This window comes from Budorcas taxicolor, chromosome 22 (assembly GCF_023091745.1).
Source record: "Budorcas taxicolor isolate Tak-1 chromosome 22, Takin1.1, whole genome shotgun sequence".
NCBI classification, from domain to species: domain Eukaryota; kingdom Metazoa; phylum Chordata; class Mammalia; order Artiodactyla; family Bovidae; genus Budorcas; species Budorcas taxicolor.
The window spans coordinates 7,515,124-7,587,212 of record NC_068931.1 but is presented as its reverse complement, the minus strand read 5'-3'; the positions used below and the strand labels follow the sequence as shown (position 1 = coordinate 7,587,212).

General features: G+C 42.9%; 1 protein-coding gene across 1 annotated transcript; it reads left to right on the top strand.

The window, feature by feature from the left end:
* The first annotated feature begins 33,700 nt into the window (after positions 1 to 33,700).
* On the top strand, positions 33,701 to 64,256 carry SOCS6 (suppressor of cytokine signaling 6). The gene is made up of 3 exons (XM_052660455.1): positions 33,701 to 33,767; positions 39,223 to 39,413; positions 61,975 to 64,256. The coding sequence occupies exon 3, from the start codon at positions 62,104 to 62,106 to the stop codon at positions 63,676 to 63,678; it is 1,575 nt and encodes a 524-aa protein (XP_052516415.1). The 5' UTR covers positions 33,701 to 33,767; positions 39,223 to 39,413; positions 61,975 to 62,103; the 3' UTR covers positions 63,679 to 64,256.
* The last annotated feature ends 7,833 nt before the right edge of the window (positions 64,257 to 72,089 follow it).

Here is a 72,089-nt window from a genome sequence, read left to right as displayed (position 1 = left end):
AGGGCATGGCAACCCACTCCAGCGTTCTTGCCTGGGAAATCCCATGGACAGAGGAGCCTGCCCGGCTACAGTCCATGGGGTCACAAAGGGTCAAACGTGACACTATACACCTGCAGCAGGAGAGGTCTGGCTTTCTCAGCCTAAAGCAGAGCCTCTGGTGTGCGAGCCTGGATTGAGCAACCATCTGAATCCTGAATCCTGGGGGCAGATGGACTCTGGTATACATCCTGCAGGCTCCCTGGGTAAAAGGAACAATGGAACAGGACATTTACCAAAATCTGATAAAAGAGTAAAACATGGTAAGTTTGGCTCGCAAAGCATTCCATTTGGCCATCTTGAGTAACTCCAACTTGTTCGGGAGCAGAAAAAAGGGACTCTGAGATAAGAATCTCTTTGAAGGGCACGTTCAATAAATGAGTGAAAGTGTTTGGCAAGAACGGTTTCCATTTGAACATTTATAGCCATTTCCAACCATTGCACTGCTGTTAGAATAAACAAGAAATGACTCTCTATTCATCATAGCTTTATGCAATTGCTTAAACACCAACAGCATCGTTACTCCATGGTGAGATTGTATAACAAGGAAACACTGACAGCACATCCTACATTCTTCTCAAAGGTGTGCCTCTGTGAATAAAGACTAACTGGGGTGTGGCGGAGCCCACAGTCTTCGTGGAATTAAAGGCTTATAAAAACAAAAGCATAAGAGGATACCTAATTCACAGACAATGGAAAACTAACAAATTAGTGCACTGCTTACTCTGATGTTCAACCTGGAGCCAGAAACAGATAAAAGAATAGTCTCACTGAAAGTTTCGAAGTCATTCTCTTTAATATGGCATTTTTCCTTAATACACAGATTTGCAGGGCATTACGATGCAAGGCAAAATATTGGCCAAGCTTGAAGGAATTACAAATAATTCCCTGGATTTGTGTGAAGACCAATAATTAACAGTGAATGCCAACAAATGACATTGTTTGCTAACTTGGGCACACCGGAAAACTTAATGGGACCTGCCACAGAGTAGTAAGAGGAACTGCTCTGTTTACCTTCTCCATATCCAGAAACAAAAGATCCACACATGATTTAACTGTGCTAACAAATAAAGTCTTTAGTGCTCTCTTTCTTAAAATTATGTTTCTTACAATCTAATGACAATGGTGTGCAAGACAAAAGTCTATAATGTAATATTCACTCCCTTCACCCTAGTACAGAATTAAGAGGGAAAAAAAGACTATCACAGGAATTTCTGAAAATGTTTCAGGGGAAAAAAAAGTGGCATTTTTTGAGTAGCAATGGAATGTTTTTTTAGTGGGTGGAAAGAGTAACAACAGACACTCAGAAACATAGTACTTTACTCTTTATTTAACAGTTTTCAAACATATTACAGTTTATTTAAAAAAAGCCAGTGTACAAAAAAATGACATGTATTGAAAAGTGAAATAATTTTCAGAATCGTAAAAATCAGACAAAATATAAGAACTTTTATTGATGTGGAGAATGTATCAAAACCTCAGATGTAAAGAAATATTTTTTTAAATAGTCATTGTGTTAAGGTGGTCAGGTAATTAATGCCTTTCTTTGTTTTTACAAATATTCTGATATAGATAGATACATAAAAATAAGTAGAGATATATAGATATTAAAAAGAATCCATTTATATCAGTGGTTTTCCGTATGTATATTTTGAGTATAAGAGAACATTGAAACAGAATCATTTACTCAACTTATAGCTGTGTCGCATCATGTTCTACAGCATTGCTCAGTATCACGGGTTGTTGGTATAACTATCAATACCTATTAAACGTCCACAGTACTCTGTAAAACAACCAGCCAGACACTTTTATGCCAAAAATGCATCAAATGAAAAAACAAAAACCCATGAATTCCAAGCTTACCATTTCCTTTTTGCTAACACCCACATTCCCATAACGTCATACAGGAAGACTTCTGCAGAATTTATTTCATCTACGCATGCCGCCTTTGCTGTAATTCCTATTATAGCCAACATACTGATGAGACGGGAACCTAGAAGTCAGATCACGGCCAGTGGTTCCAAGTCTAGATGGACATCGCAATTACACTGGGAGCTGTTTCTCAAAATTATGATAAAGCTATGAAAAGTAAAGAGCTGCAAGAACTAGGAACTGGAAGTCCCCACTCTCTTCCTTCTCCCCACAATCCATTTCCTAGAGATAACCCTGTTAATGGCACAATGTATATTTTTCCAGATATTGTGAATGCCTATACAAACATATAGGAGGTATGTGGAAATAGGATGTGGGCAGAGTAATTTGCAGATAACTTGTATCCTATTGTACGTATTAAACACTTGTTTCCTCCCTTCGTGCATGGTGAAGACTAGAGGTTTATTCATGGAATGCACTGAAGTAGAGGGTTCTTGATGACAGATTACTAGCAAAGCCAAAAGTACAGCAGGCTGGGTCTTGGCAGGAAACAGATGCACACTTTCCCCCGTACTGAGAAGTGGCGGGGGGGGGGGGGGGGGGGGGGAATGCAGATTAAGTGAAAGTCCTCATTATGGAAGTGTCTTCTGTCCCCTCCTTGAGAACACAAGCAGCCACGTCTTCCTTTCTGAGGAAACCGGCCAGTCTTAAAAAAGAGAACATGATCACGTACACAAACAAACAAACAAAAAACAACCTTAAAGATACATCCGTGTCCCAGGCACCTCCAAGACAAAAAGTCCAGCTCAAACACATAGAGCTTCCGAATAACTCTTGTAAAGCCTCATTTTAAAGTAGGAATAGACCAGTAGCTCTCACTACTTATTTGAAGAAACTCAGAAATGCAGGAGATGTGAGTTTAATCCCCGGGTCGGGAAGATCCCCTGGAGAAAGAATTGGCAACCCACTCCAGGATTCTTGCCTGGGAAAACCAACAGAAGGAGGAGCCTGGTGGGCTACAGTCCATGGGTTGCAAAGAGTCGGATACGACTGAGTAATTGAGCACACACTCACAGAAATGAAAGATCAAGAACAAAACAAAGAAACCTGGAAGGGGGAAGCAGTGGGGGAAAAAAAATAGATTCTCAGAGTTACACAAGAATATATTTCCTCTATGAAACAAAGTCTGGTCTTGCATAAAAGGGAGCATTCCTAAAACCAAAACAGCTCTGGGAAATTAATATTATGATAGTGTTGTAGGAAGGGGGCCCCAAGAGTAGGCTCTTGCCTAACACTTGGAAAAGAATTATCTGAGGAGACATCTGCTGACAAAGCAAGAGATTTTATTGGGAAAGGGCATCTGGGTGGAGGGCAGTAGGGTAAGGGAACCCAGGAGAACTGCTCTGCTGCGTGGATCGAAGTCTCAGGTTTTATGGTGATGGGATTAGTTTCCGGGTGGTCTTTGGCCAATTACTCTAATTCAGAGTCTTTCCTGGTGGCGCACGCATCACTCAGCCAAGATGGATGCTAGCGAGAGGGATTCTGGGAAGTGGATGGACACACAGTGTCTCCTTTCGACCTTTCCTGAACTCTTCCGGCTGGTGGTGGCTTATTAGTTCTGTATTCCTTACCAGGATCTCTTATCAGAAAACAACTCATGCGAATGGTTACTAAAGAGCCTGGCCAGGATGGGTGGGTTCAGTCAGTGTGCTTCCCCTAACAATAGCAGAAATAAAACATACAATCGAAGGATTGGAAGATAAAGGAGAGCACACCTCTCAGAGAATTACAAGCATAGAAAGAATACATGAGAAAAGTATGAAAAGAATAAAGTTACAATATAAAGACCGAACATCCAACTGGTAAGAATTCCAGAAAGAGAGAACAGAAAAAATAGACTTATCAAAGGTGTAACAGAAATTCACACAGACTGAAAAATAAGACTAATAAACCCCCTATCAACAGCACAGCACAATGAATGGGGAAATGACCAAAGTCAAAGAATATCTTGGTGGGACTTCCCCGGAGATTCAGTGGTTGCAACTTCCCCTTCCAGGGCAAGGGGTGTGGGTTTAAGTCATGGTTGAGGGGCTACGATCCCACATGCCTTGTGCCCCAAAACCCAAAATATAAAACGGAGGCAATATCATAACAAATTCAATAACGACTTTAAAAATGATCCACATTAAAAAAAATAGTAATAATAACTAGGGCCTCAGTGGCTCAGTGGTAAAGAACCTGCCTGCCAATGCAGGAGACAAGGGTTAGAAGGTCCCATTCATTTTGCAAGGTCCCATTTGTGGAGGAGCAACTAAGCCATGCCCCGCAACTATTGTGCCTGTACACTAACACCCATGAGTCACGACGGCTGAGCCCACGTGCCTCAGTGACTGAAGCCTGCCAGCCCTAGAGCCTGCGCTCTGCAGCAGGAGAAGCCACCACAAAGACAAGCTCGAGCCCTGCAGCTGAAGAGTGGCCCCTGTCCGCAGCAACTAGGGAAAGCCCGAGCAGCAACGAAGGGCCAGCACGGCCACAAGTAAAAAATCAAATAGAAATAAAAAATATCTAAGTCTTTAAAAAGATCTAAAATAAAAAAACAGAAACTATTTTATGACATTTCAAAGCAATGGGGATAAGAGGAGGATCTTACTTGCTCCAAGAAGGAAAAAAAAAAAAAAAGCAGCAAAAACAGGTCCTATGTAAAGGCAGGGAATTCAATAGCTGGAAGACCATAGGGCCATGCGGTCACCCTTTAGAGGAAAAATTCCAACCTAGAATTATAAACCTACCCTAAACTCAAAGAAGGATGACAGCATGATGGTTAGTTTTATGTCTCCAGTCGACGGGGCTAAATGATACCTCAATAACCGGTGAAACATTATACCTGGGTGAGTCTTTGAGGGTGTTTCTGGGAACAGGTGCAAGGGTGTTACCTGGAAGAGATTAGCATTTGAATCAGTAGATTAAGTAAAGAAGGTTGTCCTGCCCTTGCAGGTGGCGTCCTCCATTGGAGGACAGAAAGGCAGGGAAAGGGTGAAAATTTGCTGTTTGCTTGAGCTGGGGTGTCCACCTCCTCCTGCCTTCAGACATCAGCACTAAAGCTTCTTAGGACTGAAGACTGTGACTTCAATTTACATCATCAGCCTTTCTGATTCTTCGGCTTGTACATGACCCTGAGACTTCCTGAACCCTGTAATCACATCAGCAAGTTCTTATAATACATCTCTCTCTCTAGCTCGCTATTGGTTTTATTGGTTTTGCTTCTGTGGAGAAACTTGACTATCAAAAAAAAAAAATAGTTATTAGCTGTATGCAGGCTCACAGTCACCTTCTGCATGTAATCTGCCAGATGAAGCAAATGTCCTGATGACCAGTGACAAGGTACACAATTGACTTCCAGAAAAAAATTCCTACCTTCTGTTTTGCCTGTGGCTCATAGCCTGCTACATTCTAGAAGTTAACGATCTGCCAACAATGACTTCTTTTTAGAATCACTCAGGTAGCTTGTAAGGTATGTGTATTCAGGTGCTCAGTCGTGTCCAGCTCTTTTGCAACCCCTCGGACTGTAACCCACCAGTCTCCTCTGTCCACGGGATTTCTCAAGCAAGAATACTGGAGTGGGTTGCCATTTCCTTCTCTAGAGGATCTTCCCGACCCAGGGAGCAAACCCACCTCTCTTGGATCTCCTGCACTGGCAGGCAGGTTCTTTACCAACTCCTCCATAATGACAGTTTTTTAAAGGTATATGAGCCCCAGAATCCAATAGACCTTGATTTCTACACTGGCTGTGCCTTTTACTGTGTGCCTTTGGGCACACCCGTTAACCTCTTTTTAAACATGGACATTAATATCATTATTATGTAAAAGTTTTGTAAGGATTAAATGGGACAACAGAGAGAGAGTACTAGAGTGCCTGAGTAAATACTTAAACAAGCTCCCGTTTTAAAAATTGTTGTTACTGCTAAATTATTTAACCTCTCTATACCTCTTTATTGTCATCTATGAATAAGAATAATAATAGATTCTAATTCATAGTAAAACCCTATGAGTTAGAATAAAATACTAAGGAAATAAAATACAGCATTATGCTTAGCACAGAGAAAAAGCATACTCAAAAAAGCTTGCTATTATTTAGCAGTTTAAAAAATAATTTAGAATTAATATTATAATTCATTAAATTGAATGTTGAAAAAGAATAAATAGTGACTTAATCTTACCTAGAAAAGGAGTTTGCTATTATGATTCCCATAAGTTTTTGAAAATCAATAAAACAATACCTGTCTTGTCTACCCTTCTGTGTTTTGTAATATTCAAATGAGCTCCTGTGAGTGAAAAGCACTGCTCTTAAATATATATATATTTGTGTTGTGCTTAGTCACTCAGTCATGTCTGACTCTGCAATTCCGTGGACTGTAGCCCTCCAGGCTCCCCGTCCATGGGATTCACCAGGCAAGAACACTGGAGTGGATTGCCCTGCCCTCCTCCAGGAGATCTTCCTGACCCAGGGATTGAACCCGTATCTCTTGAGTCTCCTTCACTGTTAGGCAGATTCTTTACCACTAGCGTCATCTTGGAATCTCAAACAGCATAAATACAGTACACATATAAGACACATGAGTATGAACATATATACATATATGTGTGTGTATATATACATAATGTATTCATAAAACAGCTGTGGAAATCCCTCCCTGAGCCTGACTCAATACTGGCCCTCTCCTGCAAAGATTCACGTCTGAGTTCTCCAGACATATGACCATGTGACCATCTCTTTACATGGTAAAGAGATTTTGCAGATGTGGTTAAATCAAGGATTCTGAGATAGATCGAGATTATACTGGATTTCCAGAGTGAACCCAATGTAGTCACTAGGATCAGATAGAAGAAACAGAAAAATCAGAGTGAGTCCTCTGACGTGTGATGATGGAACAGGAAGTGGGGGTGATGTGAAAACAGGGCCATGAGTCAAGGAAGGCCAGGGGCTTCTAGCAGCTGAGAAAGTAAAACAATGCATTCTCTCCAGAGGCACCAAGGAGGAACCAGCCCTGTTGACCTCTTGATTTTAGCCCCATCAGATTCATTTTGGACTTGTGACATGTAGAACTATAAGAGAATAAATGTGTTTTGTGTTAAGCCACTAAGGTTGTGTAATTTGTTACAGCAGTAACTGGAAACTAATATATTTCCCTTGAAGTCAAAGAAAATGAGAAATAAAAATTAAGATGGGTGATCTGATGATTATTTTTAGATACAGTATGTTCATTGTTTTTCTGAAGTAGGGACATACACAGACTCAAAAGATTGTTTTTAACTCTTCTAAGAAAGAAGAAAATCGCACACCAATTAAACAAGTGTTTAAGACTTAGCTATGCAAAATTTTGTGTATTTGTTACCTGCTAGATATGAAATTTTATGGCAAGTATTCTATGGTTTCACACAATGAAAAGTTGGAAAGATAGAACATGATTATCTCAACAGCAAGTTCAGTTCAGTTCAGTCACTCAGTCGTGTCCAACTCCTTGTGACCCCATGGACCGCAGCATGCCAGGCTTCCCTGTCCATTACCAACTCCCAGAGCTTACTCAAACTCATGTCCATTGCATCAGTGATGTCATCCAGCCATCTCGTCCTCTGTCATCCCCTTCTCCTTCTGCCCTCAATCTTTCCCAGCATCACAGTCTTTTCAGATGTGTCAGTTCTTAATATCAGGTGGCCAAAGTACTGGAGTTTCAGCTTCAGTTTCAGTCCTTCCAATGAATATTCAGGACTGATTTCCTTGAGGACTGACTGGTTGGATCTCCTTGCAGTCCAAGGGACTCTCAAGAGTCTTCTCCAATACCACAGTTCAAAAGCATTAATTCTTTGGCACTCAGCTTTCTTTATAGTCCAACTCTCACATCCATACATGACTACTGGAAAAACCATAGCTTTGACTAGATGGACCTTTGTTGGCAAAGTAATGTCTCTGCTTTTTAATATGCTGTCTAGGTCGGTCATAGCTTTTCTTCCAAGGAGTAAGCCTCTTTTAATTTCATGGCTGCAATCACCATTGGCAGTGATTTTAGAGCCCAGGAAAATAAAGTCTGTCACTGTTTCCATTGTTTGCCCATCTATTTGCCATGAAGTGATGGGATCAGATGCCATGATCTTAGTTTTCTGAAAGTTTAGCTTTAAGCCAACTTATTCACTCTTCTCTTTCACTTTCATCAAGAGGCTTTCTAGTTCTCTTCTGCTTTCTGCTATAAGGGTAGTGTCATCTGCATATCTGAGGTTATTGATGTTTCTCCCAGCAGTCTTGATTCCAGCTTGTGCTTCATCCTACCCATTTCACATGATGTACTCTGCAAGTAAGTTAAATAAGCAGAGTGACAATATACAGCTTGGACGTACTCCTTTCCTGATTTGGAACCAATCTGTTGTTCCATGTCCAGTTCTAAATGTTACTTCTTGACCTGCATACAGTATCTCAGGAGGTAGGTCAGGTGGTCTGGTATTCCTATATCTTTAAGAATTTTTCACAGTTTGTTGTGATCCACATAGTCAAAGGTTTTGGTGTACTAAGTAAAGCAAAAGTAAATGATTTTCTGGGACTCTCTTGCTTTTTTGATGACCAGCAGATGTTGGCAGTTTGATCTCTGGTTCCCCTGCCTTTTCTAAATCCAGCTTGAACATCTGGAAGTTCATGGTTCACATCCTGTTGAAGCCTGGCTTGGAGAATTTTGAGTATTATTTTGCTAGCATGTGAGATGAGTGCAATTGTGTGGTAGTTTGAGCATTCTTTGGCATTGCCTTTCTTTGGGATTGGAATCCAGTTCTGTGGCCACTGCTGAGTTTTCCAGATTTGCTGGCATATTGAGTACAGCACTTTTACAGCATCATCTTTTAGGATTTGAAATAGCTCAACTGGAATTCCATCACCTCCACTAGCTTTGTTCATAGTGATGCTTCCCAAGGCCCCGTTGACTTTGCATTCCAGAATGTCTGACTCTAGGTGAGCGATCACACTATCGTGATTATTGGGGTCATGAAGATCTTTTTTGTACAGTTCTTCTGTGTATTCTTGCTACCTCTTCTTAATATCTTCTGCTTCTGTTAGGTCCATACTATTTCTGTCCTTTATTGTGCCCATCTTTGCATTAGATGTTCCCTTGGTATCTATAATATTCTTGAAGAGATCTCTAGTCTTCTCCATTCTATTGTTTTCCTCTATTTCTTTGCATTGATCACTGAGGAAGGCTTTCTTCTCTCTCCTTGCTATTCTTTGGAACTCTGCTTTCAAATGGGTATATCTTCCCTTTTTTCTTTTGCCTTTAGCTTCTCTTCTTTTCTCAGCTATTTATAAGGCCTCCTCAAACAACCATTTTGTCTTTTTGCATTTCATTTTCTTGGGGATGGTCTTATCACTGCCTCCTTACAATGTCACAAACCTCCATCCATAGTCCTTCAGGCACTGTGTCTATCAGATCTAATCCCTTGAATCTATTTGTCACTTTCACTGTATAATTGTAAGGGATTTGATTTAGATCATACCTGAATGGTCCAGTGGTTTTCCTTACTTTCTTCAACTTCAGTCTGAATTTGGTAGTAAGGAGTTCACGATCTGAGCCACAGTCAGCTCCTGGTCATTTTTGCTGACTGTATAGAGCTTCTCCATCTTTGGCTGCAAAGAATATAGTCAATCTGATTTCAGTACTGACCATCTGGTGATGTCCATGTGTAGAGTCTTCTCTTGTGTTGTTGAAAGACAGTGTTTACTATAACGAGTGCATTCTCTTGGCAAAACTCTGTTAGCCTTTGCCCTGCTTCATTCTGTACTCCAGGGCAAAATTTGCCTGTTACTTGGTATCTCTTGACTTGCTACTTTTGCATTCTAGTCCCCTATAATTAAGAGGACATCTTTTTTTGGTGTTAGTTCTAGAAGGTCTTGTAGAAAGTGAAAGTCAACACTGTTTCCTGGTGCTACTGATAAAGTCATTCAAGATTATATATAGATAAGGCTGTTTATATTTTATAGACAAAGAAATCTGAAAAGACTTACGTAATTTCAAGTAAAGCAATTATTTTCAAAATTACAAAAAATATATTTTAAAGAGTATTCATGGTTAACATAGGAAACCCTTGTTAACAGTATACTATTATGTGGTTGTTTTGATTTTGTACGTAGTTGTATATACATATGTATTCAGGATTGCCAGATTTAGCAAATAAAAATACAGAGTACTTGGTTATTGGTTCATATAAACAATAAATATTCTTATAAGTATGTCCCCGAAATATTGTATGTGTACTTATATACCAAATTATTTGCTGTTTTCCTGAAATTTAGAAAAAAATAGAAAAAACTTTTGTTTTCTATTTAAATTCTTCTATATTTTATTTGGCAATCCTAGTTGGATGGTTATTGTTAAAACCAGTTTAACATATAAGCAATTGCTACTTTTTACTATAGTTCATGAAAATCACATCAGAGAAGTGTCAAATAAAGATCATTTTAATCTTCCTAAACGTAAGCGTTTACTTAGCCAGAAATCACCATGTGTATTATCAGATCCCACTATATATCGGTTAATTAAAATGCAAATGGAGGCTATTTTTCCTGATGAACATACTTCAGACATGAATAAAACTCATGAATAACTGATTAATGGTGAAAAATGATACATGGGTTTTAAAGGCGTGGTTAGATAAGTTAATCAGTCAGATTGGGAGCAGGAAAAGGAATAAATGGCTTTATAATTATAAGATGCTGTATGGACTATACAAGGGCAAAACATCTCCTTAGGGGAATTTGGTCCACGGGGCTATTTCTAGGAAGTACTGGGGCACACATAATCACATTATATGCTTCTTTCTCTTCCTAACTATCAATTTTGTCCAGCTGAAATCTAGTTAAATGAATTTCAGTCTCCCTTGAGGAAAAACCAAGGCCACAAAAAGGCAGAGGGTGAGGGAGGACAGTTTCCTCGACTGCTTTAGAAATGTGGTGGGAGCGTGGAGAGTAAGTATATATACCAATCAAATAAGCCATAATCAACGAAGAGAAGAGGCGGAAAAACATGGAATGAACTTTCTTTCCTCCTGCCCATCTCCAGCACTGAGCCCCTTGAAGACAGAGGGTGGATGGTACCTATGGTCTAGAGAGGGCAAGACCCTGCAAGCTGTAGGGGATTCCCTGGTGGTTCACGGTTAGGACTCTGCTGCTTTCAATATCTCGGGTTTGATCCCTGGTCAGGCAACTAAGATCCCACAAGCTTCGGGGCAAGGCAAAAAAGAAAGAAAGAAACTGTAAACTGTGGCCAGCTCTCAGTTAAAATTGAGACGTCAGAGTTCTAGAAGTTACCGACTTCGGGGAAGAAGAGATAAGTTATCTGTTATGCAAAAGTAATAGACATATTTTGGCTATAAACAATGGTGCAAGGGGACTTACCTGGTTGCCCAATGGTTAAGACATCACCGTCCAAGGCAGGGGGTGTGGATTCAATCCCTGGTCAGACAGCTAAGATCCCACATGCCACGTGACCAAAAAAAAATCAAAACATAACACAAACAGTATTGTAACAAACTCAATAAAGTAATTTTTTAAATAGTGAACATCAAAAGAAAAGACCTTTAAAAAAATATGATGCAAAAAAGTCATTTCCAAGATGTATGCAAGCACCAGTGTGTGAAATGTACTAGTCCTCTTGGCTTCTTGATGTTGTCTCCAAATCCTCTTTCTTTTCTCTAGCACCTTGGTGTCAGACGCAGCAGCACAGAGAGCCCTTACCTGGAGTGGCCAATGTGCACCCAGGCTCACTTCCCCCACTTTCTGTCTCATTCACAACCCACAGGATTCAGAACCTAGAACCAGTTCCCATTTTCCCAGTATTCTCTGTAAGAATTAATTTTGCTTTACCCTGTGACTCTATGAGAGAGAGGTCAACCCTATTATATGAAAATTTTGTTCTGAATGAAAAACTGGAAGGTAACAATTTGTCTTATAATTTTGACACGGTGGTGGTGCAGTCACTAAGTCGTGTCTGATTCTTGCAACCCCGTGGACTGTAGCCTACCAGGCTTCTCTGTCCATGGGATTTCCCAGGCAAGAATACTAGACTGGGTTGCCATTTCCTCCTCCAGGGGATCTTCCTGATCCAGACTCAGGTATCAAACTCATGTCACCTGCATTGCAGGCAGATTCTTTACCATCTGAGCGACCAGGGAAGCCCCAGTTTTTATACATGTGTGTGTTAGTCTCTCAGTCATGTGTGACCCCATGAACTGTGGCTCACCAGGCTCCTCTGTCCATGGGATTTTCCAGGCAAGAAAACTGGAGTGGGTTGCCATTCCCTTCTCCAGGGTCTCTTGTGGACCCCAGGGATCAAATGCAGGTCTCCCACATTGTGGGCAGATTCTTAACCATCTGAGCCACCAGGGAATCCCAGAAGTCATCATAAGGGTTAAAAATTGAGAGAGTAGCATCTTCCCAACCTGGATCTTCCTGACCTAGGGATTGAACCTGCATCTCCCACACTGCAGGCAGATTCTTTACTGTCTGAATCACCAGGGAAGCCCCACTTTTGATATACTGATCCCCAGTTTTCAGGTTTGGGAGATAATCTGATATTTAAACAGTCTTAGATTTATGTAAATAAAATTGACTTCCTTCCTGTCGGTAGGGAAAATGTAAAAAGAACAATTCAAAGTAAAGCAAAGTCTAAGAAAAGCAAAGCTCTGTCAGTGGTGAAGAGCTGTAATAAATCACAAGTGACTACAGTGGGATCATAGTTTATCACACTTGGTTCTAAATCTTAAAGAGTAAAATCAGATTTATTTTTTCACATCAATGCTATTGTTCCTCAGAATACCCTTCTCTCCTTATCATCATAAAAAATGTTAGTCGCGCAGTCATGTCCGACTCTCTGTAACCCCATGAACTGTAGCCCACCAATCTCCTCTGTCCAGGAATACTCCAGGTAAGAATACTGGAGTTGGTAGCCATTCCCTTCTCTGAGGGATCTTCCCAACCCAAGGATCAAAGTCACATCCCCTGTGTTGCAGGAGAATTCTTTACTGCCTGAGCCACCAGGGAAGGCTTATCATCATAGGTTTCACACAAATGAACCATTTCTTTATTTCATGGCCTTCCAATACAATTCCCTGAAACCCATGATTCAATGAAGGGGGCTGTATTTTTGAATATCAGGCACTGTAATATTGGCTTGACAGTAATTACTTTCATTTTTTTCTAGTAAACAAATTTGAATGTATGTATATATGTCAATGCCACTCTCTCAATTCGTCCCGCCCTCTCCTTCCCCTGCAGCGTCCACAAGTACGTTCTGCACTTCGGTAAGTATGCCTGCACAAAATGTGGTTTCAAAATAAGTATGATAGCAGAAAGTAACCTTTTGATACCATATGAATACCCTGTTTCTCACCAACCTTTCTCTTCCTAGTTTTAGTGTCCATTGATTATCCTAGATTGAGCCAATGATTTCAATCACAGTGAAGTGCTGACTTGCTACTTCCATCAATCCTTTTACATTTATGGGCTTTCCTGGGTGGCTCAGACTGTAAAGAATCTGCCTGCAGTGCAGGAGACCTGAGTTTGATCCCTGAGTCCCTGGGTCGGGAAGATCCCCAGGAGAAAGGAATGGCTACCCATTCCAGTATTTCTTGCTTGGAAAATTCCACGGACAGAAGAGCCTGGTGGGTTACAGTCCATGGGGTCGCAAAGAGTCAGACATGACTGAGTGACTAACACTTCTTCATGTATAATAAGCTAACGTTGATCTGCAGGAAGAGCTTCTCCTCTTCTGTAAGGAGAATCATCAGTGTTTTCCCTTGGGATGAGACATGAGTCTAATCCTCGTTTTCCCGGCCATTCTTCAAAGGCTGTAAAGCCACGATTTTATATTCTCTAGTCTTCTTGTCTCCCAATTCAATGCCCTCATTTCTTCAGCTGTTTCCCAGATCATATGCTTTTGGAATTCCTTTACCATTTTGGTTGCTTTCTTTTGAAGAAGCTCCAATTTGCACACAGAAATTGTAATTTCCAAGTGGGGTCTGATTGAGTGGATTGAAGCAATTGTCTTCTTCACTCTGGATATTATAGTCCCAGTAATATAGCCCAAGGTCAGGGTAGCTTTGCCGATGTCCTATCATATGGCTGATTTATATACCCACTAAAATTGCTGAGCTAAATTTTCTCCAACCACACGTGTTCAAAAAAAAATTTTTAAAGACCAAGGATTATGAACGTATTGGATTAAATCCCACTTTTGTCAATTCAACCCAATTGTCCAGGTCATTTTATTCGATGTTTATACAGGCTGTAAATCTAAAGGGCTCTTTAGCTAAATCACTAATAAACTGGATCAGCAAAGGGCCAAAGACCAAGTTTGCCGTTGATGATGATCGTTAATCGAGAGCTCTTTCCAGCAATGTGTCTTTGACTCCAGCTAGCATTTCTCTGTTGATCCTCAAAGACATTATGTGAGAGAACTTGGCAAATGCTCTGCTCACGTCCAGAAACCCTGGGTCTACAGCATGCCCTTTAATTTCCCCTTTAGTCACACTGCCTAAAAAAAGAAATAAGGTTAGTGCAGCATGACTTGAGTTTAGTGAAACCATGCCACAGCCTTATGATCCTGGCTTTCTTTCCGAAAAGTTCACAAACTGCTGGATATCAACAACTCATTCATCAATGTAACTAAAGATCCTTTTAAGAACTAAACACACTTAGAATTATCTTGAAATTCAGATAAAATATTAAGTTGTAACGCTTGATTATTTAGAATTTTATAAATTTCTACTGTGCTCTGCCAACAGAAGAAATTTGCAAAAGCATCAAAATATAATTAATGGCAAGAAGTATATGATTAATGTCAAAAGAAAGCTTTTCATGTATGTTTCTGATGCACTATATTGTTTGCATTTAATTTATTTTTGAGAGTTCTCATTATTTTCAAGGATTTGCAATTTTCTAAGAAAAATAAAAATGTTAAAGGTGGTCCTAGACTCCAAACCTGCTTTTAAAATTTTCACATCATACTTTCTAACACAGTCTGTGCAGCCTTGTTGAGGAACATTTCTACATTGCTAGCTTTATGTGATGTCTAATAGGTCTATAAATCCATCTAAAAGAAAGAGAAGTAATCAGTTAACAGGGTCCAACCAAAGGGATCAATCAGTAATTTCATGACAAACAATTCTGCAAATAGATTGGCCTCTACTAAAGGTTGAGCATTGCAGTTATATTCTGGAGTAGAAACCCGTGCAGGAGAGTTAAGGTAACTTATTTCATAACATTAAAATACAGGTGAGAAAAAGTCCAGTGACTCTTTTTGTATAGACTTAGAACACTAAAGATGTGTTTCTGGCAATAAAATTTCCTAGACTTAAACCTCCATCTTTGTCTTTGAATTCATGTAGGAAAATCAATCCGAATGGCATCATACAAAATTTCTCTTGTAACTTAGTGCTGCTGAAGCCAACAGAGTGAGGGATCTGGTCAAAATTCCAGACATGTAAATATGCTCACACTGATGCACTTAAGTGGTTTTCTGTTCATTTTAATATATTAAGAAAGTTAAAGAGCTAGCATTCATGAGTAAGGTACTGGGGATTGAAAGCGAATATATAACTTTAATATGAACTAGAATGCTAGGCATCTAATCCAAGAAAAATAATATGCTTAATATTATCACACTATGTGAAAGGATCATTTCAATGTTACAAATTAGAAAATATTGAAATCACCTTAGATCAATGCAAAAGGAATTTTTTAAAAGAAGATAATTATTTAAAAGAAGATAATTTAATTACCCTGTTTTCCTGAAAAGGAAAGTAGCATTTTAATTTATCTGTTGGAATTCCGCCAGGAATTCTGGATCTAAGATTACGTGGTCATTTTCTTTTGTTGAAATATTAATCTTTTCTTTTTTCTCCAAAATGTCCAATAATTGTTCCATTAAGCAAGGAATAAAATGCATAGGGCAAATGTCCCTTCCTTTCTCTCCACATTGAAAACAGAAATTGTCTGCTTCTTTTCCAGTGATTTTTTAAAATCTAGGTAATGACTGTTTTTGGTATCATTGTTGATCATGCTAGTCTATATTTTAAAGAATTATGGGATATATATCACACAAATAAAATCAACTTGCTAGTGGTAAATTATACAAAATATATTTTACTATGGAAAGTTTATTATTAATTTCAGATGCCATTATTATGAATTTATTTCTCTCTCCTTCTTTCAGCCCATCAAAACAAACTCTGTGTTAACTACAAATTTAGCTCTCGCTCAGAACTGACCATGCTTCTCACCTCTTTGTAGTGAGTACCCCAAGAGTATAAAATTAGTGGAACAGAACACTGGCCAAGTAATCACTTTTAAAATAAACATCTTTTAACTAAAATGAACACTGTGCCAATATATCTATTGGATTTAGAAAATGATTTTTAAAATTAGAAGAAAGTCTTGGCTTAGTTTCTGCAATGGTCTACCATTACTCAAGTGCAGTATCCTCTTCAGATTGATGAGTTCCACTGTGGATGGCATTTAATTAAATAAGATAATGCATGTCCTTATTAATATGAATGTTCTTACTTATCTCTTGCTGCTGCTGCTCCTGCTGCTACTGCTAAATCGCTTCAGTCGTGTCCGACTCTGTACGACCCCAGAGGTGGCAACTTATCTCTTAAGATGGAGTAAAAAAAAAATGGTTACATTAAATAATATTTTCAGACTGGTGCATATAAAAAGATGTTTAAAGTATAACTTTTCCCAAATAATGATTGTGCTATACTTAGCTAACCTCACAAATTAACAAGTTAAGATTCAGATTTTGCTCACTCACTTTCCTTTATGAAATAAACAAAAGATCTTATGATTCTTAGGTATGCTGATCATGTTTATTACACTTCTCTTCAAAAAAATAAACATTTCCCTTTTCTAATATAAAAATATTTGGGTGCAATCCACAACATCACATAATCCATAAAAGCAAAGATGTTCATAAATAAAGTCCCAACCTAATTTGTTCTGAATATTATTACCTAACAACATATCACCTTTTTTAAAAATCAGATGTGGATATCAGACAATGAATAAACTACACATCTGAGTCTTAACTTTGAAGGATAAATTCCAAAGTAAGAAAAAATAGGAACGTAGCCACATCTAGAATTTATTTTTAAGTACACTAATTAGCATCCTTTGTTTCTTATGCCACAAAGGGCATGGGTGACATAATAATGAGTTTCAAATATGTGGAATATGAAAGATGTTTCTGTGATTGCAAAGGATGTCACAATCAGAAATGTGTTCACATGGATGGATTTTTACTGGCCTAATTATAGAAGGTCTTTACCTTCCCCTAATAAAAGAATAAATAACACCCATTTTCTGCCCAAGTTAGACATCCATGTGACGCCAGTGGTAAAGAATTCGTCTGCCAATGCAGGAGACACAAGAGATGCGCATCCAATCCCTGGGTGGGGAAGATCTCCTGGAGGAGGAAACCAGTATTCTTGCCTGGAAAATTCCATGAACAGAGGAGCCTGGCGGACTGCAGCCATGGTGTCACAAGAATCAGACAAGGCTGAGCAACTAAACCACCACTATGGTGTAATACACTAGTACTTCTGACCAATTTAGGCACCCATAAACAAAAGAGAAACAAGATGACAGAGAAAGAATGGGGTTAACACAGCTAAGTGAAATGTACAGAACATTTCAAATTTATAAGTTAATGATTTTTAAAATAATTTTTAAAAACCTAATAACCATCATACAACAGTTTGAGAAAAATGAAAAATAGCTAATTTGAATTTTAATGTCCAAATCTTAGCTTCTGTGAGGATGCTAATGGCCTCAAATCAGGCATCCAGACTGATGCTAATTACTTAATTATGTTCTCAGAGAGAATACAGTCTCACAGCACTATTTCTAAGATATTTTAGAAGGTAATGAGTCTCTGAAATTAGTTGAAATGGCATTAATGAAGAAGAGAGAAAAAAATATAACAAAAGGATTTGAACATCTAATGTACACATGGGAAGATAAGAGAATAGTAGTGTCACTGTGAGGGATTTAGCAGAGACACAGAACCACTATATATATATGTATTCATTATCATTCAAATATGGTTATGTTATGAAGATTGACCTCCCACAATCCTGGCAACTGGTTACGCAGTGCTTGACCTTCTGCCTACAGGGCCAGGGGCAGAAAGGGAAGAAGGTGAAGGGTTGGAGGATAGGAAAGGGAACTAACTGGGTGCATGAACTTGAATTGGAGCCCGCGGAGACACGTGGGGACCTGGCACTTTTCAGCTTAGAGCTAAACACACACCCCTGGTCCAGGTATCACAAAACTGAAAAGCAGGATGTGGGGGTGATGGAGCAGCTGCAGACACCCACGAAGTGGGCTGGAAGGTACACGACACCAGGAGTGAATTGCCCCATAGGCCTCTCCACCGATCTCCCAGGCATAAGAGTAATATAACTGCAACTTCACTTCCCCTTTTCAAATGTCTTTGTGGCCAGCCCTAACCAGAAATACACAGGGACGAGAATTCCGGGAACTGCTGGTTAGCCTTAGCCAAGTTAGCATATTGCCAGGCCACCACAGGCTGCTTAGAGATTATCCAGAAAATGAAATGACAGTATTTCTAAGATGTATGCTCCAGTAAAACTCCTCCAAACTAGATAGCTGAACTGTAGCCATTTGGACACTGTGTCAATAAGAGGTGCTGTATCACTCAGAGCACTGGCAAAACACAAAGGGCTTCACCTAAGGAAGCTTAAGAAAGGAAGAGTAGCTCCAATACTGTGGCCACCTGATGCAAAGAGCTGACTCATTGGAAGAGACCGTGATGCTGAGAAAGATCGAAGGCAAGAGGAGAAGGGGGTGACAGAGGATGAGATGGTTGGATGGCATCATTTACTCAACAGACATGAGTTTGAGCAAACTCCGGGAGATGGTGAAGGACAGGGAAGCCTGGTGTGCTGCAGTCCATGGGGCCACAAAGAGTTGGACACAACTGAGCAACTTGAACAACACCACCAAGGAAGAGTACATAGCGTGGTGAGCACAGTTAAGGACTAACACAGGACAATGACACCCAGGAACTGGCAACAATGAGAAGTCCATTACCACCCAAAATGGTGAGACGAGGGAACATCCCCCATGAACCAGGGAGTGGTGGCCGAGAGACCTAGAACCAAGGAAGGCAGCCTCTGAAAGGACCGACCAGGGGAACAAGCTCCCAAATTCTCTCTGTTGCAGGTTTCTACTCACATCCTCTTTCCTAAAGTTGCTGGACCTACTTGGACGCCAGTGGGCAAGGAAGCCCAGAGAAGGGGAGCTCAAAAGGACAGCCTCCTGAACACGGCACAGACAGGAGCAGCGTCAGTGTGGACTTGAGCTGAAAACAACTTATACCAAAACGCCCCCCTGACATAAGCAAATGTGTGCGTGCTAAGTTGTTTCACTCATGTCTTACTCTGTGTGATAGCCTGCCAGGCTCTTCTGTCCATGGGATTCTCCAGGCAAGAATACTGGAGGGGGTTGCTATTTTCTACTCCAGGGGATCTTCCCAACGCAAGAATCGAACCCATGTCTTTCACATCTACCTGCATTGGCAGGCAGGTTCTTTACTACTAGCACCGCCTGGGCAGCCCCTGATAAGCAACATCTATACCTATATAGATAGTTGCTTATCCCTGGTGGCTCAGATGGTAAAGCATCTGCCCTCAGTACAGGAGACCCAGGTTCCATCCCTGGGTTGGGAAGATCCCCTGGAGAAGGAAACGGCAACTCACTCCAGTATTCTCGGGTGGAAAGTTCCATGAACAGAGGAGCCTGGTAGGCTACAGTCCATGGGGTTGCAAAGAGTCAGACACGACTGAGCGACTTCACTTTCTTTTCATTCTTATCCCACTGAAGTTACAAATCAGTAACAAAATTGTGTAAATTTTACTAAGGTTGACAAATGTCAGACATACTATTTAGAAGATACTTGTTCCTAAGGGTCTCTCTACCATATTGGTGTGTTTTAATTTGCTGTTTGATGCCACGCTTCCTCGGGCCCCAGGACACTTGCAGAACTAGTGCAGACCCTCACAGATGCCCCTACCCTAGACTTGGTGCGCATGCAGGTCATCCACGATTGGGTCCTGGCTCCCTCTCTGAGCCTCTTGTCCCTGGCATCAAACCATCATGCCTTGCCTTCATTGCCTGGAAGCAGAGGCAACATCTCTCCTGCCCCTGGGCCGGCTGCCCCCGGGCCGGCTCCCCCCCCCCCCCCCCCCCCCCCCCCCCCGCCCAAGGCCAAAGGTGTTGCAACTTCCCCTGAGGGAAGCTCTAGGGACCTGGAAGGAGGAGGGCAAGAGCCTAGTCCTGCACATCATTCGCGAAGAACCAAGGTGCGGCCAGCCCTGGGTGAGCCACGCCCCCCCGCAGGGATGTGCTGCGCATGCGCTTCTGGCCCGAGTTCCCGCCTGCATCACCGCGCAGGCGGACCTCAGGCAGAGACTAGCCCTGGTGAACAGCAGGGCCTGGGGCCAGGCTCATGGAACAAGTGACTTAGAGCCTGACTGGGAGACAGTGGAAGCTGGATTACGTGTGAGCTGAGGCTCCAAGCTCCTAGAGCACGCTTCACTTAAAAAACTCAAATGCTACAAGAAAGCCACTTTGAATTCCACGACAGAGCGTTAACCTTTGTGGGACCTTCTGACTTGGATGCCAAGCAGCAGCGCTGGTCCCAAGCCCATGAAACGAGCCCAGAATGGCCTTTACAGTAATTTTTTTTTTTTTTTTAAGAAATTCTCTCAAGGACTTTAACCATGGTTCAAATGAAGCCAGTTTCCTGAAGCGATCCCTAGTGGCTGGAACATCTCGCAAATATTCTTGAAATGAGGCATCTTTTTTTGAGTGTTTCAGACCTTGAGATAAAGTTTTTTTGTTCTTTTTTTCTTCTTAATTTAATGATAGGGTTTCCTATTTGTTAATTATTCATTGATCGATGCTTTCTTAGAATGTGGCTATATTTTCAGTAACAAGAAATGTTTAATACTGACATAGGATGAGGAAAATTTTATCTTGAGAGACATTCAAGTTAGCTTTGATAAACAGCTAAAGGTATTTTTACAGAGTTACAGTTTCAATTTTCAGTTCAAAAAAAGCAACAACACTATTCTGCTTCTTTCTGGATGTTAAAAATTTGAATTTTTATTCTGACACTGATAAAGGCATTACGACTCACGGACCAACATCTGACTCTTTTTTACAGACAAACACTAAAAATAGAAAATCCTATGCAAACATTTCTGAAACCTACCTGAGTTTCTCAAAACTAAGCTACTGGTATCAATTAATTTAATTAGAACTGAATGTCCATTTCAATGTATCTATTTCCACCGATTTGATGATCGGAAAGGAACTGTCAAATTTTTTCTTTCTGTTCTTTGATATGAGATTTTAAAAGTTTGAGAAATTAACAAGAAAGCTCTGGTCTTGCCTTATAAAGTATGAATTAGAGTAAAATAATTTTAGTTTTTTTCCTTCATTTCCTGTAGTAATTACTTAGGAAACACTTCATTCTTGTAACAGTCTTGAATTACAAGATGGAATTAAATATATATATATATATATCATATATATATTAGGTAATTGATTTAAAAGCCTCTGATGCAGGAAACTAAAAGGTATAAATAAGATTAGAGAGGAAATTGCCTTTTGGAGTCTTCTATTCACTAGTTTAAAATAAACCAAAAATTAAAATTCAACCATAATATTTTGAAACAATGAGTCGTTCTAAACGGACAGCATTCATGTTAAAATATTTAACCAGAGTATTTTTGAAATTTAGGTGTTATTTAAGGCTGCATGGGTATTTCTTCATTTTTACTATATGGATTCTCAACTCCTGTTTCAAAATAAGAAGGGACACTCAAGGATATAATCAACAAAAAGCTTAGGAAATAGAAAAAGGATTTATGTCATCCCACAGAAAATGTCTGAGTTTTGTGTTGCTTTAAACACGTTTTAGTTGGTAAAAGTTTTTGCCGTGTTAAAGCATGACTTTGAACTCTGGGACTTCCATTGCCTGTCAGGATGACAGAGCAGGGGTGAAATTAAACGGTGTTTTCGGCCTGCCCTCAGGAAGGCCCTGGAACAATCTGGGGGCCCGTGTAGGAAGAAACTTGAATTCAGATCTATCATTGTGTCCTTTCTGAAGCTTCCCTGTGTGTGTCTGGCCTACTCTCAACCTGTCCAAAAGTTAAGCCGACTTCTCTGCACTGGCCGGAAATAAAGACTTAAATACTCTCCAGCCATTTGTCAGGAATAAAGTGTTTATACTTCTGCCTCTCAAGCTTAGCAGTGACTGAGCTGAGGCATGTTTCTGTGGTGGTGACCTGTCAGGGCTCCAGCGAGTCCTCTGAAAAGGAACGGGTAAGTGCTGGGATGGCTATTGTTTGCTCCCCATCCCAGGAGAATTGTTTTCAAACAAAACTGAACCTGAAAATAGTCAGTGACAGAAGGAAGTCTGAATCACACTGATGTTTCCTTAATAGCTCCCCAGGTCTTCTGCTGCTTTCTCTTTTCAAGTTAAATCCTGGAGGTGCCAGATTTTTCCTGAGTTTACGCACACTCAGCAGTTATTTTAAAGGGCGAATCTGTGAGAAGACTATTTCTGAAGATCTGGGTCCAAATTATTCATTGACTATTTTTAACTGGTGTTAGTTTGCTAACATACTAAAGTACGCACTGTGTGCTAATGAAAATGTAATAGTCAAATAGGTATTTATTGCTAGACATTTCCTTAGTTCCTTGCATAATGAAGAATTCTTTGCAAAGTGCTATTCTTAAGTGAGTGTAAGCCCTTTTCTACTTCTGGGTTTCATCTGAAGTCATACTTTTTCATGAGAGCCACCACACGGTAAGAAAAGGAGAGAGGAAAGAGGTGCCTAGGTGGCTGACTCAGCATTTACTGAGTTGTGATCATTATTAAAATACAACCAAACGTTAACTCTACTTCTGAGTTATTCCCAATGCTGCTGGAGCAAAAGTTTTAGCAATAAGATGACGCTGAAAACTGGTTTGCCCCTTCCCCCCTTTTTTCATATAATTATTGCATCATTTCTTCCCTGCAAATCATGGTTACCACGGGCACAGCAAGGGGGTAATCTTGATATCAAGAGTAAAGAGAAACTAAGGAGAGAGATTAACAAAGAATGAGGTGAGGGTGTGGGGGTCTTTTCGGTGGTGGTGGGGTGTTGGTTGGTTTTTTAATGAGAACATTGGGTTAAGAAATGAAGCAGTTTCTATATTTTGAACTCTCACATGTAGATATTGAAGGTTATTTTCTTAATATGTTTATATTTCATTGGGTTATTTAAATTAAACATTTAATCTATCACAAATTAAATTTTATAATCCAGGCTCATATGAATGGAGAAGGGAGGTTAATCAGGGTAAAAGAAATATATTCCCTCCACTCACCCCCCCTACACACAAAAGTTAATGAAAAGAGCATAGAAAAATGTTTATTATAGGAACTTCCCTGGTGGCCCAGTGGTTAAAACTTCACGCTTTTATTACAAAAGGTGTGAATTCAATCCCTGGTCAGAGAACTAAGATCTGATCCCCCCAAAAACATCCTTATTATAAAACATTCAATCAAGCATTGTCAGCTTCTGAGTACGTCAAATACCTGCAAAGCCTTGATGATTAAAAAAATAATCAGCTATTTTTCTCTAAAGTTTGTTTAAAATTCTGAAAAAAAATCATAAAATACAATAGTGTCATTGGGATACTCAGATAGCTATTGGCTAGTTAGAAATCCTATTTGTCCCCAGGCTGCGCATTGCACTTCCCATTCTTTCAGTGGCAGAGACATAGCATGTGATGATTAAGGCAGGGTATGAACTCTATTATATCAGTTTCTTTGGGTCAAAAATTCAGAAACAGCTTAGCTGTGTGATTCTGATTTAGGGTCTCAGGTGTGGACTACAGTCATTCCAAGGCTCGTCTGCAGCTAGGGTTCCCACTAACCTTCACCCATGTGGTGCGGGTTTTGGGTTTTGGGTAGGGGGCCTCTGTTCCCGTCACGTGGGCTTCTTCCTTTCGGGCTGCTTGAGTCCCCTCACAAGATGGGGGTGGTTTAGCAAGGACCCTCCTGCCCCTCATGCCTCCTCCTCATAGTTTTCTCTGCACTGACTCCCTTCACCTTGCTCACTGACTATAAATCGCTGTCTTTACTGTTCCCAGAGTTAAAGCCCAATCACTTTACCCTATTGCTGTCGTCTTGACCCCTATGAAAATAAAGCCCTTCTTACTATCTTAACAAGTGTCAGAGTACGGTGAGCCCCCTGCACACAAACCTTCAAGTTTAGAACTTTCAAAGATGCAAACGTGTCCACATGTCCAGTCACATCAGTTAGTTCATGTGTCTGGTGTGCACGGTCATATGCATGCATTCTCTGCGAGTGGTTGCGGTCCGTGTAGTCTACTGTATAGTATGCTATAGACTACATTAGTCTACAGTATCTTTATATCAAGCCCAGGGTATCCAGAAGCAAGCATAAAAGCAGCGGTGGTATAGTTGGTCTGCTTGGTTGCTCAGTTGTGTCTGACTCTTTGCCACTCCATGGATCATAGCCTGACAGGTTGCTCTGTCTATTGGATTCTCCAAGCAAGAATACTGGAGTGGGTAGCCATGCCCTTCTCCAGGGGATCTTCCCGACCCAGAGATCACACCCAGTTCTCCCGTGCATTGCAGGAGGATTCTTTACTGACTGAGCCCCCAGGGAAGTAGCTGGTACTACTGTAGTTTTCAAGATACCACACTGTAAGATTAAAATTTTTTTTTTGCATTTTTTATGTACTACTTTCTGCTTTATTTAAAACATCTATTTGATTTAAAACGTCTTTATTTAAAACATCTATTTCTGCTTTATTGACTATGCCAAAGCCTTTGACTGTGTGGATCACAATAAACTGTGGAGAATTCTTCAAGAGGTGGGAATACCAGACCACCTGACCTGCCTCTTGAGAAACCTGTATGCAGGTCAGGAAGCAACAGTTAGAACTGGACATGGAACAACAGACTGGTTCCAAATAGGAAAAGGAGTATGTCAAGGCTGTATATTGTCATCCTGCTTATTGAACTTATATGCAGAGTGCATCATGAGAAACACTGGGCTGGAGGAAGCACAGGCTGGAATCAAGATTGCCGGGAGAAATCTCAATAACCTCAGATATGCAGATGACACTACCCTTACGGCAGAAAGTGAAGAACTAAAGAGCCTCTTAATGAAGGTGAAAGAGGAGAGTGAAAAAGTTGGCTTAAAGCTCAACATTCAGAAAATGAAGATCATGGTCCCATCACCTCATGGCAAATAGATGGGAAAACAGTGGAAACAGTGGCTGACTTTATTTTTCTGGGCTCCCAAATCACTATAGATGGTGATTGCTGCCATGACATTAAAAGACGCTTACTCCTTGGAAGGAAAGTTATGACCAACCTAGACAGCATATTAAAAAGCAGAGATATTACTTTACCAACAAAGGTCCGTCTAGTCAAGGCTATGGTTTTTCCAGTGGCCATGTATGGATGTGAGAGCTGGACTATAAAGAAAGCTGAGTGCAGAAGAATTGATGCTTTTGAACTGTGGTGTTGGAGAAGACTCTTGAGAGTCTCTTGGACAGCAAGGAGATCCAATCAGTTCATCCTAAAGGAAATCAGTCCTGAATATTCATTGGAAGGACTGAGGCTGAAGCTGAAACTCCAATACTTTGGCTACCTGATGCAAAGAGCCGACTCATTTGAAAAGAGCCTGATGCTGGGAAAGACTGAAGGCAGGAGGAGAAGGGGATGATAGAGGATGAGATGGCATCACCGACTCAATGGACATGGGTTTGGGTGAACTCTAGGAGTTGGTGATGGACAGGGAGGCCTGGCGTGCTGCGGTTCGTGGGGTCGCAAAGACTCGGACATGACTGAGCGACTGAACTGAACTGAACTGAACTGATGAACATTCTGTGAAAAGTGTTATAAACTTATTACAATACTCTATAGCAAATTGTGTTAGTTGGATACCTAGGCTAACTTTGTTGGACTTATGAACAAAGTGGACTTACAAAGCCACTCTCAGAATGTTTGTATGTGAGGGACTTACTGTATTTCCTTCTTTAGTACCCTTTTAGGACAGAAAGAAGTCCCCTGTGATTTCCTGCCTCCAGCTCATATCTCTCTCTATTTCGCTGTGCTCAGATGCTCAGTCCTGTCTGACTCTTTGCAACCCCTCGGATGGTAAAGCCTGCCGGTCTCCTCTGTCCGTGGGATTTTCCAGGCATGAATCTGGCCTCGAATACTCCAGGCAATACTGGACTTGGTTACCATTTCCTTTTCCAAGAGATCTTCCCAACCCAGAGATCCACCCATTTCCAGTGGATTCTTTACCAGCTGAGCCACCAGGGTAGCCTACACAGCCCAAGGGTGCATCCTTGGCTTGCCACGCCTGGGGGTGTGGGCCCGTCTCCTCTTTCTCTTGCTGGGGGAGGGCCGCTCAGGCCAGGCTATAGTCTCAGCATTTTCCTGTCCTACAGCATGTCCTCCAAGGGCATAGGTCCAGAGCTCTGGTTTTCTTGAAGCTTTCCCTTACATGGTTTCAAGTAGGGAGGAGACAGCCCCTTCCCTCCCTCATTGGAGGACGGGATGCATACAGCCTCTTCTGCACCCCAAAGCTATGTAGTGGGCTAATTCAGGCAAAACAGGTTTTGAAGTCATTCCTTTTGTGATTAGATTAGCACTTAACATCAGGGTACTTAACACCTATGAATCCCAGTCTCCAGCAAAACTCAAGGCCAGGGGGACATTCAAATGGATCCTGTTGGAAAGTCATTTGCAGGAAATTCTATGGCAGGTATTGTTTCAAAGAGAGAGTTCCTTCTTATCTCAAGTTCTCTGTCAGTCGCTAACATGTGACTCAGGATGGAAAATGTGTGCATGCCAATTCCAGGTGTGTTCCTTATTGTTATATGACAAGACATTTGAATGACCAATATTTCTTTTTGCCCTCGGAGAAATCTCACACTTTTTAAATGTCTGCCGTTAATTAAAAAGAGCAAAATGAATTTCGTATAAACTATAAGCGAATGGTGAAACAGAGATATGAAAAGTTAAAAATGATGCAAAAATCAAATAACAATGTGATAGTAATATTTAGGTTACCGAATATAAACAACTGATGATGTCTAAAAGTCATATTGCTTCTAGGGAGAAATTTTTACTTTAATGACTCCAAATATAATGGAACAATGCTCTAATAGAGGGTTTTAATCCATCCATAGAAGGTACAGTATTATTTCTCCGTTTTTATGGATCGTTAGGTCTTCCTGATGTTTCAAAACTACGAACATAGGTAGAAGTTTACTTTTCTATAAAATGCTGATCCTACTTTGTATTTCTAGCTTTTGAATTCAGTGCGTTATCTTGCTGTAAAGAAGAGTTCTTTAACAAATGGGATGCTCTGGTACAGAAGCGGCTGGACCTAGAGACTGCCATACAGAGTGAAGTAAGACAGAAAGAGAAAAATAACACATATGTGGAATCTAGGAAAATGAAGAATAAATAGGAAACTAAGCCTACAAGGGGCAGTCACCATATAGAGGTGATAATTTGAGGAAGTGCCACCTTTCTGAGCAAACAAATAGGTTCCCACATACCTCCTGCCAGGTCTTAAAAACCCTCAGATCCTATCATTTGGGAGGTAGATACCATTCCTTCACAGTCAGCATATCCCCACTGAGCAGAATCTAGCTACTGATTGAAATAGCCCAGGAAAATTATTCAGTTCAGTTCAGTCACTCAGTTGTGTCCAACTCCTTGCGACCCTATGGACTGCAGCACTTCCTCTTAATAATTGCCAACTGAAAAAAAATTGCACAAGCTAGAAGTCGAGAATTATCTTTTATTCAGTGGCTTTCTGAGGACAATAGCCTGAGCTTCAGCCTCTCGGAGAGCTCTGAGGAACTGTTGCAAAGAGTCAGAGGAGGAGTAAGGATATACTGAAGCTTCGCGGTAAAGAACCTGCCTATCAATGCAGGAGACATATGAGACGCAGGTTTGATCCCTGGATCAGGAAGATCCCCTGGAGAAGAAATTGGCAACCCCCTCGAGTATTCTTGCCTGGGAAATCCCATGGACAAAGGAGCCTGGCAGGCTACAGCTGATGGAGTCACAAAGAGTTGGACATGCTGAACGCATGTGCGCGTGCGCGCGCGCGCGCGCGCACACACACACACACACACACACACACACACACACACACACACACAAGGATATACAGCAGTTTTTGCTTCAAACATATGTAGTTGAACATCAAAAACCTACTGCTAATCACACCAAAACATCCAGGCATCCCAAGATAATGATTCAGTGCCTTTCCATGTATGGGAAGATGCAAGTGTTTGGTTTCACTTCGATGATTCCTTTGATAAGCATCTCAACTATCTAGTGGCAGTATCGTGTTTTCTCATCCTGAATCTTCCTCGGGTGCACCTTCAGAGCTGCTACTGTGGTTGAAGGCTTGACAGTGGGCAGCTTGTTGGATGTTTACTGACGTGGCAGGCAATATTTTTTTGGGTAATTATGCTCTGGAGATCAGGTACCTGTCACTTGCTGAAGGACAAACTAGCCTCTCTTCTATATTAAAGTGGATCTTTAAAAGGGTTTTGAAAACTCGTTTATCACCAGGCTATTCTCAAATAGATGGAGAGAGGAATGAAATATTCAGATTTATTCATCAAAGATTTCCTGAGTCCCTACTGTGTGAACATTTTTCATTCTAGGTACTAGTAGCATAATAGAAAGATGAATAAGACAACGTACCTGCACTCAAAGGAGAAGAGAGGAGAACTGCTACAGTTCAGGGTAGAGTATAGGAAGTGCTGTAGAACCCAACGTGGGCTTTCTCGATAGCATGATGTCTTTTCTGATGGGGTGGATCTGAGCCTTGACAGATGATGAATAAGGTTTTCAATGTATAGAAATAATCAGAGTGTGTGTTTGCTGGCGGGGTGGTGGTATGGTGAGATGGAAGAACATTCTAGGCGAAGAGAAAAGCACAGGGTGGGACTGCTTGCAGATGGAGCTACCCAGCTTGGCCGGGCAAAGTGTAATATGAGGAAACAGTGAATGGCAGGGCTGGAGAAGTGGGTTGGGTCCAACTCTCTCTTTGAATGCCAAGTAACTGAGTCACTCTTCTGCGCTTTACGGAGAAGGCAGGGTGAACACAAAATTTATTTTCCAAACAGGAACAACTTTGGGATGAAAGGTGGCACCATCCACATTTGTGCCAGACTGATAGTTATAACCTGGTGCCTCCCTGGGTAAACTGGGACGTTTGGAGACTCTAGTAATTGGGAAGCTCTACAAGGAGAAGCTTTGCCTGGGAGGCGATTGCAATGACTTCATTCCAGGGAACAGGCCTTCAGGGTGAAAGGGGTAGCGGGGAGGGCGAGGGGTGGGCAGGTCTAGGACTCCCTACGGCTGTCACAACAAAGCACCACAAACTGGGTTGTTGTTGTTTAATTGCTCAGTCATGTTCACCTCTTTTTGCGACCCCATGGACTGTAGCCCGCTAGGTTCCTCTGTCTGTGGGATTCTCCAGGCAAGAATACTGGAGTGGGTAGCCATTTTGTTTTCCAGGGGCTCTTCCCAACCTAGGGATTGAACCTGAGTCTCTTGCATTGCAGGCAGATTCTTTACCACTGAACCACTGGGTAAGCTCCACAAACTGGGTGCTTTAACACCACAGAAGCAGTTCCTCTCCTGGTCCTGGGGGATAAAGAAACAGAAAATCAGGCTCCTGTAGGGTCACGCTCTCCCTGAAGCTGTAGGGGAGCATCCTTCCTTGCCTCTTCCAGCTCCAGGTGTTGGCAGCAGTCTTGGCAGTCCTTGGCTTGTGGGCACATCGCTGCCCTCTCTGACTTCCTGGATTCTCCCTGAGCGTCTCTGCATGCCTGTCCCTGTGTCTCTTTTTCTCTTATGAAGTCAACAATCAAATGGGAGGAATGGCCCACTCTACTCCAGGATGACCAAGTACCAACTTAATGACATCTGCAAAGACCCCACTTTCAAACAAGGTCACACTCAGAGGTTCTGCGAAGTAATGAATCTTTGGGGAAACTCTTCCATCCAGTACAAATACCAATCAGGGAACTCTGCATGAGTGGAGGACCTCTCGTGAGCCTCAAAGACAGGGAGGTGAGAGGCAGCAGAATGGCAGTGGGAAGCAAGACGATGTAGAAAGTGTGTGGTGTTGCTTACTTGGGCCAAATTCCCCCAGGACTTTTAGCACCAAGGATGGACTTGCAATGTCAGGATGAGTTTGTAAGGCTACCCACCACGTCCCATCCTGCTTCTTCTATCCAGTTTTCTCCAGTCCAAGGTCCACAGTTTTTCTCTTCTCCCCTGGAGGAGGAAATGGCAACCCATTCCAGTATTTTAGCCTGAAATACCCCATGGCCAGAGGAGCCTGGCGGACTACAGTCCATGGGGTCTCAAAGAGTCGGACACGACTAAGCATATGATGTATCAGACAGTGCTGACTAAAGCCAAAATGTTGGAATTCAGCCAAACGTGGAGACTTTCTTTTAAAACTTTTTTTAGTAATTAGTGTGTTATTTATTTCTTATCTACAGTACTATTTCTATTTTTTAATTTTTTTAAATTGGAGGATAATTGCTATACAAAGTTGTGTTAGTGTCTGCTACACAACAAAGTGAATCAGCTATAAGTCTATATATATCCCCTCTCTCTTGAACCTCCCTCCCATCCCCCTCCATCCCACCTCTCTCGGTCATCACAGAGCACCAAGCTGAACTCCCAGTGTAACATAGCAGCTTGCCACTAGCTATCTATTTAATATTTGGCAATGCTATTCTCTCAACTGGTCCCACCTTCTCCTTCCCCTATGGTGTCCACAAGTTGGTATTCTACGTCTGCATCTCTGTTCCTGACCTGCAAATAATCATCAGTACCATTTTTCTAGGTTAGCATGGAGACTTTAATTTATTCACTGGGGTATCTCTACCCTAAAGTTGTTGTTGTATTATTCATACTGTTATCACTATTATTTTAGTGGTTAAGAGCTCATATTTTGGAGTCTGAGAGACCTAAGTCTGCAGTCCAACTCTGCCTCCTAGCAGGGTGTAACTTGGGAAGGTTACTTACTACTTATAACCAAGAAGGCACAGTTTTCTCACCTGTAATGTGAGGATGATGATAATACAGATCTTACAAATTGACTGTTAAAATAAAGTGGATAATATATGCCCCAAAACATTTGCATACCTTGCTTGTAAAATACACTGCTGCTGCTAAGTCACTTCAGTCGTGTCCGACTCTGTGCGACCCCATAGACAGCAGCCCACCAGGTTCCCCCGTCCCTGGGATTCTCCAGGCAAGAACACTGGAGTGGGTTGCCATTTCCTTCTCCAATGCATGAAAGTGAAAAGTGAAAGTGAAGTCTCTCAGTCGTGTCTGACCCTCAGCGACCCCATGGACTGCAGCCTTCCAGGCTCCTCCATCCATGAGATTTTCCAGGCAGGAGTACTGGAGTGGGGTGCCATTGCCTTCTCCGTGTAAAATACACATTACCTAGTAATAGCAATCATTATGGACCAGGTACCAAGTTAAACGGTTTGACCACTATCTCAAGCAATCGCCACAACTTAAAATAGAGTCGATAAGATCCCCTGGAGGAGGAAATGGCAACCCACTCCAACATACTTGCCTGGAGACCCCCATGGACAGAGGAGCCTGGGCTACAGGCCATGCGGTCTCAAAGAGTTGGGAATGAACTCATTTAATAGAGTTAATACAAAAATATAAAAATGCCTCCCCCATTCTCACCCCCCTTCTTCTAAGAAACTGAGGTTACAACTGAGAAGCTTGGTTAAGCTCACACCTCTGTATGAATTGTCAAGGCTGAGACGCCACACCAGCTCTGCCAGACTCAGAAGCCGGGGTCTTGATCCTGTCTTCTGGAGAAGCAGCCAGCCCACTGCCACCTTCATGCTCATCAGCCCTGCTCTCTGGCCTCCAACTGCTGGCCTTCTTCAGATCAGCTAAGGAAACACCAGTCCGATTTCCAGTCTGTCCCGCGTCTTCTCTTTCTGAACGGGCTTACCACAAGAGGAGTGGGTTGAAAAGTTTGTTTCATCTCTGTTGTTCAGTGGCTCAGTGGTGTCTGACTCTTTTCGACCTCGTGGACTGCAGCAGGCTTCCCTGTCCTTCACTCTTTCTCAGGGTTTGTTCAAACTCATGTCCATTGAGTCGGTGATGCCATCCAACCATCTCATCCTCTGTCCTGTTTCATCTCTAATTAATAAGTACTATTTTCACTAACCTGACTGGTCTATTTCAGTCAACATTCACTGTGATTGGACATCTGAGAACTGAGTTGCATTTAAATCAGATTAACAATAATAATAGTTTATTTTTACTTATTTTTTGGCCTCTCTCTGGGCATGTGGGGCTATTAGTTCCCAGATCACGGATGAAATCTGCACCCCTTGCAATGGAAGCAGGGAGTCTTAACCAGTGGACCACCAGGGAAGACCCTGCAGGAATTTAACAACAAATTGAAATAAGAACTAAAGATGACAGCGGTCTGGTGAATCACATGTAACAGATGACATCAACCTTATATATATACTATTCAGTCATACAAACCAGCTGAATCACCTGACAATGCAATTTTTAAATTATGAATCTAGATTTGGTGTCTAGATGAGAATTATATATTCAACATTCATAAGAATCAAGATCAATTACTTGAACTTTTAAAAAACTAACAGCTTTACTGAGGTATAACTTTGGAAAAACTTTAAGACTTTCTCCCCCTAGCCTTGTTTCCTTTGTAAAAGCTCCATGCTATTCAAGAAATACAACTTTCAAAGCCAACACTAATTCTCAAGTTAGACTTTAATGATACTTATCTTTAACCACTTTTCTTCGAATGAAAAGAGAAATAAAAAATAAAAAATGCTTCTCGTTGACAACAGTCCAATTTGCTGTTAATTCTATATGCAGGTAGCAAAGAATCCACAGAGTTTGGTTCCCAAAAAGTGAGTCAAGTTACCAACACGCAACTTAACATCACACTGCCTTGGAACTCGGCGGCACAAACAATAAACTATTTCTGCATAAAAAAACCCCACTAACAAGGACTAAAGGGAAAAGCAGATGGGCTGAAACAAGGAGTAAGTTTTTCTTTTAATCAGCACATCTTACGGTTAAGCTAGAGAAAGGTGTGGGAAGGGCCCGGCTCGGGCGCGCGCGCTCGGCCATTCTGTCCCGCTGTCCCCGGGGGCCGGGTGGTCCCGGTCACTGCGCCAGGTAAGCGGACCCTCGACCGCAGGGGACGAGGCCGGGGCCGGCGCCCGAGGGCCGAGGACACGGCCCTTCCCACGTCCGCCCGGCCGCCGCGGAGGCGAGGCTGCAAAGGCGGCGGATGAGCGGGCGGGCCGGCGCGCAGGGGCCGGGGGCGCCCGGAGGGCGGGTGCGGGCGCCCGGACCCCGGCGCGCACCGGCCCCGGCCCCGCCCCGCCCCGCCGGCCCGCCCCCCGCGCCGACGCCTGCCTGCGCCGCGGGCCGAGAGGTGGGCGCGGGGCGGCCCGCTCGGCTCCTCGGCGGCGGCTCCTCTCGGGCCGGCGGCCGGCGCGCCGCTCCTGGAGGAGGCGGCGAGGCGGGAGGAAGAGGAGGAGGAAGGCGGCGGGAGGCGGAGTTGCGGGCGAGCAGGGCCGAGCGCGGCAGTCGCGCCGGCGCGGGGCGAGGACGCGGAGCGGCCGCCGCCGGGTGAGCGTCTGCGGCGCGGGGCTGGGCCGCCCGCCCGCTCCCCTCGGGCGCCGGGGGCGCCGCGGCTCCGCGGGCCGGCGCGGGGCTGCTCCGGCGCGGGCGGCCCGGGGAGCGGCCAGGGCCTCGGCGGGTCCGCGGGCGGGCTTCGGGCCGGCGGGGAGCGGCGTCCGGGAAGCCGGGCCGGGGCGCCGGGCTGGGGAGGCCCGAGGCCTGCTTCCGCCGCGCGCGCCGGCCCGACCCCGCGGCCTCTGGCCCTTCGCCGCGCGCGCCGGGCCCTGGCCGCTGCCTTTGTTGCCCGCAGCCCGGCAGGGAGAGGCCGGGGCTCGGCGAGGCCTGGGGCGGCGGCGCGGGGCCTGCGCGCTCGGACCCCGGGGCCGGCGGGCGCGCGCGGGAGGCCCGGGCCGCGGCGTGGCCGGGACCCCGGTGGGCTCCGCGCGGGGACGCGCCGCCGGACCCTCGTGGCCGTGGGGACGGGAGGACGTGAGCCCGCCCCCGGGTCCGGGCCGGGTCGCGGCGTTCGGTTCGCTTCGCGGACACCTTGGTGCCTCCCTTCTGGGTCACATCTATTGACATTTGTCCCGGGGCAGGTCCCGGCCCAGAACTTGGAACGTGTGCGGTCGTCTGCAGGCCAACTTCACGTTTAGTCGGCATGTGGAATTCGGGGTTCCCAGCCCCACTTTTTGGAACTCAGGGCCAGGTGGGAATATGGGGACAGACCTCAGGCTTCCGGTAGTGAAATATAATAATGTTGGATTCAGTTGCACGAATGTTTTCTTGAAACGTCTGCCCTGGAAAAGGAGACCTGCCACTTTACTGTGGATGAGGATGGAGAACGTAGTAATCACAGTTACGATGTGAATGAGACATAAAACGTTGCCCAGATACGTTCTTCATGGACTGCGGTCCTTGGCCGCACACATGTCTGTCATCAAACAAAAGTAAACTGCCCTCTCCTTTAAGATGAAACGGCCGAGGTGTTCCCAGCCACAGTAGGTGTGCAGTGATCTTGACTTTTTTTTTTTTTTTTTCTGGTTAAAGCAACAAATACCACAACATGAAATCTACTTAGCTTACTTGAATGAATGAGTGTTCAGTGGAATATGTAGTGCTGTGGGGAATGTTTTATTTAAAAACATGAATGGCGCTGTTTATCAAGTTTCACAGAGAAAACCTGGAAACAGCCTGTGATCTGCTTCCGGTGCGGTCTTATTCCTCAGTATTTCTGCATCAGGTAGCATGGATATGGTTAAGTTTCAGAGGCCACGCCTGCTCCAGGCAGAATATGTGACCAACCCTTTGGTTCTGACACTGTTCCTCATGGTTTCTTGTTGCCTTTGGGGACGCTGTCAGACTGGCCTTGGACTTAACTAGGATTCTTAGAAGAGCTCACCTGTGACCTGGCAAGCACTTTCTACCGGTCTGGATAGGATCCCCCATCTTATTCACCGAAACCTTTACCTTTTGGGGGCCTTCCTTCAGCATCTCTTTTGAAGAACTTTTTCCCCTTATGATCTTTAAATACCTCCTGAATTTGTGGGAAGTACCTGGCACTGCCCCTTTCCCTTCTCTTACTGGGAAGGTGGGCAGGCCTTAGACATGGCCTCCCGAGGACCCAGGGGCACACCCTTGGGTGTCACCTGACACCCTCCCCTGTAGCACCTTGTAGGGGAGCGGCCAAGCAGGGGTTGAGGTGCCATTGACCTGGGCTACAGCCATCCTGGGCTGGGCAGTGCCCTGGGAGGAAAACTCAGCTGTGCTGACTGGATTCCTAATCATCTCAGGCTCCTTTTAATGGCCCTCTTTTTAGGGAGTAGAAGCAAGCATCTTCTTAAAGCCTGTCTTGTTAGGTAACCATCACTCTTTAGAGAAAACTCTGGTAATTTTCTCCCTTGTGATCAGTTTTCAAGAAGCTGTTTTTTTTACTAGTATTTCCTTTTATTTGGCTCATGGAAGTAATCGTGTGATCTTATTTCAGAGTTATAACGTAGCTTCCCTGGGGGCTCAGATGGTAAAGACTCCGCCTGCAATGTGGAAGATCTGGGTTTGATCCCTGGGTTGGGAAGATCCCTTGGAGAAGAAAATGGCAACCCTCTCCAGTGTTCTTGGCTGGGAAATCTCAGTAGTCTGGTGGGCTACTGTCCATGGGATCGCAAAGAGTTGGTGGACACACCGAGCGACTAATACAGTACTCCAAAAAAAAGGAAACTGTCAGGATCATTTCTGAGTTTGTGTCAATTACTGTTATTATTCGCTCATAAATATGCAGTCGTGCAAAATGGGTCATGCACGCACACAAGATACATACAAATATGTTGAAATATGAGGTCAAGTATTCAACAAATATGTTGAAGTATGAGGCATCCCTGGTTGCTCAGATGCTAAAGAATCTGCCCACAATGCAGGAGACCTAGGTTCAATCCCTGGGTTGGGAAGATTCCTTGGAGAAGGGAATGTCTACCCACTCCAGTATTCTTGCCTGCAGAATCCCATGGACAGAGGATACTGGCAGGCTGTAATCCATGGGGTTGCAAAGAGTTGGACATGGCTGAGCAACTAACACACACACCTGAGGTCAGATTCCCCATGTTATTTATAATCTGGTGTAACTAATGGATGTGTATGCATCTATTTAAATGACCTAGAGGGAAAAAGATCGCCTTTTGCTGTTTTCTGCTTGTTGCATCTTTTATGGGAAATGAAGATTGTCTATTTCAGTTCTCCGTCCTCATTCCTAACTTCTTCCACTTCAGGACATGGCACATCTGTGGTGTCCAGTTACTTTCATAAAATTGTGAAAGTCATTTTGCAGGGGAGACATTTATGATATTAGTGTGTCATGATAAGGGGAAACTTTCTTGTATGACTAGCTTGATTGAAAGAGTTATCCAGGTAGTAAAAGAAACAACACTGGGCCGTGTTCTAAAGTGTACTGAGAGTGAAATTGTCATTAGTGTTTTTATGGTTAGTTTATTATGCTCCATAACACGTTGCTTTATCTGTTAAGTAGGGAAGACTTTTGGACTAAGGGCACATTTCACGTTAAACCGATGTCAGGGTCGACTTTGATGATTCATACAGACTTTACATTTACTTTGTTGTGACATTTGTTTTGGGTGACCGTTGGCCTTGTTGATGTTTGAAGAATAGACCTAGAATAGTCGGAGATAGATAAGTCATTGAAGATTTCCACGCTCCCTTTGCACACGGAGGATGTTTTGGAGGTGTTAAGTCTTTAGGGGGATGTGTACGTTGCTAGCTTGTGACCTTGAATACACTGTATATCCCCTCGGAGTTTTATTCCTCATTTGGGGCTAAGATGGGGGTAATAATCCATCTGACAGAGTTACTGTGAGTACGCAGATGTTTTGTGTAAAGTGACATTCAAACTGTTTACCATTGTCACAAATGAGACTTCTGCCTGACTCCTCAGTTGGTCTTGAAGAACCCACTCTCTGCCTCAGTGCGGTCACGGTCCAGCCCTTCTCTTCCTCGGCATTCCAGGCTGTGTCTCAGTCCTCACCTTGCACAGGGCTGTTCTTCAGTGGCTCCTCCTGGGGTTGGTTCATCCTCGGATCGTAATACCAGGGTCACCGTCTCAGGGAAGCCTTCCCTGGCTCCCATTCCTCGTAGCTCCTTGAGGGACCCCATTTATCAGTTTGTGTGTTTCTGATCTAAGGTTCATCACTGAGTTCCTTGTGGAGGACTGGGCCTGTGGTCTTTCTCCTCTGTCCGCCTCAGACTCCTCATGCTTCCTGTCCACTGAGTGGGGACGCGGGGTGCAGAAAGCTCCTGTGGTTTCTACGTGGTTGTCCACACAGTAAAGGCAGAGGTGTGCTGCCTGGATCTTGGACGTCTGTTGGTTTTTGTGTTTTTCTTCTTTACCCCTGGCTGCGCTGATCTGCTCAGCTGGATAAATCATAGCACTAGTAAGGCCTGAGTTCTTGAAACTCCATGGCCTACATAGCCACATGTGGGGAAGAGTCACCTCTACCTGTCGGGCCGAGGTGTTTGTCTGAATTCACTCACACACTTGGCTGGCTCATCCATCTTCTCTGGAATCACAGTTGCCTGGAGTGCGAGGAGAGGATCCGCCCCAGGGCACGTTTCCCTTGAAGTTGCCTTACAGAACTTGGTGGGATGAGACTTCAGTTGTCTGGAACCTCTGGCACCCTCAGGATGGGGCAAGAAGGAAGAACTCATTTGGAATTAGACCAGCTAGAGACCTAGGTGGCTCTGAGCATAGCTGGTGAAGGTGTGCTCTCATAGGGCTGCAGATCAAGGCCTGAATTTCAGCCCTGTGATTTTATAGGGCAGTGATTTTTAAAATAAAAATCTTATTTATCTTCTTGTAAAAGAATACTAGTGTGCCTTCCTCCACATCGGTGTAAAAATTAAGTGAGATAATGCATGTAAGGGGCTTTCCTGGTGGCTTAGATGGTCCACCAGCAATGCAGGAGACATGGGTTTGATCCCTGGGTTGGGCAGATCCCCCAGAAAAGGGCATGGCAACCCACTCCAGTACTGTTGCCTGGAGAATCCCATGGACGGAGGAGCCTGGTGGGCTCAATCCATGGGATCACTGAGTCGGACATGACTTAGCCACTGAGCACCCACAATAGTAATAATTAGTTTAAGCTATACCATAATTGGTGGCTTCCCTGGTGGCTCAGACGGTAAAGCATCCTCCTGCAATGCGGGAGACCCAGGCTCGATCCCTGTATCGGGAAGATCCCCTGGAGAAGGAAATGGAAACCCACTCCAGTACTTTTGCCTGGAAAATTCCATGGATGGAGGAGCCTGGTAGGCTACAGTCCATGGGGTCGCAAAGAGTCGGACAGGACTGAGCGACTTCACTTCGCTTATACCGTGATTAGTTAAAAGAAGTATTCTGATTAACCTGCAGTATCTGCATAAGACTTGGTTTTTCTTGCTGAAGAAATCTTCTGTGGGGAAAAGGTGTGAAATGAAGATGAGAAAAATGGACATAAAAGAGGAAGGAGAATGGGAGTCTGCAGAAGTACTGCTGGTGCAGCTACTAGAATTTGAGGATTACACGTGGTTACAGTGGGGCGTCCCTAGTGGCTCAGGTGGTAAAGAATCTGCCTGCAATTCAGGAGACCTGGGTTCGATCCCTGGGTCGGGAAGATCCCATGGAGAGGGGAATGGCAACCACTCCAGTATTCTTGCCTGGAGAATTCCATGGACAGAGGCTACAGTCCATGGAGTCGCTAAGAGTCAGACATGACTGGGTGACTGACACTTGACAGTGTGAGCAGCGGTGGGCTAACTGGCCCCGGGTCATCGTGGTCGGTTGGTGGGAAATCTTGAGCAGGAACATACCGCCCACGGCCGCCCACAAGGTCCCTGGCACTTGTTCTCCTACTGTGTGTTTTAATATTGTGTTATCACTCTTAACAGCCATCCCACTGAAATTTTTTCTTAAAATTATTAAAAGGACATCACACTTGGAGACTATGTTTGGGGAGCGGTGGCTATTCCATCGTCCTGGGGAGCCGACTCTTGCGTAGTAGAGAACGAGGAACGCTGAAGACGAGACCGCATCTCTGCAGGCCTGGGAGCCGAAGCCATCTGAGCATCAGAAAACTCCTGCCAGCATCACCATGCCGTCCTGAAGTCTGCCACCAGGTGAGTCTGGTCGTGTGAAGAGACGTCTGTCTGTCTGGAGCGGTTTAGTGGCAGCGTGAGGTTATGTACATGCTTGTTTATACAGTGTCTCTTCCAAGAACGCAGTGGAATATATAGCTGCTTTTAGATAACAGTTCTGGCAAAGCCAGTTTAATGTTACTCTTTAGAACTGTTTGGAAAAGGTGTATGCAGCAGGTGCTGCACACTGTCGTTTGGTGCTGCCTGCTGCTGTTCTTATGTGATGGGTGGTATTCTGGCCACATTAGCAACACGCTGGGTGGTGAGAGCAGCAGGATTAATAAATACTCTTTTAAAAAACGGAAGATGAATTTTTTACTGGTAGACTTGTCACTTCATGTGATTTCCCTTTTGTTTTGATGTTTATAATAATAATAAAAGTGTTTTTGGTTTTAAAGGTATCGTCCCTCTGATTAAAGTCATTTCTGTTTATTCACATTGCTTTTAACATAAAAATATATGTATATATATTTAGGGAATAACATTACTACCAAGTATCACTGACTGTCAGAGTGTATAAATGTATACCAAACAAAGGAATTATATTAGGATTTTAGTGCTTTTGTTCATTTGAAGAATTACTGCCTTTCTCAAATTAGAGGGCACCTTCTGATAACATTATCCTCCTGCAGACGATGAGGAGGCAGGTAAGAGTGGTTACGTAATGTGCCTGAGTCGCGTACCACGTTGCTGGCAGATTTCAGAATGCAGCTCCCCTGGCCGTCTGTGCAGGATGTATTACTTCTGGTAGCCAGGGAACGTGGACTGTGTCTTCAAGGAGGATGTCACAGTAGAGCTGACTCTGGGACAGCAATCGGCAGGGCTGTCTGTGCAACGACGGTATCAAAGACAGGCTGAGCGACAGGAGCTGTCAACCTAGAGGCTGCTTTCTCCTCTCTCTAGGTGACGTTGCCTGGTCTCTATTTCTTGGTTTACTTCCTTGATTTGATGGAGCTCATCCTTGTAACTTCCTAGAAAGGTGATGGAGTGTGAGATCTTATATGTCAGAAAGTGTCTGTGTTCTAAGTATTTGATTTGTTGTCTGGCTGTGTTCAGGCTTCCTAGGTGGCTCAGACAGTAAAGAATCTGCCAGCAGTGCAGGAGACCAGGGTCTCTGGGTCTGGAAGATCCCCAGGAGGAGGGCACAGCAGCCCACTCCAGTGTTCTTGCCTGGAGAATCGCAAGGTCCCTGTGTTAGTCGGCACAGGATAGGTTTTGCTGCAATGGCAGATAAATGTCTGAAACCTCAGTATGTAAATGATGCTTCTTGCTCTCTTTCACCGAGTCCATTGCCGGGGGCTCCCCTGGCGTCTTCCTGCAGTTCCCCGTTGTATCACCTGGTGGCCCCGGCTTACCCCAGCAGGTGCAGAAGAGAGCTGATAAGCTAGCACGAGATGTCTCCCCCAGAAGTGACTCGTGCCCTTGTCGCTCGGCGTCCATTGGCCGGAATCCGTCACGTGGCTGTGCGGTTGCGGTGTGGGGGGTGTGCTCAGGCAGAGTTGTTGATGTGCACGTGGGCTGCACTGGAAGCGGGTTTCCTCCTGAAGTTGAAGGCTGACTTCCAGCTTTCAGTGTTACCACTGTGTCAGCTGCCATCTCTTTCCCTGTCATGTGTGCGTGATATTTTTTTCTCTGTCTGGAAGCTTTATAATGTCTTTCTATTATCACCTAAATTTTAAAATTTCACCACGATGTGCCTGATTGTTATTTATTTTCTTGGGTGTGTGTACTGAGCATTCCATGGAGTCTTTCAGTGTGTAAAGTGCGTTCTTCAGTTTGGGGAAAAGTTTAAAATTTTCTTTTATAATTTTTTACCCCTTCATTTGCTTTCTTTTCCTGATTAAAACTCTTTGTTGAGTGTTGGGTCTCCTAGATTGATGTGTTGTCTGTTTTTTTTTTTTAGCTTTCTCTCAAATATTTAGTTTGGTTTATTTTGGGATTTTCCTGCGGGGGGAGGATTTTCTCAGGTTTTCTTCTATTGAATTTTAATTTTGGCTGTAAGAGTTTTTGTTTTCTGTTTTCTACTCCCACTTTTTAAATGGCTAGCATCTGACTCTTGTTTCAGATTTGTGATATTTTTTCTTAGGTTTGTTTTTTTGTTGCCTGCCCTTGTAGCAGGCTTAAATTTCATTTATCTGAGCTGGTTAACACTGTTGTCATCTGCTGTTGTTTGCATTCCAGTTTTCATTGTCCTTTTTTTTTTTTAATTTATTTAATTTTTAAATTTTTTAATGTTTTGGCTGAGTGGCTGGTGGGATTGAACCAAGGCCCCCTGCAGTGGAAGTGCAGGGTCCTAACCACTGGACCGCCAGGAAATTCCACATTCCTTGTGGGTTTTTTTGTGGTGATAAAGAAGTGTATGTTTCATCAGAAGCTTGTCCAAAGTGTTTGTTTTGCCAGCATCAGGGAATAATAAAGTCTTTTACTTTGGGGGAAACCTGAGTCTGATTTTTCTTTAAATAAAGATTTTCATTGTGTTTTCAGTTAGTGCTGTCATGAAGCCACACCCATGCCACTGAACTTTGTGGAACTTAATTTACGAAATACCTGCTGGTCTGCAGTGGGCAACGTGAATTATTTTCACTTCGATCATTTTAAAAGTATTAGAGGTCCCCTGTTCGGCAGCCTTGAATTAGTGATTACTTTTGATAATTAACTTATCATTTTACAATATGTATGACCTTTTCCATTTTGTAAGATATTTCTATTTACTTAATAGGGCTGCATCATTCATTTGAATAATTATTGCTCTACGGGATCTCCTTTATCACTAATTACCAATGAATGAAGTTTGCATTCAGTCTTAAATCTTACGTGGATTACTTTCTGTATCCCAAATGTGCTATTCTTTATTTGTGTATACTTACATAAAATGAGGAAAAGATTGTTATAGCTGAAAACTCTTATTCTCTAATGCAAATCAAATGAAAAACTTAAATGTTCTGTGCAAAAGCACTTGAGCACATGATTGACAAATTGCCTTTTAAATTGGAGCTTAGTGTTGAGACCTAAAGGCTGAACGCAGTCAAAGCAGTTGCGTTACTTTTCAGTTATTTTTATGTGCATGTTGCCACTAGGAGTTAAAAATTTTTGCTTTAGTAGTTCAGTATATTGAAGAGACTTTGTGTATAAACAAATCTTCAAGAATGAAAAGTAGTGAAAGAACTTCATCATTACACTGGTACAGCACCCCTGCCCCTGAATAAAAGTAAATATCAGACAGACACCTCAGTTCAGTTCAGTCGTGTCCGACTCTTTGCGACCCCATGAATCGCAGCACGCCAGGCCTCCCTGTCCATCACCAACTCCCGGAGTTCACTCAGACTTGCATCCATCGAGTCAGTGATGTCATCCAGCCATCTCATCCTCGGTCGTCCCCTTCTCCTCCTGCCCCCAATCCCTCTCAGCATCAGAGTCTTTTCCAGTGAGTCAACTCTTCGCATGAGGTGGCCAAAGTACTGGAGTTTCAGCTTTAGCATCATTCCTTCTGAAGAAATCCCAGGGCTGATCTCCTTCAGAATGGACTGGTTGGATCTCCTTGCAGTCCAAGGGACTCTCAAGAGTCTTCTGCAACACCACAGTTCAAAAGCAGCAATTCTTCGGCGCTTAGGCCCTGCTTAATTGTCAACAGTTGGTCAAAAATTCTCAAAGGATCTTACCTACTTGGTAGTTTAACCAGTAGTTTACAACTTCCTTGTAGGCAGTGAAAGTGGTGAGATTATTTGGGAATTTGCTGTTTTTTAGCTAAAACATTGGTAAGTGCCTGGCAAGGTGTAAAAGTGTGTACATTTAGAAAATGATCCGCCTCCTCTGGTGGCTCAGTTGTAAAGACTCTGCCTTCCAGTGCAGGACACAGGCTCGATCCCTGGTTCGGGAGAACCCACGTGCTGTGGGGCAGTTAAGCCCACGCGCCCAGCTCCTGAGCTTGTGCTCTAGAGCAGCAGGAGGCACCACCACAGCGAGAGGCCCACACACCGCAGCTCGAGAGGAGCCCCTGTCTTCAGCTGGAGAGAAGGCCCGAGCAGCAGCGGAGAACCAGCACCATAAACAAACAGTTTAAAAGTAAATAGTATATCATCAATTTGAAAATAAATGATAAGAATAAATAATTTAAAAATTAGCCTGTATATACATGGAGACAGTAATGAATTGGTAATAGGTGTACTACTTTTTAATGGGTAACTGGTGGTGCAGTGGTGAAGGATCTGCCTGTCAGTGCAGAAGATGTGGGTTTAATCCCTGGGTTCTGAAGATCCCCTGGAATAGGAAATGGCAACCCACTCCAGTATTCTTGCCTGGAAAATGCCATGGACAGAGAAGCTTGGCAGGCTATAGTCCATGGGGTTGCGAAGAGTTGGACACGACTGAGCAAGTGAGCACACACACACTTTTCAAATCCAACGTGTTAAAATCTCAGTAAGAAAATCAAGGAGTGGGTTTATTTCAATAATCAAATCTTATGAACTAGCTCCACTGATGGTTTAAATGACTGAATTTATGAATTTTTCTATATTTAATAGGAATGTGTTGGACACAGTAATAGGAAAATGTATTTAGAAATGCTCACATAAAAGTTCTCTACAGGTTAAATTTCTAAGTCTCTGCATATTTTTGTTCTCATTGAATCAGATAATTTTAGAGCTTCATGTGTTTTAGAGATCAGCGTCTTCATTTTATGTGGGAAATTTGAGACTCTGGAGATTCGCTGTGTCACACAGAAAACAGTGCCACGGTATGGTTTTGTATCTAGCCCACAAAGTGGGAGTTGGAACTTGAAAATTTATTAGAGCTTTTGTTGTACTTATAAACATCATTCTTAATTTTAAATTATATGGCAACTTAAGTCTATTCTTCCCAACTTGATTATTCGATACGACTGAGCGACTTAAGTCAACACAGTGTGTGCGGGCTCAATTGTGTCTGACTCTGCAACTCCATGGACTGTAGCCCGCCAGGCTCCTCTATCCATGGGATTCTCCAGGCAAGAATACTGGAGTGCATTGCCATTTCCTTCTCCAGGGGATCTTCCCAACCCAGGGATTGATCCCCCGTCTCCAGTACTCTTGCCTGGAAAATCCCTTGGACAGAGGAACCTGGTAGGCTGCAGTCCATGGGGTCACTAAGAGTCGGACACGACTGAACAACTTCACTTTCACTTTTCACTTTCATGCATTGGAGAAGGAAATGGCAACCCACTCCAGTGTTCTTGCCTGGAGAATCCCAGGGACGGCAGAGCCTGGTAGGCTGCCATCAATGGGGTCGCACAGAGTCGGACACGACTGAAGTGACTTAGCAGCAGCGGTAGCAGCTCCTGTATTAGCAGAAGATTTTTTTCCACTGAGCCACCTGGGAAACCCACTTATCTACCTTTATAGCCATCCAAATATTCATATGACTTCTTAAAGCTTTTTGTGCAAAGATCAGAGACTCTAAAAGAAGTCAAAGCCATTCTATTATGTTTGCTACATTTCAGTTATTTAGTGAGTCAGAGATTTTATGCTACTTGCAAGCTACCAAGTTAGCCAAAAACAGTTCCATTGCTGCTGCCAGAAGACATGAGACTCCTGGGTCAGAGATAAAGGACTTTATTACTCAGGATAGTAACAGGCATCTGTTGCCAGTTCCCTGAGGACTGGTGCCATATTGAGAGAAGATGTGGGGGTGGAGGGGGTGAAGATGGAGCAGGAAACCAGTGAGGAGGCTGCCGCAGTGAGGCCCATGGCCAGTGTGGTGATTGGACCCACAAGTGAGAGGGCTCTGCCTATGGTTTGAAGATAGGGATTGAGATTGGATGTGAGTGAGAGAAAGAGGAGAGCGCTGGATGGCGCTGAAGGTTTTGATCTGAGCAACTGGAAGAATGGAGTAGCCATGAATGAAAGTGGGAAAGAATGCAGCTTGAGCAGGTTTAGGGCTGGGATGGGGAAAAAAAAATCCAGATTTTCATTTTGAATGTGCTTGAGTCTCAGGTATTCATAAGACAGCGCAGCGGCAGAGTCCAGAGAGGAACTGGCTGGAACTGGACTGCACAGAGGCGCGGTTCGGGAGCGGGCTGCACATCAGTGTACCTCGTGCGTGAGAATGAGGGGCGTGAGTGCAGACGGAGAAGTGACCGGAGTCTGAGTGCCGGCCCGAGCGTGCCTGGGGTGCTGCTGGTCCGCGGGAGGTCAGCGCTGAGAGTCGGCGCTGGATTTGCAGCGCAGTCAGCGTTAGTGACCTTGGCAAGAGCAGTCCCTGTAACCGCCGGGGAGAAGGTCTTGGGTGGGAGTTTCAGAAAAATGGGGGCAAGGGGGTCCTCACGTATACGCGTGGTTCCCCCAAGGTGTTACACTGCAAGGGGATGAAAGAGAGAGAAGCATAGACGGGGGGGGGATGGTTGGTTTTTATCTTTGAGGAGTGGCCCAGCAGAGGGGACTCGTTGGCAGGTGGAGGAGACGGCCGCAAAGCGGGGCGGCCGGTGGAAAGGTCCGTGGGTTTATGGTAACGGGGTGGGCGTGGGCTGCCGCGGCGCTGCAGAGTTACGTTTGCTTCTGAAGGTCTCGATTGTCTCCGGGAAGTAGGAAGCCAGGCCTTCAGCTGAGATTGAAGGTGGGGGAGATGTAGGAGGTCTGAGGGAAGACGAGACGTGCTCGGCTAGGAAGGGGAGAGCTGAGTGGATCAGGGGATGAACGTGACTTCCAGGCGGCGTTCAGGCTGCCCCTGAGGCTCACGGAGGTGACTGCACCCTGAGACCAGCCAGACGGCCCGTGTTTCCGCAGCCACGTTCCCAGGGAGGGTGCAGGCAGAGCCGGTGTCCCCAGGGTTGTGGTTCGGTCAGGAGAGTTTCTCAGAGTGAGAATGGGGGAAGGGAACTGAAGAAATGTTCTATGGAATGACGGTGATTAACCGTGGAATACAAGCCACTGAAGAGCTGGTGGGGTTATTACTCTTAACGCTTAAACTTTGACTATTTCAGTCCAGACTACATATACAATAAATAAAATGTAATGTCAGATTGGCAAAAAGTTGTTTTAAGTGGGCTGAGGAGAAGGAGGAGGCTGTCTAGGTTCTTAATACAGCAAAAATAATAACTGTTTTTACCTGTTGACGTGCTTTTTTGTTGGTGGTCATGCTGTGCCTAAAAAGCGAGGAAAGGCTTTGCACTCTGCTCTGACTTGATGGATTTACTCAGCCATCCCCTTCTAAACAGTGCCTTACCAACAAACAAGCCTACAGACCTTGTTCTGAAGAAAACACTCCATGTTTTTTGTAAAATATTTTGAAAATAAGGTATTGGACATAATACTTAAACAAAGTCTTCTGTGATCCGGTTGACAGTTATGTTGTATTTCTTTCTGGTCTGATTTTCCTCCCTATTCTTTCTACATAATCGAGGCCACACTTTACATAAGATTTCATTTCCTGTGTTTCTGCATGTAACAAATGAACAATATGAACTTTTCCCCCATGTTATTTATAACTCTGTATAAATATCAGTTTTAGTGGTTCCCTAAAGTTCCATTGTGTAGATGTGCAAGAATTTTGTTTACAGTTCTCATAATGTTGGAAATTAGAATGTTTCTGATTTTTTAAATTTAAATTTATTTATCTTTTCACTACATTATAAATGCAGGAGATGTTATTATGCTTTGTTTTCCTATTCAGGATTTATAAAAATAGCATTATTGGGTCAAAGAGTATGTTTTTAAGAGTTGCATATAGCCAAGTGATGTTTTACAACAATATTAAGATGTTTTCAACAAATGAATATCATTATTTAAAAGAATCTTTGCTGATTTGACTTGTGAAAAAAGTCAAGACACGAGTACTATACAGTGTAGAAAAAATAAAGGAGACGACCTATACAGACTGCCACGGGGTGATTCCTAGGGGCCTGAAATGCCCCTGCCTTGTCATAAGTCTTTGTGGTGTGCACATCTAGTTATGCCTTTTAATCGTTTTCCATATAATAAAGAAAAAAAGAAGAATGTTTAAAAGCCAGCCTATTTTACATTGCCACCAGCAATGTGGGAGGGTTCCCCTTTCTCTCCCTTCTTGCTGACTCTAGGTCTTGCCCGTCTTGGGGTGGGTCGTGGTCCCTCATTTGCATTTTCCTCACCACCAGTAGTGTCAAGCACCTTTTCATGTACTTACTAGCCATTTGTATGTCTTTGGTAAAAGGTCTTATTTAAATCTTTTGCCCACTTAAGAGCAGGTTGTCTTATCATTCAGTTTTAAGAGTTCTTTATATATTTGTTGTGGCTACAAATCCTTTATCAGATACACGGTAAGCAAATATTTCCTGCCAATCTGTAGCTTCTCTTTCCTCTTAATGATGCATTTTGGAGCACGGAATTTTTTAATTTTCATAAAGTCCCAATGCTTAGTGGTTTTTATGAATAAGTTCTTGGTTGTATGCAGTTAGTTTATCTCTAAAATTCATCACTTCATGGGAAATGGATGGGGAAACAGTGGAAACAGTGTCAGACTTTATTTTGGGGGGCTCCAAAATCACTGCAGATGGTGATTGCAGCCATGAAATTAAAAGACGCTTACCTCTTGGAAGAAAAGTTATGACCAAGCTAGATAGCATATTCAAAAGCAGAGACATTACTTTGCCGACTAAGGTCTGTCTAGTCAAGGCTATGGTTTTCCTGTGGTCATGTATGGATGTGAGAGTTGGACTGTGAAGAAGGCTGAGCGCCGAAGAATTGATGCTCTTGAACTGTGGTGTTGGAGAAGACTCTTGAGAGTCCCTTGGACTACAAGGAGATCCAACCAGTCCATTCTGAAGGAGATCAACCCTGGGATTTCTTTGGAAGGAATGATGCTAAAGCTGAAACTCCAATACTTTGGCCACCTCATGGGAAGAGTTGACTCATTGGAAAAGACTCTGATGCTGGGAGGGATTGGGGGCAGGAGGAGAAGGGGACGACAGAGGATGAGATGGCTGGATGGCATCACGGACTCGATGGATGCAAGTCTGAGTGAACTCCAGGAGATTGTGATGAACAGGGAGGCCTGGCGTGCTGCGATTCATGGGGTCGCAAAGAGTCGGACATGACTGAGCGACTGAACTAACTAACTAACTAAAATGCTGAAATGGTTGCTCTTGACAGTTTGGCTCAGCTTTATAGTTTTTACAGAGAAAACTTTATATAGAAAAACTTTATATAGTTTTTATTGAGTTTTTCTCTCTTTTTTACAGAGAAGATTTATCAGTCTCCCTTTCCATCACGCCAGAAGTGGATCCCCCTTGGTACATACTTTTAAATTCTCATTTTCAGATGAGGAAACTGAGGCATATTGCCCAGGGTCATTAGGCAGTGGTGACTGCAGAGTCCTGCTCAGAACCACAAGGCTTTGTCCTCCCAGCTCCATACAGTGTTAACGCAGTCAGATAAAATGACATGTCATCGGAAACTGCCGACGGTCAGCTCTTGTGTCTGTTGCTTGGCAAATTCATTTGCAACTTCAGGCCAATTGTTAAACATTCTAAGGTTTAGTTTACTCTTCTATAAAATAGAAATAAAGCTGGAACCTTGAAAATAGAGTTATTCTGAGGATTCAGGAAGATTAGTGTGCATTTTTTTGTGCGCAGTAATCCCCCTGGAGTTGGTGGTTGTGGTGGCGGTGGAAGTAAGTCAACCAGCAGAAGTGATTGCAGTGGGTGACAAAAAGCCTCTGCCTCCTGAGGAGCAAGGTCTCTCCTCTCAAGGATGAGAGTGTCATTTGGGCTGTAAATGTGTGTCTTTTACAACCCTTCTGCAAATGTTTGCTTACTTACATTCTGCACTAGGATCGAAGGCCCTGGAGGGTCAGGACTTTATCTTTCAGCTCTGGTTTGCAGCTCTCTCCTCACACTGGTGGAGGACGTGCAGTGTTTTATCAGTGTGAAGACACGTGTGTGAGCTGGAGTGATAATACCGCAGGAGAGGGAGGCAAAGAGGTGAGCACAGTTAAAGGAACTTACAGAAACGGTAGTGAGTGGTGAGGATGCCTTGTCCGGGGTGAGCTCAGGTCCAGGGGCTGTTAGGCGCCAGGGCTTTCCTGGGTCAGGTAGGAGCGGAGCCCCGGGGGAGTCTCAGTGGGAAGCGGAAGACTGAAACGAGAGAGTGGGGTACCGGGGGCGAGACCAGGCCAGGCCCGGGGTTGGGGGCCCGGTGCATCAGGAGCTTGGAAGCTGGGGAGGACTGGAAGCAGTTCAAGAGGGTCCACAGAGATGGCTGATTCAGGAAAGCTCTTGAGACCTTTGACCCCGAGGGCATCAGCGTCCTGCTTTTGTGACCCCAGGTGGTGAAAACACACAGACAAACACTGTTTTCCAAGCCTGCGGGGAGGAGGGAGTGGTGGTGGCTCTGTATAAAGTAAAACCTCAGTGGTCACGGGAAGGTCCTCTGTGGAAAATGTACATCTCCTTGCAGGTGTGGCTTCCTGATCCCATGTCCACCGCCTGGACGTGTGGTCACTGATACCCGGAGACTTTTACTGTATATATTTAACCATATAAATACACACATGGGATCATATTTGCCTTTTCTTTTGTAGCTGGCCTTTTTCCAGTGTCTCTTGGACCCTTTTCTTTATGTATATAATACTCCATGGTATTGATGGACTATAACTTACTAAACTAGTTCACTAACTTTGAATGTATGTTTTCACTGTTGCTCCTGATAGCCAGATCAGTTCCACGTTTTGACCAGAATGCATTATGCAGCAGAAGTCTCGCGCAGTTTAGGTTAAGGGGATCATCCTGCAGAATCAGGGTGTGATCTCTGCCTCAGCTTCCCCACTCGTACAGAGCGGGCGTTACTCTTGTTCTTGCCGCCTTGAGCTGCAAGCACCTGTGTCACTTAATCTATGGGCGGCATTTTTAAGGACATCACATTTATGAACACTTTGAAACCTCACTGCTAACTTGCGCGATGGACACCGATACCTCTAAGGTGACACAGCTGATGAAGTTGGAGCTGGGATGCAGGTGACCCGCAGCAGTCTAGCTCCAGGTGAGTGCTTCCTGCTGTGTCAGACTTGGTGCTCCTTATGCCTAGAACTAAACGCACCGGGTTATGAGGATTGAATGAGATGCAGTCTATTCCAAGGCCTGGCACATAGCAGGCCAACATGTGGCCTATATTTGCTAATAGTAGGTCATTGGAGAAGGAAATAGAAACCCACTCCAGTGTTCTCACCTGGAGAATCCCGTGGACAGAGGAGCCTGACAGGCCACGGTCCATGAGATCACAGTCGGACACGACTGAAGCGACTAAGCACGCACACATGTAGGTCATTACTAGGTAAATGATGAAGTAATATTAGTTTCTGTTTTTTTTTTTTAATTCTCTGTAGCACATCGTTTTCCATATGTCCCTGTTTTTGGCATGTATATATATCTAAAAGACAAATTCCTAATAGCATAATTATTTGGCTCAAGCATATGTAAATTCTAAAATTTTGATAAATATTTTCAAGTAATCCTCCACAAGTTGTACCAGTTTACACTTGAGGAGTTAGTTAACGGTCAGGGCTAGTTCCCCATATCCTTGCCAGCGTTGTTATTGATTTAGTTCTTTAAACTCACCAGTGAAGGATATTATCTTGTTTTGTTTTGAATTTTCTTGTTAGTGAATTTTTAAAGTTAACATATAGTTTCAGTCAGTCCAACTCTGCGACTCTATTTACTGCAGCACGCCTGGCTTCCTTGTCCATCACCAACTCCCAGAGCTTGCTCAAACTCACGTCCATCGAGTTGGTGATGCCATCCAACCATCTCATCCTCTATCATCCCCTTCTCCTCCTGCTGTCAGTCTTTCCCAGCATCAGGGTCTTTTCAAATGAGTCATTTCTTTGCATCAGGTGGCCAAAGTATTGGAGCTTCAGCATCTGTCCTTCCAATGCATATTCAGGACTGATTTCTTTTAGGACTGACTGGTTGGATCTCCTTGCAGTCCAAGGAACTCTCAAGAGTCTTCTACAACACCACAGTTCAAAAGCATCAGTTCTTTGGTGCTCAGCTTTCTTCATAGTCCAACTCTTACACCCATACATGACTACTGGAAAAACCATAGCCTTGATTAGATGGACCTTTGTTGGCAAAGTAATGTCTCTGCTTTTTAATATGCTATCTAGGTTGGTCATAGCTTTTCTTTCAAGGAGCCAAGCATCTGTTAATTTCATGGCTGCAGTCACCATCTGCAGTGATTTTGGAGCCCAAGAAGATAAAGTCTCTCACTGTTTCCCCATCTATTTGCCATGAAGTGATGGGACTGGATGCCATGATCTTCGTTTTTTGAATGTTGAGTTTTAAGCCAGCTTTTTCGCTCTCCTCTTTCACTTTCATCAAGAGGCTCTTTAGTTCTTCACTTTCTGCCTTAAGGGTGGCATCATCTGCCTGTCTGAGGTTATTGATATTTCTCCCGGCAGTCTTGCTTTCAGCTTGTGCTTCATCCAGCCCAGTATTTCGCATGATGTACTCTGCATTATAAGTTAAATAAGCAGCATGACAAGATGCAGCCTTGACATACTCGTTTTCTGATTTGGAACCAGTTCATTGTTCCATGCCCAATTCTAACTGTTGCTTCTTGACCTGCATAAAGATTTCTCAGGAGGCAGGTAAGGTGGTCTGGTATTCCCATCTCTTTAATAGTTTACATACAGTGAAACACATCCTTTATAGTGTACAATCAGTTGAGTTTATACCAATGCATTCAGTCATGTTGCTATCACCACAGTCTCAGTGTATCAGTAGAGTTCCATCATGCCCAAATTCCTTTAATTTCTTTGTGGTAGATGAGTTGAAAATCTTCTAGGGTGTTAACTGGCCACTTGAATTTGTCTCCTTCTCTTGCTTTCTTGATTGCTCTCTTGCTTGTTTTTTTGACTTTCCTTCTGTCCTTTATGTGTCAATTTTTCCTTTTTATATTTTGCTTATTTGCTTCTAGAACTGTGTACCTTTCTCTTACTGATTGCTAAGAGTATGGTCTATGCGACAGAAATTCATCCTTGGTCATGTGTGTTTACAGGCTTCTCTGATAGCTCAGTGTGTTTTTTAATGGAAAACAAAACAAAACAAAACAAAACAAAAAACCTGCCTGCCAACTCAAGTTTGATCCCTGGGTCAGGAAGATCCCCTGGAGAAGGGAATGGCAACCCACTCCAGTATTCTTGCCTGGGAAATCCCGTGGACAGAGGAGCCTGGTGGCCTTCAGTCCACGGAGGTCACAAAAAAGTCAGGTATGACTTAGAGACTAAACGATAGCAACATATGTGTTCGCAGTTTTCCTCCAGCTTGTTTTTTGGGTTTATTTATGCCGTACATTTTCATTGTTAACGTTTGTTGATCTTTTCTTTTATGGATTCAAGCTTTTATGTTATGCATAGAAACTTGCTGTCTTAAGTTTTTTAAGGGTTCTTTCAACTTTCATTCATTTATCTATTTTGTTTACAAATCTGATCCTTCTGAAATTTATAGTTGCATAAGAAATGAAGTCAGTCTTGCTTTCCCTACCATGCTCAAGTGGCTTTCCAGCCTTCTCTCCTCGCTTCCTTAGTAACCCACCTTCCGTCCAGTAGTTCAAGCTGTCTTCCTTGTCACAGACTCCTTCCGTGTGTTGTGGTCTGTCTCCTGAGTTTCCAGCCTTCCTTCGGGTCTGAGCTCTGACAGTGCGTGGTGATCCTGTGCAGCTCATCCTTTTCATTTGTCCTGCAGAGTCTTCCTTAGTTCTCTTTTCAGCTCAACATCATCTTGTCAGATTTCTTGCAAAAACATCATTGATGTTTTCATGGGGTCTTGAGCCTAGTATTTTGACAGGATTGAACTGTTTTATTGAAGAACATAATGTGTCTTTAGGTCTTTTATGCTCCCTTCTGAGGAGTTTGAGAATTTTTTTCATAAAGTTCAGGACATTTAAAAAATTAATTTCATCTTTTTTTTTCCCCATGGGTGTACATTTGTTCCCCATGCTGACCCTCCATCTTTTAAAAACCATTATAAGAAGAAACTAGTCTTTTATTATATTTTCTTATCAGCTTTTTAAAAAATATAGAATTACTAGTGATTTTTGTGTATACAGTTTATAAGTAGTTACTTGACTGACTTTTCTCCCCCCCCCAATAGTTTTTCAGCTGCATCTGTTGTGTTTCCAAGTATTCAATCATGTCATTTGTAATAATGATAAGTTGTTTCCTCCTTTCCAATATTTATGCTTCTTACTGTTGACAGATTAACTGGCTACTCAGTTAAAGTAATGCTAATTAATAGTATTGATAATTGGCATCCTTGTTGCCGCCTGTCAGCATTTATTCATTATGGTTCATAATTTTGTTATGGTTATTGTGTTAAATGTCCATCTGTTTCTATTCTGCAAAGACTACTTTTGAGGCGAATCAAGAATTAATGTTATTTCTTTCAGATCTTTCTTGTTATTTACAGCTGTGATCATAATATTTCTTCTTGATCTATGGTAGATTATTTTAGTAGATTTACAAATACACAGTCATACCAGCAAACCTGGGATCTATCTTATTGAGTTGTTTCTCCCTACCACTCTCAATGTTTGCTGATATTTAAGAGTTCTGTTTTGGTATTCATAAGTTAGATTGGTGTTTTGGGTGTTTGGTTTTTTTTTTAAATTTGTTGTCTTAGTCCAGTTGTGGTATCAGTGTTCTTTTGACTTCAAAATAAATTTGGGAGTCAATTTTTTCCCTCTCTGCCGTGAAGTAGTTTAGTGAGATTGGATGTAGTTTAGTGTTGGAATATTGGACGCATGTCTTCAGTGACTTGTCGCTTTATCCCCTCAGGGGAAGAGAAGGCCGAGCTAGTTCCTGGGTCCTTTCCCAGGTCCTTTGACGCTGTCAGCCTCTTTTGGGTTCTTGCCTCCTGCGATAGAATTTTGGTATAATATATATCAGCCATAAAATTTTCCATTTCATCCGAGTTTCAGCTTAATTTTGATAGCATCTCCACATACTTTTACATATTTTGATTTCTTATAGATTTATTGTTAACTGCTTTTCCCATTCGGAGAAGGCAATGGCACCCCACTCCAGTACTCTTGCCTGGAAAATCCCATGGATGAAGAAGCCTGGTGGGCTGCAGTCCATGGGGTCGCTAAGAGTCAGACACGACTGAGTGACTTCACTTTCATGCATTGGAGAAGGAAATGACAACCTACTCCAATGTTCTTGCCTGGAGAACCCCAGGGACAGGGGAGCCTGGTGGGCTACCGTCTGTGGGGTCACACAGAGTCGGACACGACTGAAGCGACTTAGCAGCAATAGCTCTTTGCATTTCTGTTTTGCATAAATCCATTTCCCCCTTTTTCTTGATTCTCACAGTCAGTTGTCATTACCATATGCCTTTTTTCACAAATTCTTTTCTGTTAGAGGATCTTTTCCGAAAATAATTAGTATTGCTATTTACTAGTTCATTGAAAAACTGCATGAAACTGTACTTTTAAACATTTTATTTTAAATTAAAATAAGTAAATATGCACTCTTTGTTTCCAAGTGTAGGACCAATGTCTTTCTTTAAATATTCGGTGACTAAACTTGGTTTGAATTATGTCATCTCTGGCTTTACATAATGCGTCATCTATGATTTTCCAGTTTGGCACTTAACTTTTAAGTAAAATTAGAAGTTAATCACATTTGCAAAGCAGTCTTCATACAAAGGCCTGGATTTTTTTTTTTTTTCTTTTTTTTTAAAGTACTGTTTTCATAGTTCTTTAGAGTGGTTTTGTTTACATCTAATTTCACAGAAAAAAATTTAGCTGTCTGCATTTATTTAGTGTTTACAAATCAATTAACTTTTTTTTTTTTAATAAAAAGAACTTAAAAAAAAAGAATCTTAAGTTTGGATGAATGTCAGCAGTGCCCAGGAGCTATTTCAGGTACAGGGGTCCAACTAGTGACCAACTGATGGTGCTCCCGATGTAAAGCAGTAAATAAGCAGATATAATTCAACTGATAAAACATTATAACATATGATTGGAGTTTTAAAAACCAGCTCTGAAAGTCATTTTCTTCTTATAGTTGGGTGTATCCCCTGCATATGTATTGTTGCAACAAGCACTGGGCCCTAAATTCCATGGCATCTCATTTACATTGGCCATTACCCTTCTTTTCTTTTTTATTGGTCTGTTCCTTTCTCTCATTTCTATTTCTCCCTTCATGGAAAGGCTTTAGTATCTGGTTTTTATTTTCCCCTTTTTTAGGTAAAGGTGATGACAGGTAGTGAGCTGACAGATTCAGGAGCAGGGAGTGGGATCCAGGGCACTGACCTGGAAGGGCATGAGCCATAGCGTGCGGGAAGACCGGCTGGACATTGACCTGCAGAGAGATTTACAGCGGTGAACTAGCCTCCTGTCTTGCTGACTTTTTATGTGGATGCTTTGCCTACATTAAAAGTCTTTCTCTTTTAAACTGTCTTCACAGATAGTTTTAACTTATCAATCCTCAGAATACGGTCTGTGGATCCTCTTTCATCATAACGCTAAAACATTATTTGCCTTTTCCACTGTTTTTGCCATTTCTGCTGAGGGTGCAAAAGTGCCGTGAGTAAAAATGATGGTGCCTGTTCACAAACAAGGCTGGGGCGCCAACTGTGATAGTATTAAACTTTCATGATGGCCATATGTTCTTCACCTCCAAGCACTTGTGGTAAGAAGAAGATTCCAGTTACATTTAAGAATGTCATTGATGTAGCTATAAAAATTATTAATTTTATCAAATTTTGACCCTGAGTACACAGCTTTTTAAAATGCTTATGATGAAATGGAAGTGTGTAGAAAGCACGTTTATCACATACTAAAAGAAGGTGTCCACAGGGAAGTCTTGTGTGGGCAACTGACTTAACTAGCTGCTTTGTCATGATGGACTACTTTTACCTAAAAGAACAATTGACAGATTATGCTTAATCATCTTGAGTGCTTAGTAGATGGTTTCTCATAAATGGTCAAAGTACAGCCTTTTACTTCACTGACAGTGTTGTTGCCCATGTTAAATTCAAGCTTTCAAGCAAAACTCAACTGCAAAACTTCTTCTACCTACCACTCTTGGCTTCGCAGCTTTGCAATACTTCAGACTTTGCTTATGAGATCAGTGGTAATAGTAATTTTTTCATATTGTATGATGAAATAACTAATACATGATGTTAAAAACTCAAGAATGTATAAAAGATTCATTCAAACTGTAACCTAGACCAATAGATTTAAATGTAATAGAGTAAAAAAAAAATATGGTTATAGATTTCTCAGCAATACTGACTCTTAAGAAACTATCCCCTGACTTTGTTCTGTTATCACAAGAAGACCACCCACAGTTACACGGAAGGTTATTAAAGTACCCTGCCTTTCCAGTTCTGCTTCTATCAGAGGTTGGGTTTTCTTCTTCCACTTTAAGACAACATATTGTAACACATTCAATACAAACACCGACGAGAGTCCAGTTGTCTTAATAAATTGGACAGGAAAAGATTTACAATCATGTAAAACAGTGCCTCTTCTCTCTGAATTTGAATTCTTTGGGAAAACGTATCTATTTTTCTTGAAAAGTGGTTTATGTTATCGTGTAATGAATACACTGTCATTTTAAATGAATTAATATTTTTAAATCTGTTTTAATTTCTAATAGGAATTGAATGTAATAGGGTAAAAAAAAAGCTCTTAGATTTCCCAGAGCAACTGACTGTTAAGAAATGATTTCTGTATAACCTACACAGACAGAGCTTTTTGTAATCTTCAGTAATGTTTAAGAGGACAGAGAGGTCCCGAGACCCAAAAGTTTGGGAACCACTGACTTCAGCACTAGCACAACCAACAGGGCCGCTGTGAGAGGAGAAAATGTGTGTTTCGGCGCTAGCAACTGGCTTTAAGGTCTGATCTGCTGTTTTTCCTAGAGGCAAGTTATCTAATGTATTGGGGCAAATTTTATCTCTCTAATACCTAGTTTCCTTACTTGTAAAAATTGACAGTAATAAAGCTGTTTCGTTCGCTGAAGGTTAGGTAGTTGTTTTGATGTTGTCTTTTAAAAGTTTTTTCATTAGGTGTTACAATGCCAAGCATGACTACCACCAATCATTTATTTAAAAAGAGATTGTGAAATTATTTGAAGATGTTATCTTCTGCCTGGGTGGCGTATTCACGTCTAAAACTTCCCCTTGAACCTTTATGGACATTTTTAAGTATTGGGTTGGCCAAAAAGTTTGTTCAGGTTTTCTTGTGAGCACGTATGAAAAACCCGAGTGAACTTTTTGGCCAAGCCAATACATGTGTAAACTTAAAATTTTACAATTAGAAAAGCAGTGAAACTAATTCAGAACATTTACTTAGGCATGATGAGACAGATGGTAGTCCTATAAAAAGATGGCATATATTTTTGGAAGTGCAAACAGAAAAACAGATACTCTTAAAAATTCCAGAGTAATTTAATCTTTGCCCAGAAAATGAAAGGAAGAGATAAAAGACCATATGGCCTGATAGAACTTTGTGTGTTTCTCATGTTTGGGATTGAATTTTGTTTATTGAATGTTATTATTAAGTTGCATATGGATTTATAGTTGAAAAAAGAAATTATCATCAAGTGGATAAATTACCAAGTACTTTTACTATAGTTATCAGTCTTGTTTTCTGTGAAATGGATGCGACAGTGGGAAGCAGAGATGTTTGAACCTCAGTCCTAGTAGTTAGTTAGTTACTGTTAGTCACTCAGTTGTACCCGACTCTTTGCGACCCCGTGGACCGCAGCCCACCAGGCTCTTCTGTCCATGGGATTTTCCAGGCAGGGATACTGGAGTGGGTTGCCATTTCCTTCTCCACGGGAACTTCCTGACCCAGGGATCTAACCTGGGTCTCCTACCCTGCAGGCAGATTCTTTACCATCTGAGCTATGAGGGAAGCCAGACCTAGTAAGGGTGAGTTAAATATGATGCTTGCACATCCGAGTCAGTTACTGATTCTGCTGTTGAGGCAATTGCGTACATCAGCATCAAGTCGTCTGTCACTGTGGACCTTTCCTTTGAGTGTTCTCACTCATTTTACTTTGTTGTTTATTCAGCAGTTATCTGTGGCGTGCCAGTTATCTGTGGGCCAGATCCATGATGGGTGCTGGGATAACACGCTGAGAAAAAGATGGACACTAGTCTCTGCTTTTGTCAGTTACAGCCTTCTGGGGTCACAGGTATTAATCAGATAATTATGCAAATAGATGTAAGCATACATCCCAGATGGAAATTCGAAGCTGGAGAGGTGTGCAGTGTCCTCAGATCCCCTAGTTGGAGGATTTCACCTAATCAGGAAGAGCAGTTTATGTTTCCTGAGGAATTGACAGATGAGCTGAGGTTCAAAGGAATTAGTCAAAGAGGAGAAGGAAAACGGAAACAGTTCAGGTCCAAGGAGCAATATGTTAAAATGTTCTATGTTGAGTGAGAATATGGTGAATATGAATGGAGCAGAAATCACCCAAGACAGCCAGACCGTGTAGAACTTTATTGGCCCTGTTAAGGAGCTGTGTAACCTTTTCCTATGATGATGAATTACCTCTTGAGGTGAGGTGTGAGGAAAGTGGAGGTGGGCGGGGTGTTTGATCACCGTACCTCCTGGGCCCCTGCCACAGTCCTGGATGCCTGGGACACGTCAGTGAGTGGAGGAGGAGAGGGGTGACAGAGAGCCTGTTAAAGCAAGACACTTCTGTTGTCCTGGGTAAGAGGGTTTGCCATGTAGCCTGAATGGCATGATCAGGGCAGGTCTCATCGAGACAGTGACGTCGGGAAGACTTGACCGAAGCTGGGGGCAGGGGGTTGTTGTATGATGTTTGCAGCCAGCTCCCAGGCCCTCAGTGGCAGTGTGTTTATAGTGTTCTCAGAGCACCGGGAGGCGAGTAAAGAGAGCACTGGAGGAACGGGGTGAGGACAGGAGCTTCAGCCCCTGTTGTCCTTCACTGAGGGAGCTGAGAAGCTGTTTCAGGTTGTCGTCGTCCTGCAGCGGGGCAGGCAGGATTTGAGGGAGGCCAGAGTGCCTGTGGGCAGGATCAGGCAGTCCAGATCCTGCCGTGGATTCTCTCCTAGTCAGGGCTCCTTTCTGCATCGTGTTCTGGATCTTTCTTCATCTTCTGGACTTGCTTTTCAGAACTTAACCTCCTTATTCATCTCTGAAGCTTGGACTTACAGCATGTGGCACGTGCTGCAGATGTTTTCCCTCCAGCCTGGGACGAGTCTGTGTGTTCCTCACTGCATTAACTGTGTCTGCACACACACGTTTCTAGTGATTAGTATATCCTTAACTGGGGGACCTAGAAGGGTTGCAACTGCAACTGTTGCCTGCCAGAACTGAGGCTGAATGTTACTTATAATAATGTTAAAATTATGTCACAAAATTGGGACCTGATGAAGAATTACTTGCAAATGGAAGTTAGCTGTGAATAAAATGCAGTTTTAAAATTCAACTCTACATGCAGTTGACTCACATTTGAGTCTCTCTAGCGCTTATACGTTGAACTTGAGCTCTCCTTGCCCATCCATTGTTAGAAAATTTTAGAGGCAACATGACCTGCTGCGGAAGCTTGGATAGCCCTCCCTGAGCACTCCAAATGACTCCAGGCGATTGTTTTTAACATTTTAACATCTTACATTTTATTCAGAAACGATTCATCTGTTTTTCAGATGAGGCGGTTTTCCATTATGGCTTGGCAGAGGATATTGACTGGTTCCCTGTGCTCTGTGCTACACAGTAGGGCCTTGTTTATCCGTTATGTATGTAATGGTTTACATCTGCCAACTCCAGCCTCCCAGTCCGTGCCTCCCCACCCCCCATCCCCCTTGGCAACCACAGGTCTGTTCTCTGTGTCTGCGAGTCTTTCTATTCCACAGATAGGTTCATTTCTGTCCTATTTTAGATTCCACATATGCATGATACCATACGGTATTTGTCTTTCTACTTACTTCACTTAGTATGATCATCTCCAGTTGCATCCATGCTGCCACAGATGGTGTTATTTTGTTCTTCTTTAATGGCTGAGTAATATTCCATTGTGTTTATAAACCACATCTTCTTCATCCATTCATCTATTGATGAACATTTAGGTTATTTCTATGTCTTGGCTGTTGTGAATAGTGCTGCTATACACATAGGGGTGCGTGTATCTTTTTGAATTAGAGTTTTCTCTGGATATGTGCCCAGGAGTGGGATTGCTGGATCATATGGTAATTCTATTTTTAGTTTTCTAAGGAACCTCCATACTGTTTTCCATAGTGGCTGTACCAATTTGCATTCCCACCAGTGGTGTAGGAGGGGGTTCCCTTTTCTTCACATCTTCTCTAGCACCTGTTATTTGTAGAGATTTTTTTTTTTAAACCATTTATCATTTATTTATTATTATTATTTATTTCTTTACTTTACAATATTGTATTGGTTGTAGAGGTTTTAATGATGGCCAGTCTGAGGAGTGTGATCTGGTACCTCGTTGTAGTTTTGATTTGCCTTTTTCTAATAATAGAGAGCTGAACTAACATTTTATACCATTCATAGAAAGCCAATGGGGCCTGACCCACTAGGTCAAGCTTTAAGTGTAGTAGGTTTACCTGCTGGGGTTTGGGAGTTTGGGGTAACACTCCAGACACACCAGACATAATCCATTTTGGATACTGAGCCATTGATCTAGTTTATCAAGAATTTGCTGATTTTCAGTTCTTACTATAAATGGTACTTTCTTTACAGCATTCCTGTTTTGGGGGCTAAACATGTTTGTTTTCTCTTGTATTCACGGCCTCTAGTTTTATGGATATTGGTAATTAAGTTTTCTTAATCTCTGTAAATTGATGGTCGGTTTTTTTGGTGGACAAAATTGGATTCGTTGCTAGTGAGCCAGAAAGTGATCACTTAACACAGGGAGGTTTTTATTAGTCTTCTCATCACCATTTTCTGCCTGTTAAGACAAATAATGCAGTTTCCCTTACTGTGAAGAACTGTACTTATTGTTACGGCTGTCCCCGTAACACCTGTCTTGGGAGGTCTGGGCTGGCCGGGCTCTGGGATCGTGCAGGTGGACAGACCCTGTTCCCAGTAGACTTGTGGCTGTGGAGGGCATGTCTAGGCTTTCCCCAGATAACTTGTCACAGATTATGGACTTCCTTTAATTCATTTTTACAGCTGTTTAAAGATTTAAAAATACACCTAGGTTGTTGAAGAATTGCTTGGGCTTGTTATGGACGTGGTGCCTTCTTTGCTGAGTGTTGGCTCTCTGCAGGACACAGGCTGGTGGCTGGGACCGTGTGGGTCATTGTGAAAAGGGCGACTGACTCAGTGTTAGGAAGGACAGGCACGTGGACCATAATTAGGGTTAAATCAAAGTGAGGTGCAAGGAGAAAAACATTAGGGTTTGTTCCTGAAGCATTATCAAATGTTGGTCAAATAGGCAGTGATCTACTGTGCTGCGTGAAATGGGGGGGAAAAAATCTGTCCAAATGAGCTTACCTTCTTATACTCAGGCATCTTTGTTCAGAAGCTGAAGAATTAAAACTAAGACTTGTGGAGACATTATTTAATGTGACCTTTTAATTTTTTTTTTTTTTTAGACAGTGACTCTAGAGGGGAAATGAAGCTGGAAAAACGCATGGATGCAGCCTCGCCTGCAGCCTGCCCAGATGTCCGCGGATAATCTCCCCGAGAGAAATTGAGCCCCTCGGATCAGGTAGCTCGTCAGAATGAAGAAAATCAGCCTTAAGACCTTCCGGAAATCTTTCAACTTGAGTAAGAGCAAAGAAGACGCGGAATTCATGGTCGTACAACAGCCAGCACTAGCCGGCGACTTCGGCAAAGAGGAGTCCTTGTTCGGGAGCTGCTACGGGAAGGAGATGGCCGGCTGCGAGCTGCACGGCGAGGACGAAAAGGGCGGCGGCAAGAACCGGGCCAAGAGCGAGAGCCTCATGGGCACGCTCAAGAGGCGGCTGAGCGCCAAGCAGAAGGCCAAGGGCAAGGGCGGCGCGGCAGCTGGGGGTGCCGCGGACGAGGACACATTCTCGTCGTCGTCGGCGCCGCTGGTGTTCAAGGACGCGCGGGCGCCGCGGCCCATGCGCTCCACGTCGCTGCGCAGCCACCACTACAGCCCCACGCCCTGGCCGCTGCGGCCCACCGCCTCGGAGGAGACGTGTATCCGGATGGAGGTGCGGGTCAAGGCGCTGGTGCACTCTCCCGGCGCGGGCCCGGCCCTCAACGGCGTGCGCAAGGACTTCGGCGAGCTCCGCCCCGCGGCCGAGCCCGCCTGCCCGTGCCCGGAGCCGCCCGCCGCGCCCGGGAGCCCAGCGCCTGCGGCCGGGGACCTGCGCCTGCGCCTGGGCGAGCACGTGCCTGTGGTCCTGGGCCTGCTGCCTCAGGACTACCTCCCGTACACCGTGCCTTTGGACGGCTCCTCCCCGATGGAGGTCTCGGCCGTCCTGCCGCCCCCGGCCGCCGGGGGCCCCTGCCCCGCCCGCCGCGACGAGGACCCCGGGCGCCCAGCGCCCGAGCTCTTCGGCGACCCGCCGGTGGGCGGCCTGCTGGGGGGCCCCGCGGCGGGGGTGCTGCCGAGCCCGCGGGCGGGCCCCGACGACGGGCCCCCCCTCTCCCCGCTGCTACCTCCGCTGCAGACCGACCCGAGCCAAAGGACCTTCGCCGGGCTTGCTGGCCCGGACGCCCACGCGGCCGACAGCGTGCGCTGCCACTTGAATTTCGACCCCACCTCGGCGCCCGGGGTGGCCAGGGTGTACGACTCGGTGCAGAGCAGCGGCCCCCTGGCGGTGACCAGCCTGACGGAGGAGCTCAAGAAGCTGGCCAAGCAGGGCTGGTACTGGGGGCCCATCACGCGCTGGGAGGCGGAGGGCAAGCTGGCCAACGTGCCCGACGGCTCCTTCCTGGTGCGGGACAGCTCGGACGACCGCTACCTGCTCAGCCTGAGCTTCCGCTCGCACGGCAAGACCCTGCACACCCGGATCGAGCACTCGAACGGCCGGTTCAGCTTCTACGAGCAGCCGGACGTGGAGGGGCACACGTCCATCGTGGACCTCATCGAGCACTCCATCAGGGACTCGGAGAACGGCGCCTTCTGCTACTCGCGCTCGCGCCTGCCGGGCTCCGCCACCTACCCGGTGCGGCTCACCAACCCGGTGTCGCGCTTCATGCAGGTGCGCTCGCTGCAGTACCTGTGCCGCTTCGTCATCCGCCAGTACACCCGGATAGACCTGATCCAGAAGCTGCCCCTGCCCAACAAAATGAAGGATTACCTACAGGAGAAGCACTACTGACAGAGGCCCGCAGCCCGGCATCGTGCACTTTGGGAGTGAGAGAGAGAGAGACTGAGATACAGTTTACAGACTCTTCATCGCCATCAGAATCTTTTGCTGCCATACTCTTTATTTCAGTTTTATGTGTAAAAGAGTGTCCAGTCCGTTTAGGGGTGGGGAACCGTCTGCGAGGTGTCTTGGGTTCATTTTCGTTCTTTACAAAAGGGAAGTCTGGAGGTTTGAGGTGTGAAGTCTTTTCCATCAGCGTGCAGAATAATCACAATGTGAATGATCAGATTCTCTTTACCCACCCACCCCCAATCCTTTGCTGCTATCCACTGTGATTTTATGCATTAAAAGCACATTTCATGTGTATCCAATCCTGAGTAAAGTTGAATGAAACTTGCAGAATGAACCTGTTACGTCTCTCTTTCAGTGGCCCATCTTCAAAGATCGTGTTGAGTCAGCATAGCCCTGTGATTAATCACAAGAGTTTACACCTACACCGAAAATGATTTTTAATTTCATGCTCTACAAAGGTTTATTTAGAATTGTGAACTGACATAACCTTGGGTAATGGAATGCAGGTCTGCGACATATCTTTCTGCCACATTCATTTCTAAATTGTTTGAGGTTGTGCTGTCTTTTGGTTATGAGAAGCTGGATTTTTCTGTTGCCTTCATTTTCATCTTGTGGTTTGTCTGTTTTTAATAAATGGCCTTACATTAAAAAGTTGTAAAGAAATGTATACCACCAATTTAAAAATTGTTGCCTTTTCTGTCATTAAACTCTGGTACAAATTGGCATAACGTATAAAGACCTATGGAACTAGAACTATCAAAGAAATTATTAGATGATCTTAGTTTCCTGTGATAAGCAATTTTTTTGTTATCTATACTTTCCTCTGGTAAAATGTTTTATCTGTGATTTCTTTAGCTTAGACATCATTTTCTTGGGTGAACTTGATGTAGAAATGCTTTTCATAAATGGACTAGATCCTCTTGCAACATTAAAGTCTATATAAAGTTTTAAATTGATCTGAATAGAAAGAAAAGGTTTTAAAGTTGGGTTTATATTTTTCATTTATGTAGTCACCATTAAAATGTGCTAGATTTAACACTTCCTTCCCCCACCAAAAAAAACAAAAGCAACAAAACCAAAAAATCCCAGTGACTTAAGTTTAAAAATTGTGGAAATTGTGGTGCACCGTTTAACAAAAATGTTAACACGGAATCAGGTGTGTGCATTTACCTACCATATATACTGCCATTTATCCATGGGTTTCTATTTTTAATTTAGCTACGTCTTAAGTAAATTAGCATCATTAGTTTTTTCATCTCTTTTGATTCAGTCCTTTGCAGGGTGGGGGTAGTATGTTATATCCAATACTTTTTAGTTATTTTGAAATGCAGTACTTATTCACTGCAGATTCTTTAGTATTTTGAGATTGTTCCATCCAGAAGATGTTTCTAGCTACATAACTTTAAAGAAAATATTTCCCCTTCCAATGAAACATGTAATTTAAGACATTTCTTCCTTTTCCTATCTCTTATCCCCATTAAAAAAAAAAAAAAGGGTGAAGGTCTTAGGTCAAATTTAATAGCTTTGTCATTCAGACATATCAGTATCCCCATTTTTTTTTTTCTGTTTCTGTTTTTTTTTTTTTTTTTTTTTTGAGTCAACTGAGAATTACCAAGAAAAGGCCCAGTGTATTAATACCTGTGTTATGGTATTTTGACTTAAAGGGGAAAAGGTACTTAATTTTGGTGGAATGTTTGATTGTACCTTGTTGCAAAGACTCCTCTTTCATTTTCTGATATGTTTTCACCTAATAAGATGGAATATGGAGTATACTGTAATAATATAATTTAAGTGTTCATTATAAGCTATTTGGATTAAGAACTATTACAGAGTTGTAAACTTGTTATCAAATTAATGCAAGACATTTAAACTATTTTTTTGCAAAACTATTTATTTTTAAACAATTTAAAATATATCTAGGGTGAGTTAAAAGTCCCTGTGCATCTATATTAGATGGCAGGTATTGTCACAGAGTCACTGTGTATTAATAATAAGTGTTGAGATGGCTTCTCCGTGTTTCTAGAAGCATTGACATGTACTCTTTGTGAGACCGTGGTGCACAGAGGTCTTTAGACTGCCCTGAACCCTGTCTTATGTGGGCATAGCCTGTTCCCCACACCTTCCTCATGATAACCGTGTGTTTAAGATCGAGCCATTTGGTTTCAAGTTAAGATCATCCTGATTTCCATATAAATGTCTTGAAAATTGTATTTTGTGTTTTTATGGAGGGCAAGTCTTGATACTGTTCTAATTCAGAAAGCCAATTCGTAGTGTGCTTTTGTATGTTCATAATCTAAAATTCCTTTAAGTAAAATCCCCTATTCTAATCCAGTTTCAGATTGCTAGGGTCTGATAGTGTATCAATAAAAATAAAAGTGTTTGCAAAGAAATCATTTACAAACAGAGAGGAATATTGCAGTGTTTTTCGCTTTTGTTTAGAGAACCATTTGGCCGAGGCAGCACAATATACTGAACAATTGGCTTTATCGGCTAGTAAAACATTCTGGTTAAAAATGGAAAGGGGAAAAAAAGAAGTCTTCATCCTGTAGCTTTTGTGCGGGTAGCGCTTGGGTGAATTTCTGGATTCTGCTGAATGGTGGCTTAGATGACATGGGTGCTGCTTGTAAGTGATTTCTTAAATGTTTGCTTCTGAAAATCTGAGCTCAAGGCAAGAGAAAGAATACAGGAAAGCTGTATCCTGCCATACGAAATGAATCAGAGTTGCTTTTTATCAAATATCTCATCCCAGAAACATGATGGAAGCCAGAAGCTATTTCCAGGCTTCCTAGGACACTATTGTGCTTTTTTTTTTTTTTTACAAATAATAAGAGCATAGAAAGTACTTGAAAAAGTCTCCTTTCTCTAAGGAAAACTGTGCCCCATTTTGGTGCAATAATCTGAAAATTTTAGAAGGTCAAAAAATGTCACAGGAAACGATCATAGAATTTAAAATAGTTTTTAAGGAAACCAGCTACACAGGGCAACCATCTTGCTGTTAAAAGAAATCGTGCCAAAAGGCTAAACCATTGGAATATAGGAAATAAAACCCAAGTACAATATACAGGATAATTTCTGAGCCAGTATTACTAAAACAGGATAAAAGTTACTGAAATCTTCAGTAGCTTATATTCAGTGTCCCTGCTAGTGCTACCAGTCCGAATCTCTTTCTTAACAATGCTTTCAGAAATGCCAATTTTGATCATTGTACAGTTCACATTGTATATGAGAGAGATTTGCTTTATGAATGATTCAAAATAATCCGTTTTAAATCTTCATGGCTTTTCATCCAACGTGAAGTCTTAATTTAAAGTCACACTACCAGCAATAGACAGTTTTGCTGAAAACTCTAATAAGGAACACTTGCCAGTTCCATAAATAACTTTAAAATTCTAAAACAAAGTATTGGTACGCTAGTAATCACAAATTCGGTTTCTTTTAATACTTTTTTAATCCTGTAAAGATTTTTTATAAACATCCTTTTTATTAATCAGTCATAACATGGCGAGTGTGTAGTTGCTGTTTCTGAAAAGTGATCCAACCTCTACTTCCAGAGATGATGAAAAATTCTTATAGAATTTTGTAATAAGTATACATGTTGGGTTAAAGAAATTTTATAGTTGTCGGAGTGCCATGGAATTAATACTTGCAATCCAGATTGCTGTAGTTTACACTTTTTCTGTATGTTTCGAATCAGGTGTGTACCATTTGTACTGAGAACACCACAGAATGAATTATCCAAAGTCCATTGATTTTAATACGTGTTTTGGTTTGTAAACAAACTATAGTAATTTCTTGCACATTTTTGGAGATTAATCGTATAAAGAATTTATGTATCTGCTTCTAGATACAACATGTAAATAAAAATTTCGTTCACAAGATCTGCCTTGTGGTCTGTTTAATAATCAGATGCAGAGTTTGACTTGTAATTAGTATAGAGCTAACTGAGTTATTTCTGGAAGTCCCATATACTGGGCAGAGACTGGAGGTAGGGACCAACAAGTTTTAGTAAAACAGGAAAAGTGAAATGGTGACGGGAGACAGCCAGTGTTGCTAAAGCCTTCAGCACAAAGGATGGAGCGAGTTGGCAGAACATTTGCAAAACAAAGACTAATTAACACAGTAATAATAAAACCTCTCTAACAGAATGTTAGGCCAAATGATAAAAAATGTTTGGATTTTGACATTTAAAAAATATGTCCCTTATTACTTCATGATGTTCAATAGAATCAGGTGATCTTTCTGTAGGAGTTACTTAAAAATCCTTTCATAGACAATGATACCTAATAGCCACTGAGTTGCCTTGTATGTTTTGAAGTTCTTGAAACACCACATTGGGTTGAACGTTCACTTGAAAATTTGTTGTTCAGTTAAACGTTTTAACAGGTCTTTTATCCTAGCTAATACAAAGATAAATTTTTAAATGACCTGGTTGAGAATATACCACAAATTTTGACTTTCATAGAATGCAAATAATGTGTTGTTCTAACCACGTTTTCTAGAACGGGTATCAATTGACAGCATTGATTCCAGTATCAGACTTTACTGATGGTGGTGCTAATGAAATGGGAAATTAAGGGAAAGAGATGGTCAGGTCTCAGGAGCTATGTAGAAGTTTAGACTTTACAGACTTAACACCCTAGCCACATAGATTCTTACTCATCCAAACAGAGCTGAACAGTTGCTACAGTAGAGTCGCTTAGTCGTGTCCGACTCTGCGACCCCGTGGACTGTAACTGCCAGTCTCCTTTATCCATGGGATTCTCCAGGCAAAAATGCTAGAGTGGGTTGTCATTTCCTTCTCCAGGGGATCTTCCTGAGCCATGGATAGAAGAACATGGGTCTCTTGCATTGCAGGCAGATTCTTTACCATCTGAGCCACCAGGGGAGCTTACTATTAAGAGACTTTTCTAAGTATAAAGACAGGTCAGCTTAAAAAGTATCAGCAGATACGTGCTTGACTTTATCTTATAATCTATAGACAATACATTAGAATATGTAATGAATCTGTACACCTTTTCCAAAGGAATACTCGAGACAGAAGTATCTATAAAGTGATAAATGACAGTCATCAATCAGAAGAAATAGTATAGATGAAGCTCCTCTTGATGGTCATGCAGACAGTGCTCACTGCCACCTCATCTTTAGTCTTTTTTTTAACCTCACAGGTTTTACTTACGCTTTTCAACTTTTCCGAATCAAAAATATTTTAACTTTTATTTCACTTGAATTTAGTCCTTATCCTGCTATTTTAATCTCCAATCTTTTTTTTTAAAACTCTTTAGCTTCATTTAAACTTCATGTTTTAAAAATCCTTTAATTCTTTTAGTGTATTTGTATTCCAGTTTCCAGTTTTAAGGGCTTCCTAACCTGTAACATCTTTTAAAAAAAAAACTTGACTTCTGTTTTTCCTGCTCTTTTTGCATGACTTGTCTTACTAATGGATGTTTTTGCCTCATCTGCCTTCCCCATCCCCTTTCCCCAGGCTGCTGCTGCTGCTGCTGCTAAGTCACTTCAGTCATGTCTGACTCTTTGACCCCGTAGACGCAGCCCGCCAGGCTCCCCCGTCCCTGGGATTCTCCAGGCAAGAACACTGGAGTGGGTTGCCATTTCCTTCTCCAATGCATGAAAGTGAAAAGTGAAAGTGAAGTCGCTCAGTCGTGTCCGACTCTTAGCGACCCCATGGACTGCAGCTCACCAGTCTCCTCCATCCATGGGATTTTCCAGGCAAGAGTACTGGAGTGGGGGGCCATTGCCTTCTCCACTCCCCATGCTACCTCCCCTGAATCCAGGGCCTCCTGATAGCACCAGAGCCTGACACTGACAAAGAGCCCAGCAGCAGCGGCATCTACATTAAATATCCATATCTGAGCATAGCTGAATTTTGTAGTCATTAGACTCCTGGAGTTTTGTTTTGAACTGCATTTTCCGTACATCATACCAGGTAGCCTCCCACCTCTTCTGGAAGAATTAGAGGAGTCTCCTCTTAGGAGAGGCTCCATCAGATTGTAAAAGCTCAGGAGAGGTTGACCAGAGCAGGGATTATCAATATTTTTACAGAGTGTATGAACAGGGTCAGTTGCCTTTACGTAGAGGTCATTTGGGGCTGTCAAATTCTGTCCTTGTTAACTGGCTTGCAAATAAGGGTACATCTCAAGCTGGAAAGAGACTCTGATCACGAGCCATGGATTTCACACCAAGGAAATTTTTAGTAAGCACAGATTCTTCTAGGAAGCTAGCCTTTTCTGGTCTGTGTTCTGTAAGTCTAATGTATGTGTGTGTGTTAGGTCGCTTCAGTCGTGTCCAACTCTCTGCGACCCTATGAAAGTCTAGGGTCGCACTAGTTTTTCATAACAGCTTAGGTCATAAGTTATGTGTGTGTGTGCTCAGTCGTGTCTGACTCTGCAACCCCATGGACTGTAGCTTGCTAGGCTCCTCTGTCCATAGAATTTTCCAGGCAAGGATACTGGAGTCGGTGGCCATTTCCCACTCCAGTATCCCGGGTCCCACTTCCCGACCCAGAGATCGAACCCTTGCTTCTCCTGCCATTGGCTTGCGTCTCCTTGCTTTGGTCTCTTGCATCCCCTGCCCTGGTAGGCAGATTCTTTTTCTTTACCACTGGTGCCACCTGGGAAGCCCATAAAATGTTCTTTTAAGTATATGGGATTCCATCCTAGAGTGTCATTAAAGAGAACCTCTCCTCCTTTGTGTAAATAATCCTCCTTCTGTCCCCAGTGCACGTCTAACAGCTTCAGGACGTGGAGTCTGTCTCTGGTCCTCTCTGCTGAGAAGTGTCACTGAAGCCTCCTGCTCACCTAAATGGGCTTTACTGCAGCCCATTTCTCACTGTAGTCTTTGACACCTTTTTTCTTGTGGCTGGCAAATTGTTAGCCCCATTTGGCATTGAGAATTACAAGCCTAACTGTGACTATGGGGTATGACACTTGCCTAGAAAATCAATAGATGCATTGATATATCTTTAAAGGCAGAAGAATCCATTACTTCGCAAAAAAAAAAAAAAAAAAAAAAGGGAGTTCTCCCAGAATGCAGTTAATGAAATCAGTGGATGAAACGAGAGCTGGATTTTACAGCATTTCTCAATTATAATACAAATGAATTGTGCTTCAGTGTTGGTCAGTCGCTAAGTTGTGTCTGCTAAGTCATACTTCTAATACCTAATACTTTAATGCTCAATGTTTATTTCTCATTTCCTAAGCCCTATGCAAGGCAGACACTTGAAGGTTATAAAAAATGAAAGTGAAGCACAGAGGTGAACCTTCCCATAGCCACACACACACACCAAAAAAAACCCCAAAAAAACAAACCCAGTTTTAAAGTCATACGGTCTGGCTCCAAAAATCTATGTTCGAAGCCAGTAGGATATACTTCCTTTCTTTCTTCAGGGCTTTCTATTATTTGGAGCATTTCCATCTGTGATTGTCTGGGAAAGAACTGTAGCATAAGTAAATGAATGACCTACTATCTTCTCTAGGGGATTACTCTGCCGCTTAAATAAAAAATACTCTTGTCTAAGCCATGGCAGAAAAACTCTGACAGAGGCCTGGCTGGTGGTGTATCTGGGGGGCTTTATCTTCTATTACTGGGGGAGGTGACCACTGCTGTCCCTTGTATGGCCTCATCAAGTTTTCTTTTAACTACCTAATATACTAACATAGGAACAAGATTCAGTGAAGTTGAACTCTTGGGAGGACTTTTCCACATGTTTGGTGCATAAGGAAAAGCGTTAATTCTGATTTTTTTTTTTTTTTTTGCTAATAAATAATGAGATTGCCCTATTGTACTAGTAGCCATGGTTGTTCACCTTTTTTCATTTCTTTTACCCGTGCTCAGCCAATTCTCTTTCCACACCCTGAGCAAGAACTTCCTTACAGAAGTTCTAGCTATACTTAAAGCCTGTCTTTAGCTTCTCTGCCTACACTTACATGGGTAGAAAAATGTACCACCTGTTCATATGATAAATGGTGTGATCAATCTAAGGGACATTCTCCTCCACATTTCTGGGAAATAACGATTTATACCTGCTTTATGGGCTCCCCCGTAGCTTAGGGGGTAAAGAACCCGCCTAGAATGCAGGAGACGCAGGTTCAATCCCTGGGTCAGGAAGATCCCCTGGAGAAGGGAATGGCTACCCATTCCACTATTCTTGCCTGGAGAATTCCGTGGACAGAGGAGCCTGGTGGGCTACAGTCTATGGGGTCGCAAAGAGTCGGACACAACTGAGCAACTAACACTTTCACACTTTTCCTGTTCCATTGCTAATGAATTCCTTTAGTCATTGGTTCACTCATTGATGCTGAAAGTATTTCTTGAGCTTCTATTATGTGTCCAAACTG

What these genes read in the sequence shown, in the direction of transcription:
- SOCS6 (XM_052660455.1), top strand. Translation starts at nt 62,104, where the DNA reads ATGAAGAAAATCAGCCTTAAGACCTTCCGGAAATCTTTCAACTTGAGT.